The sequence below is a fragment of the Anguilla rostrata genome, chromosome 4 (assembly GCF_018555375.3).
Source record: "Anguilla rostrata isolate EN2019 chromosome 4, ASM1855537v3, whole genome shotgun sequence".
In the NCBI taxonomy this organism is placed as follows: domain Eukaryota; kingdom Metazoa; phylum Chordata; class Actinopteri; order Anguilliformes; family Anguillidae; genus Anguilla; species Anguilla rostrata.
Window position 1 is genome coordinate 30,322,316 of NC_057936.1, and position 51,601 is coordinate 30,373,916.

The following is a 51,601-nucleotide window of genomic DNA, read 5'->3' on the forward strand; positions in this document are numbered from 1 at the left end:
TTATTTCTACTACATGATCTCAAAGAGTAAGACATAATCTAGCGGAGCTAATGAGTGAATCAAGTGTAACGTTAGATTAAATTAAATTGACTCGATGAAATACGTGAAAAAAACTACTAAATAAACCGCGCTAACGGTTGGTTGATTGATTCACTAATCCAACAGCAATCCTTCTCTCATGTTATCACGACAAAGCTAGATAACATGGCTTAAAATGATCCAGTGTTTAATCGGCGTTTTTACTGTCTGGTTAGCTTGCTACGATGACGCGTGACTAGATGACACTCGTTTGCAATAACGCGTTGGCTATTGACACAGCATCATATAGTAACTAATATCATTATCTCAGATAAAAAACAAATGTGTGATGCATTCAAGCACCATTTTATTTTGGCTGGTTATTTATTTGAGAATACAGCGATGTCCTCTGGAAAAGTAGATCCTACGCTGCTTATGTGCTCACTGCCACTTCATAAAGGCTTGCTAGCCAGCTAGCTTGCTAAAGTGAACCAAATATGTTAGCTAGCTCGCTCGCTTGATAATGAGGATTGATAAACATAGTGGTCGTATAAACACATTTAATGAAAAACTTTCACTAAATATACATACCTTTATTGCGGCAATCGAATCTGTGCAGACACGTCTTGCAGTGGAGAATACTGGATGAGGCACGAGTGAGATGCACTTTCTCCTACATTGTGAAAAATATTCAGAAATTAGGACACATTACTTCAACAAATCTTCTCTAATTAAAGGACTTCCTTTCCCAAACAAATGAGAAAAAAATGCAAATCCTGCTAGGAGAAAGGCCAACAGCTCCACTAGCAGCAAAGTACATCTCGGCCTGCCATAATCTGAGGGACACTGGTTGACCACCATGAATATATTTATTTTAATTATTAATTAATTTCTATCTTTTTTTCCAATTTCTTTTTTCCACATTATTATTATTATTACTATTCGTATTATTATTATTAGTATTATTATTATTATTATTATTATTATTATTATTATTATTATATAGCCTACTCGCTGTGGCCATTACCACACTGTTAATTGCATTGTTGTCGTTACCACAATGTTGTTTGTATTTCATGTTGTTTATATTCCTGTTTCTGTATGTACGCTTTGGCAATAAGTACAAATGTATTTCATGCCAATAAAGCATTTTGAATTTGACAAACGTCTTATTACAGAAGTAGCGCGTCAGCTGCTGCAGTTCACACTTGTATTAGAGCTCCCTCTACTGGATAATTCTAGTAAATAGCAATTGCAACGTTCGAACAGACAAGTACAGATAAATAGTGAATGTTTTTTTTGTTTTTTTTTGTTTATTATACTTATTTAAAAATCGGGACACATCCGCTGCATAACTGCCGATCCCGATTTCGTCAAAAAAAGTCAAATAATGGCCGATATATCGGGCAAACCGATATATCGGTTGGGCTCTAATTGCCATGTCCCTGTTGTAGTGGTCAGACAGACGTTTTGCCATGTCATATAGCTCATCATCGCCTGCGAGCTGAAGGGTCATGGAGTGTAGGCCTCAAACATGCGAGAGGTTGTTCGCATACTAGTGAATCTTTGGGAGAGCTGGTTGATTATTATATCCAGATTGGCATTGAAAATGTTGACTCTGAAATAGCTTTCTGCGTTGGATAGGCGCTCATCTTCACAAAGCTCGTCAAAATGATGTTTCACTCTTCTTACTCAGACAAGATCTGTATGGTGTTCTCCAGAAATTTCACTGCCTTCTGTATGTCTGTGTTTGTGTCTTGGAGTATTTTAGAGACAACATTCACACTCTCCTTTAGTCTGGAGAACCACTAGAAAAATGAAACTGAATTTCTCCATTGTTTTCTTCAATCACGCTGCTTCACCACATTCATTGTTCTTGTCATTGGTCAGAGCTATTTTTGTCAGTGCTTTCATTACGTCTACATATCTACCATATAACAGTAAGGGACTCATACCTAGAAGACCAATGGGTGGGGCATAGTCGCTTCAATGTTACATTCGAGTGAGCTGAGAAGTCTGTGGAGAGGATGCCAGTGAGCATGGCCCACCTTTTAATACTGTGGCCAAAGAACATATACAAATGTTCTATGGTGTTATAAAACTGTTTCATCTCTGGAATGTTTTTTTACTGCATCATTGAGGGCTAGGTTTAGGTTATGCGCGGCACAGTGTACATATGTACATATGTAGCTCCTTTTCCCTTATCCTGGCCTGTATTCCCGAATAAACCCCACTCATATTGGCCGCTCCGTCATAGCCCTGCCCACAACATTTCGAAATATCAACGCCGTTTTTCCTAATGCTGCCGAGGATTTTGTTTCCCAGCTTGCTTGCAGATGTGTCAGCTGTCTCCTCAAATCCCAAAAAAAGCCTCAATTACTTTGATATCAATAGCTATGTCCATTGGATTCCTTACTATGATGACGTATCTATATACTTGGCTAAGCTGGTCTCCCTTGGACAGATCTAGAGTAGTATCCATAATCACTGAAAGAAATGGTGCTTGGTTTATTTCAGCCGTAATGTCCTGTTGAACTCGCTGTGACAAAATATATATTAGCTCATTCTGGATGGAGGAGCTTGAGGTATTTAACTGACCCCTCGGGCCGTTTGATCAACTCTTGCAGCACAGGGTCATAGCTTGCCAGCAGCTCGATAATGACAAGGAAATTCCCACTGTTTGGCTGTCCCAATATGTCCCTATGCTCCCGGAACGCTAGGTTGCAAGTAGCCAGTGTTAGTGTCACATTCACTATGCGTTCCAGCACTTGTATCCAAATGAGCGCCGTGTTACGCACGTCCCGCTTCAACTGCGCATCAATGGTGCCATGGAGTTTCCACTGTTCATACACCACACAGGCTCCAACATGTAACTGAGAGGACTCATGAAGTTATATTTTTTCTGACAAATGCCCCAATCTCTGACTCCCTTCACCCATGCATTGTTATAGAAGGGTGAACTGCGGTCTCCAAATAGCCAGCATGGCTCACAGTACGCACAATCCGATTTTGGAGAGTAGCAAAGCCAGCTGCGTGGCAGTTTGATACCGGCTTTTGTAGATGTATGAGAAAACCCTTCAGAAAAACAACGATTATGTTGATTTATTGAGAAAGGACCACTAGGTTTACAAGACCCCGTAGTTATGATATAATGTTTTACAGCAGAATCTAAAACATTTTCATCAAAATGTCCCCTATCTGTGGTGTAAGGCTGCGGTGACACATGTTTAAAAAAAAGTCTTGTTATTTCATTGAAAATAAACAGCACACTTGACGGTGATGTTCAATTATTATCCATTTATTATCCATTATTCCATACCGTACCCACTCTCCTCCCAAGGGACTCCTCGCTCCTTGCACTTGCTACAACAAGACGAACGGACTAGTGTTGTCGTTCGCGAACGATCTGGGCAAGTGTACTGTTGTGCCGTTCTCCGCCCGGCACTTTATTGGAGGGCCCGCTCTCTCTATGGGCCCCAGTGCAACCACACTGCCTGAACTGTCTATATTTACGCCCCTGCGTAACTTGGCGGGATGGCATACCTGCCATCCCAATGGTTAGAACTTGGATGACCTCTTGGGAAAATTAAGTTTCTGCCAGAAGTGCTGGGTGGATCAGTAGGGGGCAATCTTTCCTCTGGTCAACTAAACCCCAAAGCCCCGGTGCAGTGATGGGGATACTGGGTGGTAGGAGTTTGTACTTTGGATGAGATGTTAAATGGTCCTGACTCACTGTGGTCATTATAGATCCCGTGACACTTAAAGGAGTACCATGGTGGTTGAACGTGACACTTCCCAGTTGTCTTCAGGCAACAACAAAACAAATGTGCATAATTTTTTTATTCTTCAGTCATTTCAATGTACTTTAAAACGTATTTTTCTAAGCCTAAATTTCCACGATAAAATTCACCCGAACCGTCTGGGCGTGGTAATGAGAACTGTCAGTTAGCTATGATTGACAGACCGTCCCCCGTTACCATAGCTACCCCATGATATGCGCTCGCTTTGGGAGACTGAATTTCACAAGCTAGCTAGCTTAGTAGGGCTAGTATATCAAGTATCGGTAGATAGCTAAGGTAAGGACGTTGACTTATATCTAATGATAATTTTGATATCTAGCTAGCCAAGTTAAGATAAAGCACAACTATAACGTCCTCATAAAAGCAAACTAGCAAGCTAACGTTATCGATAACATTGCCTTATGAAAGCAAACTCCTAGCTAGCTAACGTTAGCTAGCTAGCTAAATGAATATAACCAGAAATAATCTAAAGGCACTCTAATTAAGTGAACCTAACGTTAGTCAATATTTGCATTGTCTGAACAGCAGGACGGTGTGTCCTGTCAGATTTCTTTACGGGCGTGGAGATGGGAGTGGTTACTGTATTAATGACGTAGCAAAATGACAACTTTCTCAACCGGTTGAAAATAGGACGATGAATTTAAAACGCATATTTCTCCAATAATACAGAACGGACATATTTAATACTTTGCTCATTGTGTTTCTTCAATGCCTCTTGTGCAAATAGCACATAAAACCGAGAAAGTGTGAAAATCACCATGGTACTCCTTTAATACAAAAAAGTAGGGGGTTCCCTGGCGTCCTGGCCAAACTCACAACCTGCCATCTAATCATCCCCCAGTTTAATTGGCAACAAAAATTGTTCTCTCCCTCTCCACCTCATTTTCTTTATTTAAACTTGGGGACACATTGATAATTATAACAATTATTAATGAAAATAAGTAGCTCAAGGGACTTTTGTTTGCAAGGGACTTTTTACGTTTGTTGTAATGTACTATATTTGCATATAAGCTGTGAAGACTCCGTTGAATTGTTTCTGCATACATTAGCTGAGCTGTAATGATACAGTTGGTGCGCTGCAGAGCAGCACAACTCACTTAGCGGGGGCACGGCGTATTACTGCGTTGACAGTTGGTTCTATTGTTCGATATCGAAAGTATGATACTTGTTTTGCTAGCCAACAGCACAGGTTGTATTTCATTTTTGAAATGTACCTTTTTTCCACTACCAGCAACGTCACAGTCGTTGATGTTACATTTTTTACCGGACGGAGGGAAACAACAGCATGATCCTGTTGTTCCGAATGTGATATTACGAAGTGAAACTTAACGCTCGAGGAAATGCAACGTAGAAAGGGGTAGAAAGATCTCAAAACAAGAATTACTCTCGGACAGTGGAGGTATGAGACATGTGGCAATACTTAAATTACACACATCCTGCTCAGATAATTTAGAACTAGTAAAACGTTAGTGACCATCGTGACCAAAAAGGGCAAATGTTTACTTTGGTTAATGTTATCGATAGATATCGTGTGTGTTCGGCCTGTGTTAGACGGTAGTTGCATATGTGAACTTATTCCCAATAAATCTAACCCTTTATGTGGCTTCTCTCAGTGCGAGCCAGCTTGCCACTTGATAGCCGTCTTCGAACTTGCACAGTCGTTTGCAACCTTGCTCATGACAAGTGTTAGTTTCTCTTCTGTCGACAACCTGAAGTTTGCCTACAATAGCTAGCTACTTTACCTTTAGTAATATTAGCGTCCGATTGTTCTGTGAACTGGCTCGCTAATTTGTTACTTTTGAAGACAGTGCTATCGTAGTCATTTAAACATGACATTACTAATTTGCCATTTGCTTCTTTCACATGAGCTGACCGTAGCATGTCAATGTGATGTGTGGCTAACTAACGTTTTAATACTCAGACTGTGATACTACTATCTGAATGGTGTAGCTATGATCTTGTGCTACGCCAGGAGTAGGCAAACCTAACGTTGCTGTAGATCCTGAAACGGCGAAGTCAGTAGTGTTCACTCTACCCGAACCTCAAATAACACAAACAGTATGAGCTGGAGGTACGCAGGGTTTAAGACTGAGCACTTAAATTTACGATTAAACGAAACTCCAGAACTCCTTCTGGTACGCCGTCATCATTCGATTATGACAGTTCTTAGTCATTGTGTGACGACTAATCTGCTGCATCTTTTAATCAGTTCCAGGTTGCAGAGATAACAAAATATTTCTGAACGTACCCCTGGGCTGTTTCTGCGGACGGAAAAGATCACCTCTCCCTTTGACCAGAATCCCTAGCTGTTCCATGTTTGTCAGAAATGGAAACCAGTAATATCACTACAAATGGTAAATGCAATACAGCCTAATTCTTTTTAGAACACAAATGCAAAATTGTGTGTATTATTGTCATAAGAGGAGAGTGGAGAGTGGGACACTCGTTTGATCAAATTTACCCTCCCAGCATCACCTGGTTATGGAGACGTGGTTTCTCCAGATGTGGAGGAAACTAACATCAGTTTGACGAAATCAGACACAGGCCACGGAAAAGAAGTCAATTGTAAGATCACTGCAATTTTTCTTTCACCGCAAACTGCAATGTCTATATATATATATATATATATATATATATAAAAGCCAAGTGCATACGTGTTGATTTTTGACACTTGTCGAGTTTGGTGAGAGTGAATGACATATCTTAACTGGACTACTTTGGAAATGGGGAGAGTTGGGGTTACACACCTCAGGAGTTTTCAATAGGGGATTCTGTATCACTACCAGTTCAGCTCAGCATTGTCAGGGGAATGCAGTGTTGTTCACTGGCCACTAATTATTCTATCTGCTTAGAAGTGATATTCAGCAGAGAAAGAAATAGAAAATGCTTCTTTAAACTAGATGTTTTCTTTGAGGCATTAAAGTGCAACTAAGTATCTCAATTTAATGTTTTCCTCATGTTTCCAGAGTCTATATGTGACGAAACAAATTAATTAGTATTGCGTTAGTTGCATTGTGTGGTCTCCGAGATGTGCATGCAGTTGTTTTTTTAATTTATTAAGCCTTTTTACATTGAGGTGACAACATCAACATTAGTTTCATTTCACACAACCAGAGAGTGGCACCTCCCACTTCATAATTTTCCCAGACTGCAATGCACATACCTTGCATCCGCTTGCATCCTTGCAGTCTTGAGAGAAAGCATTACATTATGGTAGCTGTAGTTTCAGTAAGCAGAACAGCAAGTTGCAGAGAAAAATATTTCTGTTCATATTTGTTTGAATCCTTAAATTCACGAAATATAAATCAATAAATGTATGTATGTATGAATGCAATGTCTATACCATTGCATTCACACTACATTAAGGATGACGGGCAACATATTTGAAAATTGAATATGGGAAATATTCTCCTTACACAAATAAATTTCAGTAATTTACTGCATTTTATTTTGTCCTCCAATTCACTATTTGTTCCCTTATAAATAAAGGTGGAAAAGACCAGCAGACTCAAACTTCATTCTGTTCCTCAACAGCACATATACATGATGCCACTTCAGTGGGCGATCAAAGTGAGCAGGAGCAAACCAACAGTGGTCCAGAAAATACTACAGGAATTACCGCAGAATCGGGTAAGATATCTGTAATTGGCCTTTATTCTGTGCTTGTTTCCTCAATCTGTTAATTCGGTTAGTTAATTTGTGTTAGTTTTTTGGTCTGCTCACCAATGTGAGCCTCAATAAAAAAAAAAATCAATATTGGTTATAAGGATAATGTTTCTGCAGATATTGTATTAATTTTAGGTTATGGTGTAAAATGGAACCAATGTGAAATGTTCTTCCCTTTGAAGCAGTGAGTTAGATGCTAATACTGTCTCAAATGAAGCTTCTGGGGCATAGAAGAAATGAGCATTAATTCATGTTCATGTTTCTAATGCGCAGATCAGCAGAGAGCAGCAGAAGCTACAGCAGATGCGTCTGAAGGTGATGAAACTCCACTTCTGTTCTACTGTTGAGCAAATTACAGACTCAAACAGCACTGAGGGGAAAAAAGCATTCTGTTGAATACAACAGCTCACAAGTTCATGGAAGTTGTTAAATTCACTGCCCACCACATCGTCATAATTCATTTGCTGTCACAGGTTACATGGTGAGCTCTAGTCATACTCTTTGGAGATCCACACTTCTTCCTGAAGTGCACTAAATTTTGTGTCTGACTTCTTTTTGGTTTACTAGTAAACACTGTTCTAAAGAAAGAGGACCAGAATGATGGCTCAGAAAAGGCAGACAATGGTGAGTAAGATGTTGATACTCATTTAAACTTCTGTACCTAAGAAGACAATGAGAATTAGTGTATTTTACAGGCACACTGCCTTCTTCATATTCTCCCCTACACATACCAGCAGACTCAAACTTCATTCTGTACCTCAACAGCACATATACATGATGCCACTTCAATGGTCAATCCAAGTGAGCAGGAGCAAACCAACAGTGACCCAAAAAATATGACCGGAATTAGAGCAGAGATGGGTATGATGTCTGTAATTTTCCTCCATTCCGTGCTTTTATGTTTTTCAGTTTGTTCACAAATGTGGGCCACAATAAAAAAAATAAATTGTCAATATTGGTTATAAAGATATGTCCACAGATTTTGTATATAATTTTAGGTTATGGTGTAAAACAGCATCAATGTGACAGTTTCTTCCCTGTGAAGCTCACTGAAGCAGTGAGTTAGATGCTAATACTCTGTCTCAGATGAAGCTTCTGTGCCATACACGAAATTAGCATGACTTCATGTTCATGTTTCTAATGCACAGATCAGAAGAAAGCAGCAGAAGCAACAGCCGATTCATCTGAAGGTGATGAAGCTCCACTTCTGTTCTTCTGTTGAGCAAATTACAGACTCAAACAGCACTGAGGGGAAAAAAAGCATAACGTTGAATACAACAGCTCACAAGTTCACGGAAGTTGTTAAATTCACTGCCCACCACATCGTCATAATTCATTTTCTGTCACAGGTTGCATGGTGAGCTCTAGTCATACTCTTTGGAGATCCGCCCAGAAGTGCACTAAATGTTTGGTCTGACTTCTTTTTGGTTTACTAGTACATGCTGTTCTAAAGAAAGAGGACCAGAATGATGGCTCAGAAAAGGCAGACAATGGTGAGTAAGATGTTGATACTCATTTAAACTTCTGTACCTAAGAAGACAATGAGAATTATTGTATTTTACAGGCACACTGCCCCCTTCATATTCTCCCCTACACATACCAGCAGACTCAAACTTCATTCTGTACCTCAACAGCACATATACATGATGCCACTTCAATGGTCAATCCAAGTGAGCAGGAGCAAACCAACAGTGATCCAAAAAATATGACCGGAATTAGAGCAGAGATGGGTATGATGTCTGTAATTTTCCTCCATTCCGTGCTTTTATGTTTTTCAGTTTGTTCACGAACGTGGGCAACAATAAAAAAAAAAAAATTGTCAATTATTGGTTATAATGATAATGTGTCCACAGATTTTGTATATAATTTTAGGTTATGGTGTAAAACAGCATCAATGTGACAGTTTCTTCCCTGTGAAGCTCACTGAAGCAGTGAGTTAGATGCTAATACTCTGTCTCAGATGAAGCTTCTGTGCCATACACGAAATTAGCATGACTTCATGTTCATGTTTCTAATGCACAGATCAGAAGAAAGCAGCAGAAGCAACAGCCGATTCATCTGAAGGTGATGAAGCTCCACTTCTGTTCTTCTGTTGAGCAAATTACAGACTCAAACAGCACTGAGGGGAAAAAAAGCATAATGTTGAATACAACAGCTCACAGGTTCATGGAAGTTGTTAAATTCACTGCCCACCACATCGTCATTCATTTTCTGTCACAGGTTACATGGTGAGCTCTAGTCATACTCTTTGGAGATCCTCCCTGAAGTGCACTAAATGTTTGGTCTGACTTCTTTTTGGTTTACTAGTACATGCTGTTCTAAAGAAAGAGGACCAGAATGATGGCTCAGAAAAGGCAGACAATGGTGAGTAAGATGTTGATACTCATTTAAACTTCTGTACCTAAGAAGACAATGAGAATTATTGTATTTTACAGGCACACTGCCTCCTTCATATTTCCCAATGCACAGGTCAGCAGACTCAGGATTTACCCCATCTGGAGAAGCAGGCTCGGACCAACAGTGATTCACAAAATGTCACAGATAAATGTGATGGACCCGAGCCAAGTAATATATTGTGATTTCCTTTTTACTATTATTTTTAGGTTTTGTTCCCTGATGTAGGATGAGTTTGTTTTGGTTTCATCAGAATTGGTTTCTTCTATTCAGGGTTAGGAAATTCTTAAATTCCAGGAGAGGTCCCAATGTCTTACTAGAAGGACTCAAACTAACCTTATTATAGTAGTTTAATTGGACTGTTTTGGATTAAATATCAGGATGTTGGAGTAGTCCTTTGACTCAGTATGACCTATGTGAGATAATGTATTTTTTTCTCTGTTCATAAGTTAAAGATGTTGCTGCTCTCTCTCTCTCTCTCAAAACGAACTTTTATACCAAAGAGAAAATCAAAATTGATGTTGTACACAAGTATGTGAATTTATTCATTATTCAGCACCTGAAGTTAACCGGTCTCAGTCTTCTTCTGATGGTGATGTTGAATCTACTGCAGCTCAGGCTGGTAAGACCACTTAAGTGTTCGATGTTACTGAGTGCAATGCCATGATAGTTTACCTCCTGACATACAGGGCTTTGTTGAGCATATGCAGGCCCTTTTCTTTGGGGGCCAATTCAATCAATGTTCACTGTGCGAAGCTCACAGAATTTATTATTATTTGCTTTTCTTTCTCAGTTCATAACTTAAAGGTGTTGCTACTGTCTCTCAAAATGATCTTCTATACCAAAGAGAAAATCAGAATTGATGTTGTACACAAGTATGTGAACCTATTCATGTTTTCTGATAAGCAGATCGGCAGATGTCAGATTTACCCTTAACAGAAGCACCTCAAGTTGACCGGTCTCAGTCTTCTTCTGATGATGATGTGGAATCTACTGCAGCTCAGACTGGTAAGACCACTGAAGTGTTCAGTGTTACTGTGTACGATGCCTAACAAATAAATAAATAATAGTTTACCTCCTGACATACAGTACAGGGCTTTGTTGAGCACATGAAGGCCGTTTTCTTTGGGGGATCAATCCAATGTTCACCGTGTGAAGCTCACAGAATTTCTTATTTGTTTATTTGCTAGACGGCCCTGTTTTACCTCCTGGACAAAAAGATGTAATAAAAGAATCAACTTTTACTCCCACTCTTCAAGCAAAGCCGTGTCTTCAAGATGACTCCAGACCCAAAGATTTATCCAGTAATACTCTTATTTTCTACTGTCTGTGCTGTAAAGATTTTCTTAAATATTTTTTTCTATACAGTTGAATCAACAACTGAATACCAGTCAGGATTTTCTTTTTCTCCCCCTCCCTCATCTACAGGAAATTTGCCTGTGATATTGGCAGTTTTAGTGATCGCTGTCATTGGTGGTTTATTCTGCTTAAATGGCTCAAGTACACAACCTGACCCAAGGGAGTACAGCAGTGTTGACATCTTTCGCCGGGAATTTGGCAAGATGAAAGACAGCTTCCCCAGCCAGAGGGCGGAGCTGTGGAAGCGCACCAAGATCCACCTGGAGAGGCACCTGCAGACGGCCAAGCCCACGGAGCCGGTCAGCATGATCCTGACCTCGGGGCGCGGGGCCGAGAGGACGCTGCACTGCCTGGCCGGCCGCATGGCCGCCGCCTTCTCCACAGCCCTCGGGGCCTCCGGGGCCTCTGTCCTCCATGTAGACGGGGCCGCCGCCGCCGCGCTGGAGAGCGACCGGGTCAAGCTGGACATCGACCAGCGGCTGAGCGGGGCCTTCGAGGGTGACGGGAGGGCGGCGGTCGTCCACCGTTTCGAGGAGCTCCCCCCGGGCTCCACGCTCATCTTCTACAGGTACTGCGACCATGAGAACGCCGCATACAAGAAGGTGCTGCTGGTCTTCACCGTGCTGCTGGAGGAGGACGAGCTCAAATCACATCTGGGCCTGAGTACTGTAGAGGAGATGGTGCAGGATCACATTCAGTACAAGTTCCTCTCCTCTGCTCAGCCACCCAGTTTTGACAAAATGGACGTGGATAAATTAAGTGGACTGTGGAGTCGAATCTCTCATCTCACCCTGCCTGTGGCTGTGGAGGGGTCCATAGAGATGCATGGCTGTGAGATCTAAGCACTTCAGGCATGGAAACATGCACTGGAACATCTAAGCACTGACTCTGTGTTCGGTGTGTTTGGGCCTGTTGCTTTTTTCACAGGTCTGAGAAATGGTGATTTGAGAAAAATGTATGCACTACGTGTTCAAATTATTACTAATGGTTGCCAAATGTACTGGATTTAAGAGAAACTGGAAAGAAAGAAAATGTCTGTCATCATGTAATGTTGAAGAAATCATGGAGTCATAGGAAGACATTCATGTTTACTGTTTGGGTTAGAAGTAATATGGTGAAATAAAAAATGAAGGGTGATGTTGAGATAATTATGGCCAGTCATTATAGCTTTTGTCATTGAAAAGTTTAAAAACAGGTTATTACTTAATCAGTTATCTGTTCATAAACTTTATGAGCACTGGGACAACATTATGTTGTCTCAATAAAGGTTTATGTTGGGGTAAATAAAGAATGGACCCACACTCTGATCCCACTTATTTATTACAAGCGATGATTTCGACCTACAGCCCTCCATTGGGTTACTAACAATGCTGAGGTAACCCAATGAAGATTTGTTTCCAAGAATTAACTTTGACAGTGAATCAGAAATTATCTTTCGTCAGATGTAATTTTCTTACCCTGCCCCTGTGCATGTTATTGGATGTACATTTGATAATTTCCTTATGTGAATAAAGATTTTTGCCTTAAATTGTAATCAGTTCTTGAAGTGTGTCTGCAGTGCGCTCATTTTGGATGCTAGTATTATACATGCTCACCAGTGAGTAAACGTGTAGCCTATTCCTTCGCTTTCACTGCAGCTTGTCTCCCACATAAAGAACGAATGCACAGCATTATAGATGACAGAAATGTACAGCATTTGTTTGAAAAAGTGACAAATGGATAGCATTCTGATTCTGAATCAAATGACGTGACTCAGGTGACTTACATCAGTTCAAAGATATTCGACAATATGGGCTGCATGTTAACAGTGGCAAAGGCAGCAGATGGATGGCACTAGTTTCACTCTACTTTAGGATTAGAATCTACTCTAATCCACCTCTAGCAAGTGAATTAGTACAGCATCATATGTCGATCAAAATCACGTTCCATTAGCTTTGTCGCATGAAGTTGCAACGAGATAAGTTTATTATTTAATGGAAAAGGGGCTACCTCAATGAACTACATAATAATAGTTCAGTGGTTTAGCTATAGCTAATTGACAGCATCTCACTTCCAGACTCTCCCATGTCACAAAATATGATGTAGCTCATCATTCCGAAGATTGTTGGAAAAGGGAGGCTGTGTAAAAAGAATAAGCAATTTGTTCTTTTAGGGCTTATTTATTCCATTTATTTCAATAAAATTGTGTTTTAACGCTGTTAATCATACAATAGGACAACTGCTTCCATTTGATGTATTTCATTTTGTATAATGTCTTGTGCTTACCCTTTAACAACAATGCACCTTCAGAAGGCGTGGCACAATGTGTTGCGTCACAAGGAGTGCGTGTTTCCGGTTAGAAACGGTGCTCTTTCGGAAATTGTCCCAGGGAAACAAATGTGTTACGCATTTGAGTTGACGGTTAAGACTGAAAGTTGTTTTCAGTGAAAAGTAATTTTTCTAGCGATATAACTAGATATCTGAATGGATTCCGCTGGCTATTCAAATAAAGCACATGGGACAAATATGAGGGTAACAAGACTAGCGGCAAAGGAAGGTTTGTATCACGAAATGGTTAGTGTTATCTTTTACAATGACAGTATAATACTTTCTACCTAGCCAGTCAGATACAAGAGCATTTCCGATATGGTTTATGAAATATAGCTAGTAACCTTAAACAGCATTGATGGATGTGTTAACACATCAACATATTGATGTGTTGACAGAAAAAAACTACGGAAATGTATTACAATATGTATTCCGATTCTCTTTCTTACGCTGCGTTTTCGATTCCCAACTAAGTTAGTTTCATTTTCGCCTACTACTCGGCTAGTTGGAGCTAGCTAGGTAATTTGACTATTTGGTAGCATTAACTCGATAGCGATCCACATTTATACAGCTTGCCAGTGTAGTACCAGTCCAGTGAGTTTGCTAATTAAGTGTTTACTGTCTGGGATCACATTCTTTCCCAGTGTTTGGAACGTTGGTGTGAACGTTGGTTAGCCAAAAAAAAAAAAAAAAAAAAAACAACCCTGAGAATACAGGCCTAGTTTAATTTCTGGTTACCAAGATGTGCCCACCTCATCCCCATACCTGCCCGCATGACCACCCGACACAGGAAATATAATTCCATTAAAAAATCACTTTAGTCAAATCATGCAGTGGGTTATGGTTAGGAATTCTCATCATAATGAAGAAAATGGTGAAACCAAAATGTACTCTTTAATAAAAGCTGAAAATCTGCACTTTAACCACATGTGAATTGTTTGATTACAAATCCAAAACTGAGCCAGATTAAGAAGAAAAAAAAAAAAGTTTGGGTCTTTGTCCCAAACATTATGGAAGGCACTGTATAGCTGTGCTATTTTTTTTATCCATTTGACATCTGTGTCTTTACTTATTATATTTCGTGGTAGCTTGTTTATATTCATTTTTGTATTCCTAATGTTTGAATGCTTAATTATTATAGTGCATGACATATGCACTTTTACATGGCGAACAAGCATCTGTAGGTGGCAATCCAGGCTTCAGATGTTGGTCAGAATTGGTCACCAGATCTGTTCATCTTTTCTCTGTCAGCTGCACGTGCTATTGGGCAAAAAGAAAAACCCACGAAGCGGAAAAGACACAGAGAAAATGAGACTCCAGCCACAGCAGCTAACGGTTCTAAAGATCAGAATGAGGACAGAGAGACTGATGAAGGTACAGTAGTTGATAAGGGGAAGCAGAATTTCTGGCTATATTTTTTACATTTTCCATGGGAAACTGTTTATTTATATATTTAAAATTACGCACCTGTGCACACTGTGTTCCCAATTTGAATCGGAACCACTTTAAAAATGACTAATAAACAGTGATTCCTTATCTTTAAACAATCCCATATTTGCTGAATCTTTTTGTCTTAATAGCCTGCTTGTACACACAGATTTTCAAGTACAAACGTGTCCCTACGTTCTCTTGATGTGCAATTAGGTAGACTACTCTAACAGGGATGGAGCATCAAGGCTCAGACGAGGAGTGTGAAGCTAGCCACAATAAGAAAGTGACTTCCATGGTTTTGTCACATGCACACTTGGAAAGCAAAAGATTCTGGCCATCTCCCTGCGATTTATTTTCGATTTGGAGTGCTCTAGTCCCTGAAAAAATAACACCTGCACAAATGATGGAATTCATACATTTCAATGTTCTGTATGGGTTGTGGACTATGTTGCGGCAGTGTAATATTGTGTTGCTTTTGAATTTTTTCGAGAAGAGGTTTTAGATGTAGCTGAGAGTTTCTAATTTCCCTCTTGAAATGGGCGAATCTGAACAGGAATTTTCTACACAGAAAACCAATATTGCTTTAGTCAACCAATCCTCTTTTACATACTAGTTTAATGTGCCCATTTCTATTTATATACTTGTCGTTTGCGCAGAGCTTTAATTGGCGTGTGCTTCCAACTTTGTGGCAACAGTTTAGGGAAGGCCCTTTCCTGTTTCAGCATGACATTGCTCCCAGGCACTGTCATATAGGTCCATATAGAAATGGTTTTGTCAAGATCAGTGTGGAAGAACTTGACTGGCCTGGTCAGAGCACTGACCTCAACCCCATCCAGCACTTTTGGGATCAGCTGGAAAGCAAACTGTGGGCCAGGCCTAATCGCTTAATCAGTGCCCGACATCACTGATCTTCTGGTTGAATGGACTAGTGGGCTAAAGTTAGTCAACGCAGAAAACGTGTCCGCAATCGCAATGTCTATTAAAATGCCCCACCCCCCACGGTCTGCAGTCTCACCTACAAAGGTTAGAGCCATGCCTGTTGTTAATATGAAGGTAATATATGGGCATTATAGACTTTAGAAAGTCAGTTTACAGTTTACATACAAGGAGCACTGAAGCTAGGCTTATCACTATATTTGTATGTAGCCTAACACTTGCTTTTAGCTATTTGGGCACATGCTATTAACGGCAGAATGCAGAAATTGTCTGGGAAAACCTGAAACTGTTTGAATCAAGTGCACCGGAGTCCACCACACTGCTGAAGGGAGAAATAAATTGGTCATGAGAGTCAAGAGTGCAATGAAACTTTGAACAGGGACTCTGGAAAAAACTGTACCTGCCAAGATGTTTTTTTTGTTTTGTTTTTTTAAAACTGTCATTTTCATTTTTGCATACAATTTGCATAAGATTTTGCCTATGAACAAATGAGAGAATGGTAGAATGTTCAGAAAATATTACATTGTAAAAAATGTTTTAACTATAACCATAGAAAATTCTAAAATACTTATTTGTCTTGAAGAGTATTTGTCTTTTTATGGAAAGGAGTGTAAAAGGGTCAAAAAGCTGAAAAAAGCAATCTGCAGATGGGTAATTTGCAGTCCTACTCCCCTATTATTAAAGTGCTTATATTTTTGCATGTTAAATAAGTTTGTGTATTTAGTATAATGAATACTAACTCTACTATACTAGTGCTTTTATTTGTGAAATACCTACAATGCTGAAATAATTCTTGTTGAGTTTTTGTAACGCAACATGTGGTTTGTGGTTTTAGAAGAAACGACCCCAGACAAGATTAGGAAAGTGTCTGGTGAAGCAGAGGAAACCAATGACAGTGAAGAGGACATGGAGGTCAAAGAGGATGAAGAAGATGAAGACGGTGACCAGGACCAAGACATGACTGAGGGGGTGGATGAGGAGGATTCAGGCTGCCATGTCCAAGATAGACAAATAAAAAGTAAGAGCCCAGCCATTTACCCTGGGTTAACTTTTTTTTATTTTAAATCTTTTCCACTGCCCGAAATATGGACTAGATATAATCCATGTCATTTTTGCTTATGCACGAGGCATGATTTTCAGAGCAGAAACAAGGAGACTGCTTTGTCCTGATCTTATTTTTGTCATACATTTATTTGGTTGGACATCTGTCACAGATATGCATTTAATTCAGATGAGTAACAACAACCAGAGAACCCCCTACTTATTGCAATAAGTGTCCTGATTTCTCATCTTATTTGGGCACAGAGTTCTTTTATTTGGTCCGAAGGGAAGACTGCCCCCCTACTGGCCCACAATTTATTTTTCCCAGAAGGTCTGCAAATAAAGCCTGTACATGCTTCGCTTCAGCCATTCGGCAGAAGCAGGGTACTTGTTGATAAGGCTGCTAGCTGTGAGTTAATTCAGCCTCTACATTGTTCATGATGTATTAAGTCATTAGATCAGTTTAGGACAAAGGAGGTTTCCTGCGTGTGAGACTTTTTCTCTTTGTTTTAGCTTCATCTGGTGAACCACTGGCAGTGGACAGAAATGTGTTCAGGCCCAGTGCTTACACAGATGCTAACATAGCTAATTGCCTGAGGAGCCGCAGATCCATTCACTTGGAAAGTCCGGGGAAAGAAGGTATGCTTAAAACGCGCCTAATGAAACTGTGACACATTCACTCTGTTTTAAATAACAACCCGGGACACATTCCTGATTCTGCAGTTTCTAGACTACATGTGACCTTTGGTCTCGCTGATATTGCGAAAACTTCCGACATTTTATATTGTTCTAACACGTTTTGTCTTCAGTCCATTCTCATGGAACCGCCGAACCCCTGTCTGGTATTAGCCTTCGCAGTCGGGAGAACCGCACGGAGACGCTCCCTCCCAGGGCCAGGATCACTCACTACAGCGAAGAGATAGGTATTACTGCAGGCGCAGACGACGTCTATCTGCTGCGTTACGTTTTGACTGCATTACCTTTTCACAATACATCGCAAATGTTCAAATTATATATGTGAATATGGGACTGTTTGTGTTTAAAAACCTGTTTTCAGTTTTCACCAAACCGAAGCTCGTGAGTCAGAATCGTTACCCTCCACCGCAAGCGAAGGTAAAGATTACGAGCCGACCGTATGTCACACGAAACGTGTATCCGGCAAACAGTGTTCCTCTTCACAGACCAACCCCCAAAGGACAAAAACAAGGTAGGAATGGCTGCCGGATAGAGAAAACGGAAACTGTTGGAGCGTACTGCAATCACTACTTTCTTTTACTTTGTTTGTGGTATAGAAGATGGCAAAGTCAAGAACTAGTCTGTACTGAAAACACTCATTATATACATGTATGGACACGCCTTTTCAGTTCAGTCCACAAATTTTCTACAAAATTGTCTTCAAGCCATTTTGTTACAACTTTGGAGGTATGCTTAGGATCATTGTCCTGCTGCAAGTCCCAGTTGCGACCAAGTTTTAAGTTTTTAGCTGATGTCTTCAGGTGTTGCTTCAGTATTTCTTGATAATCCTCCTTCCTCATGATGCCATCTATTTTCTGAAGTGCACCAGTCCCTTTTCCAGCAAAACACCCCCACAACATGATGCTTGCCACCCCCATGCTTCACAGTTGGGATGGTGTGGAGTTGTGAAAAATTGAGTTTGAATGTCTTTAGCCTAGGTGTATGTAAACTTTTGGCCTCAACTGTATATGCATAGTACCTGCATACAGGAGTTAAAAGAAGTATCACATGCTTTTGCCTGGCATAATCTGTTAATTTCTTCTATTTTTAAGAATTGCCGGTGAAAAGCACTGTGAAGACGGCATCCTACTCATTCTGTGCAGGTACTTTTTTGCTTTGCATTTCTTCATGTGGAGAATTTTTAATTTTGTGTCGCATTTGCATAAACTTGTTTAGTCTTACGGTTTTATTTATTTTCCTCCTCTGGACAGGCTGGTTCTGGAAGCTGTTTTTGTTAGCGCTGCTTTCAGCCGGTGCGATTCCGCTGTACCTTTTCGCGGGAAAACGAGCGTCCGAGCGCCAGAGCGTGGCGGAGGCAGACAAAGTCTTTCAGGCCCGCTTCCTGGAAATGGAGTCCAGCTTCCCCAGCCAGAGGGCGGAGCTGTGGAAGCGCAGCAGGATCCACCTGGAGAGGCACCTGCAGACGGCCGAGCCCACGGAGCCGGTCAGCATGATCCTGACCTCGGGGCGCGGGGCCGAGAGGACGCTGCACTGCCTGGCCGGCCGCATGGCCGCCGCCTTCTCCACAGCCCTCGGGGCCTCCGGGGCCTCCGTCCTCCACGTAGACGGGGCCGCCGCCGCCGCGCTGGAGAGCGACCGGGTCAAGCTGGACATCGACCAGCGGCTGAGCGGGGCCTTCGAGGGTGACGGGAGGGCGGCGGTCGTCCACCGTTTCGAGGAGCTCCCCCCGGGCTCCACGCTCATCTTCTACAAGTACTGCGACCACGAGAACGCCGCATACAAGAAGGTGCTGCTGGTCTTCACCGTGCTGCTGGAGGAGGACGAGCTCGGCCCCCAGCTGGCCCTGAACGCGGTGGAGGAGATGGTCCAGGAGCGCATCCAGGACAAGCTCCTCTCCCCGGACCAGCCGGCCTCGTTCGACCGCATGGACATGGACAAGCTGAGCGGGCTGTGGAGCCGCATCTCGCACCTGATCCTGCCCGTGGCAGCGGAGGAGCGCGTGGAGAGGGAGGGCTGCGAGAGCTGAGGGCCCCCCCCCCAGCGGTCACGGCCCAATGCCTGCTATTCACGCCTCGCGCTGCCCTCGTTCGGGCTCGGTTCAGAACGCGGCGGCGAAGGCTGGGAGACGCTGTGTAAAACGGCCGTGTTCTGGGAAGGAGCCGGTGCATGCCAGGCACCGGTCCTGGAGAGTCTTTGTTATTCTGGATTCCCATGCTGGAGGGATGGGAACAGATTCCGCCTCTGAACTTTTATCAAGTCGTGTATTTGATAACGTGTTTTTTTGTACTGTTATTTTCCCCCTTGTACGTGTGTTTTCAGGAGGGCTGCCTGCAACAGGGACCGAACTGAGCATACTACCACTGGAAATATTTTTTTCATTTAATTGCTTTTCAAAAGAATTTTACAATAAAACATAAAACTTCGTAAATATATGTTAACGAGTTTTAGTCTCAGCCTGACATTGTCTCATTGCTTTGACTAGCTTTAATTCTGTTGATTTGAGAAATCATAATGAAGACTATTTTTATACTGTGTACATATCAGTTTTCTTATGCATAATATATTTTGCACTGATTTTGACCCCAGATGCGTGTTTTATTTCACTGCATAAAGCTACACTTTACCAGCAAATTCTGCAGATGGAGGCTTGTAATAATCTTTCTGAATGCTGTGTTTTTGTAGTTTTGTTGTATTTGCTGTGTCAGGTATTGTAAATTTGCAGGTAAAGTATATTTGCTACATGACTGAAGATATTTAACAGTTCTGCTGTTTATTGTAGTGCAGTAAATAAACAGTTATTGAGATTTGAGTGGTTTCAGAAATCTGAATGTCAGAGTGTTACCTTTTCAGTTTGATTAGCTGTGTGCTTTGTATTTACTACAGGGGGCATGGTGTGATGGGAAACATTTACGTTTTAAGCTTATGGATTGGCTATGGATAAATCTAATTAAAAGAATAGGAAAATGGACAGAATGTGACCAAAAAAGGAAGCACAGTTTTGCATACCTAGCATGAGGGTAGGTAGAATGAATTATAATTGACCCTTCTCAAGGTACTGTTAGTGCATCTTCCAAGTGATAAGTGCAAAAGGATCAGTGTCATCTGATCTATGTATTTAACTGAAGTGTTAAATTAGTAAATTAAACTATATTGTAGGGAGTTAAAATACTGTGTTATTGCAGTAAAATGTAAAAAAGTACAAGTTTGCTGCTTGAAAAAAAAATTCAACACCCCAGTTTTCCAATTTATATATATATTGGAAATGTATTTGCAGCCGACTTCAATGGAGGGGGAACAGACAAATGGGATATTTTTCTACATTAGTTTAGATCTGGTATTCTATGTTACCTAAATTAAGTGGCAATGACATTGCAACTGACTGAAGCTTTCCAAGATAACTTTACTGACTTGCATATTTGATGCCTCAATTTACACTTACTATTTAACTGTTTTACTGAATCTCTTAACAGTTAACAGCGTTTGGTCAGAAATCTCTACATAATATGAAACATTAATATCCCAGCCATGCTAAAAAAAATACCTGGTGATTGATCAGTTGCGCCAGTTTCCCTCTGTGTTTGTGTGTCATGGAGTATTTTACATTTTTCTATTTGTCTTAATTTTATTCCCTCATTTATAAGTGTACTTATGTTGCTGGCTTTTATATAGTCTTACAGATAACCCTGAAGTTGACTGTGAATATGAGGCAATTTGAAGGTAGTTTTTACTTTACAAACCTGTGTTCTGTGTTTATTTGTCAAACCAAACTGAACTATGCACTGTGCTTTTTTTTTTTTTTAACCGTGAATGGGAAGCATTCCTGGCTTGAATAATCACCTCCAAGTCAACTTTATTATTGTTTGCTTTTACTTTTGGAATTTTATGTTGATCCCACGTGCAAACATGCCTACATTTGGTCCAATAAAAGAACTATGGAGGTAACATCTGAACATTCTTAGTTGCTCAATCAGTGTCTCATTTCCTATAATGCATTAATTTATATAGCACCTTTCATCTCTGAATCTCAGAACATATTGCAGTGAAGGGGCACACTCGCCTCGGTCACTGCCAGTGTCCGGCACCCACATGAGCGATGCACGACAACCATTTCGCATCAGGATACTTGCCACATGTCAGTTGAGGTGAATGGGTTTTGTTCTTTTTGTGTAAGTTAAAATCGTTTGACCATAGAGTATGCTGTTTTTCTTCAGAGAAACCGAACAAATCATAAAACTGAAACATCGGTGTGAATGAACTTCACAGAGCAGTGTTGGGAACCACTTCAGACTTCAGGTTGACAATACAAATGCAAATGATTATGATTGCTGATAGATGTGTATTTTCACAAAGGCTCAAATGTGTATTTACACCCAGCTGCAAACCAAAAGTGGCTCATTGTAGATGCACTTTTGGCCCTTTGATCCTTCAGAAGAAAACAAAATTGGATGCGCAGTAAAATTCTGGCTGGTGTCCACGTCTGCAACTGGACAGCGTCAGCATACCTCCCATTAACAGCAGAATGGAAATACCTAAATTAAGGGTGTTTTCTGTTTGCTTGGATTTTATGTTGAAGGGAACTCAACTGTTCCTATGTCCTCAACGAGGTCAAATAAATTCTGAAGCTTCCGTATAAGGCCAACTGAAAGAGTACACAGCACTGCCTTTAAATCAAACAGTTTAACTCATTAAACAGCAGTTTGCACTGGAAGTTCATATCAGTCTCACTTATGTGCAGTTAATGTGTGACTTCCTAAAGTCAGCTTTGCAAAACAATACAATGCGCAATAATAGCAACAGGGTGTGACTGTTGACCATTGCTTTGTTTGAACTGCATGGCCATTTTAAAGGAACATGCAATGCATACTAGTTATTAAAGGGGAAAAGTGCTGAATTCTCACTTAATGGGGAGAAAAAGGAAATAAATAAAAATCCAGAAAGTTATGTTTTTTTCTAGACGAACATGTATGCATGTGCAGTGCTGAAGGCCTTCACTACAATGAAGCTGAATTTGACAAGAAAATGAGGATGCTTCCCCCACTGGTCAAAAGACAGAGCACTGAGAAGAGCAGCTGAATCCCTGCCCCACCACCCTTATGTGGACATACAGCTGTTTCATCTTGATACAGTAGTCGTCCCCACACTCCATTTATACATCTTTCACACCTGGGTTGAATATATGAGTATTTAAATATTGATATTTGAAAATGCTATTCTTTGTGTTTGATGTTTCCAAATACACTTTCTCAAATACATGTTTTGTGTTTGTATTTTAAATCCTTTCTTAAACGCATGAGTCCAGCCTTCCTGGTTGGAAAAAAGAAGAAGAAAAAAAAGGACTTGGTCTACCATCTTCAACAGAAGAAGAGACCAGCTGGAAGTGGAAAAAGAGTGACAGCAGATGAATCACTGGTCACATCACTATAGCACTGGTTTGTTCAAGCGCAATCCAAAGGAACACCAAGTAGTTCAATTGGACACAGCAATTTCTAATGACCCCATTATAATGTGACTCCACTTTCAACACAATAACAATTCATGGATCCCAACTATCATGTTATAATAGGGGTTCCCTGCATCTAATTTTGCTTTAAAATCCTGCTGACTATCTGAGGACAGATTGAATAACTATTTAATTGAATTGACTGCAGTTGATTACGGTGCAAAATGTACATGAATCGGCATGATATTGGTGCAGTTATTTTAGTAATTATGTATTCTTGTATGTATAGGGGTATATGGATGATGGGCTTATATGTGTGTTTTTCCCACGGCACGCACAGAAACTGGAGCTGTGGGCTATGCGTGGCAAATTGTGGTCACTCTCACTCGCTCACTCACTCACTCACGTTATTTTTGGGCAGTGGAGACAAACCAAATCTCCATGTTAACGGATAGTACAATCTTATGGTGGGTCCTACAGTGCTTGCATATTTTTTAAAATTTATTTTAATTGTGGTTTACTTTTAAATTAGTGGGTGAAACGAGTTGTGTCCCCTACCATGAGTGCTTGTTATGGGTACAAATTGGAATAAGACCAATCAATGCTGTGTTGGTTATTCTGCATAAATACAGTAAGTATATTTGAGTATTCACAAATACTGTTTTGAAATCACAGACTTTGTAATTGTTAAAGCCAGTGTTTACTAAATCACTTCACATATAATCAGTTATTTAAAATACATTTCAAAACACATTAAAATGGTATATATTTACACAAAGATCAAACATATTTTCATATTATATTACTGATTCAGATCTGATATCAATACATTTATCCACGCTATCTTCAATTTGAAAACATTTTCACTTTAAATTCTGTTTGTTAGAAATAATTGATATGAGCAGGTAAAAGTGATAGTGCAAAGGCAATTGTACAATGTCCATAGAGCACATGTACAAAATTGACCTCTAATTTATTTCTCTGTAGGACTTTTATGATGTGAAAATGATGTTGAGAAGGACCACCAAAAATGCTCCACTGTTGATGGAGAAAACAACCAGCATTGCCAAATGGAGGATGGTGTATGCATTTGTCTGCAAGAAAAAGAATATGCCTTTAAAAACAAAAAATGTTCATGAACTTGATGTATTTCAACAGTTTGTATATTTTGTCTATATCAATATCAATATACTGTATATATCCATAAGCCTGAGAAAAAGCAACTTTTAAAGTGCTTATTTGCTTACCATTTTCTTTGAAGAGTCATTCTGATCTGTTTGAAAAACAATAATTGTTTTTCAGTATTTTTCACTTTAGCAATTAATATAAACTATATATATTATTTATATTAATATAAATTATATACTGTGGAAATTGAGTAATTCCAGATTGCCACTCTCTATCAGATTTTCCACCAGGACATTTTAAGTTATATTATAAAAACAGGAACTTTTACCTGTCTTTCTCCACCAGATCATTAAAAGTTGTAATATGAAAAACAGGCACTCCCAAGCAACCAAACCTCCCATCAGTTTTTGAAGCATAGGATGGGGCGAGTTGGCTTCAATGGAAGCCAGACCAGTAAATACAGCGGCCACTGAAAAATAATAAAAATGCAAGCATTGATTAAAAGCACTGAATGCGTATACCAATATACTCTACCTATTAATATATAGTGATCTTTAGCCACTAACCCATTAACAGCTTAGTATTTTCACATGTAACCTACACATTTATCTCAGAATTTGCATAATCTGAAATGAAAGATTTTACTAATGAACCCCTTACCTGTAAGACATACAATTGCCAATGCATTCAGTCTGTGAAACCAATTGAAAATGAACCTCCTAAAAGAAAACACACACATATTACAGAGCACAATCAACAGCTATCAATGACTTCGGGGTTTGACTTTAAGCTTGGGATTCATAGCCACATGACAGAGGTGGACAGTCATCTTACATGAGCGATGGAACAAATCTTGGATATTTAACTAATATATCTAATAACTAATATAACAAATTGTCTTCCTCTCTAATAGCAAACAGGCATTTATTTGATGTGAAAGTACAATATATTACATTTATTCATTTTTCAGATGGCCAACCATTCTGCTGTTCTGACCACGATGGAAAATTATTTCTACCGCACGAAGACCAGTATAGACAACCATCATGAAGCGAATAAGCAGGGAGGGGAGAGCCAGTTGCTTGAGATGGGATGCAAAGAGAAAATTCCAGCAAATTGAAAAGAAGCAAGATGTCATGTTGCCCGTACTCACAGTTCATGACTCTGTCCACAGCGGCAGAAAGTGACAACAATTTGGATAAAAGTCAGGACTGTCACTACACAGACCAATACTGGATGCGCCTCCTGAAAGTATGTGTGCACACAAGTGAACCACAACTGAGACCGATGCACTGAAAAAAAATCTTGTATGCGGTTTTGTATAATATTAATATAAAATTGTGATTCGCTTTTCATTTAACATTTATAGGCATGAAGAACCCTGCAATACACAGCAGTGCTCTCTGATAAATTCAATTAAGCTAATGGTTTACAAGGCTAAAAGCCATACTTACTGTCATCCAGCCGTCTACAAACACTAAAACAAGTGCTATGATATTCCCAATGGCAAAAAGTGACATCAGGGACACATGAACCTATGGAAAAAGAAAGACAGTATCTGGGATAAAAACAGCTCTTCAAAAATGTACAAAGGTAAGACCAGCTGACATTTTTTTCACAATAAATACTCTGCCAATCGTGATTTGGATCTAAGGGCCAAGGGAAGCACACTTTATTGAAACAAAATACCGCTCCATATATTGCTACTGTAAACGGGCTGTAATGGGCAAATTATTTAGATTTTGTTCCACAATAAAAAATGTATGAAATCTGGTATGTGAACGAAATGCCTGGGTCAGATGGCTCATCCGAAAAAGGCACAGTTCTCAAGTCCTAAGCTGCACATTAAGCTTGCTCCTTGGCTTTCTGTCTGGGCAAGCCCGTCTTGCCAGCCGTTGTGTGACAAGAAGTGATGCTTGATGTCACACATTTCAGAGGAGAGCATGTGCTTGTCTTCACTCTTCTGAACTGATAGCAGGAGCCCAGTCATTAGCATTAAAAATTGGGAAAAAAAGCAAAAAAAAAATAAAAAAAAATAACAATAATGAAATTGAATGCCATGGGTAACATATGTACATATGCATTTCCCTCATGGTCCTCTTATGATTTATAATAAAAAAACTGGAAAAAGAGATGAACAAAAGCTGAGTAATAATATTTCAAATCAGTCCTGTACGATCAGTTTTCATAGTAAACCTTCAAATGACTTTTAAATGGAACCAATATAAATTTTCTAGCAGCATTTTATGCAGCATATATTATATAAATCATAATGGTAATTATTTTTCCATTTGCTTAATACTCGGCTTCATCCCATACTGTAGATGTTTTTGAAAGTGAGTGTATCACTGCTAGAACTTTTCAGCACTCTGAACACCACACTGCATGGGGTCCCAGCAACATCTACTGAGGACTCATTCAAACTAAATATGAAAAGTCAGCAAGTCTCTCCCTCTCTTAGCTTTAATTACACATACCCGAAACCAAAGCCCACTGTGGGAGTAGAATGCCATTTTTGTTAGACAGCCATACGTGAGCGGGATTGCGAGATTCACCAACTCTGTTGCTGTGCTCTCCTACAGGGAAGTAGAAGAAGAAAAAGCTCATCATCATTAACAACATGCTAGCAAACAACCTAAACCATTCACTCACTTAGCCAAACTTTAGATCCACACGGTCAACATCTTTCCTTAACTGCAGAAAACAAACAAAGCATTTACAATTGAAACCTACTGACAAACATACAAATCACATACCTTATAACCCGCACGTTGTTCAGGTCGAGATGTCGTTCCAGTTACTGTAGATTTGACGGTAGTCACAGAAGTAATGGTAGTTGGAGAGGTGGTAGTTACAGGATCACGGAGCTCGTCAACCCAGAATTTACTGTATTGTTGAACAAACGTGGCTCTGAAAAACATTGAAATTACAGCCATATTAACTTATTAACTCACAAATGTTTTGACTGGATTTAAGGCAGTTAAAGTTAACCTTGGTATAGCATTCATAACACAATGCTCTATTTTGAAGGAAAAGTGTGTGAATTTTCAAAAAATGAGTTAGATTGTTAAAAAAAAAAAAAATTTAAAAAAAACCTGAATGTATAGTTTCCATCCTTTGGCCTTTTCCATTTGACTCTGATTTCATTCTTGAGGTGATTGTTAGTATGGCTTACTGCTGAATCCTTGGAGGGAGTAAGAACAGAGGGTTAAATTCAGGTGGGAAGAGTATCCACTTTATGTTTCCCCATCAAGGATCTGGAAATATTAGACAATGTCTGCAAATATGTTCAGATTTATTAGAGAAATCAATAAATAAAAGACAACATTTACTTTACGTCCACCGCAACTTAGAAGCCGAGTCTGCGCGGAATCAATCAGAGTGAATGTGCCAACAGGTCTGTGCCATTGACTGTCTTCAGCCTCCAACAGAAAACCTCGGAATGCTTCAGAATTGGCCCTGAGGATCACTGCAAAAAGAAAAAAAGACCTAGAAACTGAATTACGAGTGTAATTACTACTACTTTTAATTTATCTGCAGAAATTACACTACAATCTGAACTGTGGCAATATTTAAGACATTATGTTAAATTCGGTGACTGTAAAATCAATATAAGAAAGTTTCTCTAAATAAAGCTCAGTATTAGGCAGTTTACCAAAAGATGAACGTTATTGACATCACCAGAAATTGTTAGGATAAAAAACAGCATGAAAAATTTGAAAATTCAAGAATATGGGTAAACCAAATTTGTATAGAGCAAATTGCAAAACTATACAGTCTATTCATTTAAACATATTATAGATGGCCTTATTCCTTTCATCATAGATTTTCCATACATTGGTCAACTCAAAACAAAATAGCATACTGTTTTATTGTGTTAGTTGCACTTTTAATTTTTCAAATATTAATCACATAATGTCAGACAGCCATACTCTAGAGCTGGTAGTCACAGACAAATAAAAATGTGACGAGCTTTTAATTCTGTCAGGCTAGTCTAATTTAACACAAAGGAGGTCTGAAAACTAATAATTCATACAGGCAAATGTATTAATTCACATAACATTAATACATCCACACAGCTATTTACTAAAATGTAAAAACAAACAAACAAACAAACAAAAAAACATTATTTACCCATGATTTCATCCAGGTTAGACGAACTGATGTTTGTGTCGATTTTATAGGGTGCGATAGTATTTTGCGGCCTATTAGAACCATGCTTGGGAGTCATAGATTCACATGCAGATTGAACCATTCCATCAGCATAAGATGTAACAACTTGAAGGCTATTTGCCCCAACTAGAATTATGAATAACAGTTTGATTTGGCACATCTGTAAAACATATAGTGAAACATATTTAGGTTGGCACACGTTACCAAATTCGCCCATGTAGACGTTTTCCCCTTATTTGCCCAGTAAACTTTATTCAGTTTCTCACACACATACTCTACAAGTTTTGTAGAGATTGCAGTTGTTATACAATTTATACAGAGGACCGTATGGTTATGTCTAGATAATATTTTACCACAACATCGCACATTAAAACTGTCTTCAAACCAGAGAATTAACTCCGTGGAATATACGTATATTGTCTCTTTAAATGTTGTTAAACAAAATGCGAATACAGACCGGACGTACGGTATGCTGTTTGTGCTAAATCCAAAGCCTGAGATTTAAATCCAAAAACACTAATTTTGTAATGTATCAACAAGCACATGCAGAGATCGATACAATTTATCGTGAGGACTTCCAGTAACAATAAAAAAGAATCACGTTCCATGCCACAGCGATTATACCACTACAACACGCTACTACTACATTTTATAAAAAACGCAGCTGGCTAAGATCAATGCTCCAACTTGACAATAAATAAGTAACGTTTTCATACTGAACGAGGAGTAGCATACTTACTTCTCAACGGAAAATGCAGTGCGACCAGCTGAATGTTGCAAGTAGAGATATGTGATTTTAAGGAAGTAATGTACATGTAATAAATGTAATAAATCTCGCAGGTTCCGCCTTCACTTCCAATGAAACCGTTTGGAAACCAGCTCAGATAATGGAATGACATAATGATTGTTTGTTTTAAATAAATCAGAACTTGTTACAGGTGATATAGGCCAGATGATAAACAATAATTATTATTAAATGGATCGTTGAACAGTGCATATGTTATTATATAAGTATATCCCTATGATACGGATAGTCACGCAATCTGAATAAACACAAACACGTGTAGCATAAACCAAAAAATGTTGGCTGCCTGATTATTTGATTTCTTAGTAGTTAGAGTTAATAAAAAATGTGGTAGCTAGTACACTGAGGAGCACAATTATTGTGGATTATGTAGTAAGGGCTTCCCCGATATGTACTAAATTCAATCATTCTAAAGATGCAACACCCTTTTCAGTGCTTTCTATAGTTGTGGACAGTAGGAGGGCCTACACCTTCTTGCTTTGCTGTTTGGCACAGCCCACTTGTAAAATGTTTTTCTTGAGTTTTCTGTGAGTGTTAGGTAGTGGTAGGCTAGGTAACACTGTTTGAGTGGGTCCTGTATAGATTCCGTATGGTGTGCTATTGCCTTAGGTGCTTTGAATGGAATCTGATCAGTGTTGCATCCCTGGCGCTGTTCTTTTTTGAATAGTTAGATGAATGCTCCAGCCCATATGAACATGTTTGAATCCAGCTCACAGTGGGTTGCAGTAGTTCTGGATGTTTCGCATATATTTTTATTGACGTTGAGTGCCTTTGCCATTCGGGAGCATTCTTTATAGTGTTGCTGAATTACAGATACCCTGCCAAAAATGAAACAGGAAACAATAACACAGTGGGGACATTCATTTCAAATGTTTTAGTTTTCTATTTGTGCAGAATAAAATGTATCATTTTTTATCATCAAAATTATAAAATGAATACTTCATTTAGCACAGCTCACACGGATTACAATGTTGAACTAATACAAAAGTCTATCCTATGCCTAATGAGTAGGATCTGAGACTAAATCTTTGGAATCATACAATAGTATGTATTAATAATTTCATTATTTGCAGTTATGAATTTTTTTTTAGCTTTAATACCTTATATATTACAAAAAAATAAAATAAAATAAAAAACCATCATCCTCTCCAACCAATGAAAAAACAAAAACAACAGTAGCAGCAGCAGAAACAGCAGCAGCAATAGCATCAATATCCCAGGTAACTTTGTACATCATTTCACTCACAAGTAATATGAGTTTAATCATATGTACATGAAACAAACATATGCAAAGTGGCAACCGATACCATGGAGGTGCTTTATAGACTATAGTTATGGGAGGGCTTGGCAGGATATCTCGATCACAGGAGATATCAGACACACAAAGTATGAGTCTGCGCCATAAACACAAAGGTCACAACAGAAGAAAACCAGCGGGAGCTAAGGTAAATCTCTGTTTGTGACTGGGATGTGTGTTACCATTGCATTTCATTCTGGCACTAGGGAACTATACACTTTGTTGTACGTCGCTCTGGATAAGAGCGTCTGCCAAATTCCTGTAATGTAATGTAATGTAACTGAAGTCATCCTGAGCTGTGCCATGTGTATATTATGCACATTGCATTACAATTACCTTAACAGGAAATTAATATGTTTTTGCCACGTAAAGGTGTAAAATTTTGGAGTCATTTCCTCTTGGCTTTGTTAGCATTATACAGCTGTAATTCACACAGACCTATATTATAATAAAAGTAATCAGATATATGTAGTTGCGGATGTTTACAAAGCAGTGCATTTTCCACTGATACGGTTCATGGTCCATTCTCCATGAGTCATTACGACATTCCAATACCAACGAGAATGGCCACCAAAAAGACCAGATTCCCAATCAAGAACAGGATCAGAAGCCCCACTTCCACCTTCACCTGTGAATAAGAAATAAATTCTTAATATGCACATATTTGCCTGACTCAGCATAGTGCATAGGCAACATCAAGCAAAAATAAATGCTTTCATTTTACCAATAAAATGAAACTAAAATCCTTTCATTAAAATATTAACCCATACAAAATTGAGATAAAGATATAAGGGATCTTTAAATATACAATGCCCTTCAGACTTATTGGCAACCTCAATTATGAACCAGTAATGCTGGATAGTATTGTTTATCAAATGTTTACTATGCTTTTTATTCTAAAAAGCCATATGTCACAATTATAGAAACTTCAGCATCTCTGTAAGTCTCCAACTGTGATCTGCATAGAATTTTCTGGCACTCTAAACATCCTCCTCACTTTGTGTGGGGGTGAAACACACCTGTATCCTCTCCCAGGCAGATTCATTGCCGCTCCAGGTGTTTTAAACTGACTAAATACTGCCCTAATAGTGGATGTGGCAGCAGTGTAGAATAATGGGTAAGGATCTGGTCTTGTAACCGAAAGGTCACAGGTTTGATTCCCGAGACAGACTTCAGTATATATCCAGCTTTATAAAAGGATGCAATGTAAATGCTAAGTAAAAGTTGTGTAAGACGCTCTGGATAAGAGCAGCTGCTAAATTCCTGTAATGTAATGTAATGGCATTGCTTGATTTATGACAGTCACCAGGTGGTGACTTTGCTACCCCCTGCTGGTGAACCTATGCTTCTCTCTCCCTACTTTGTGATTTGGAGTGCTGACTTCAGCTGCTGCTGATTACTGATGACCTGCTTGCCTCTGCCTGCCTGGCTGTGGCTCCACATAAGCTATGTTCCTGCTGAAGAAGGGGTATCTATCCATCAACTTCTGCTGCTAAAGAAATAAGTGGCTTGGCTGTTGTAGGGGCTTTGTGCTCCAAGCCCAGTATTTCTCATTCTTTTTAGTTAACGTTTGATGCAAACTGTGATGAAAGTTCCTCGTAGGCCTCTCTACTGAACCAGCTAAACGAATCTAATGCTTTTCCTTCCTTTTCCTGTGCACCTTTTTGTTTTTTTGGATTGGAGCAGGAGTCTTTCAGAAGACTTGCCTCTCTCTGCTGGAGGAAGTATTACTGGTTTAAGATCTGGGTAGCAGTCTTTTGCAGGCCCTGTTTAGGCCTGTCCTTTGTCCTGTTGATTTCCACAACTAACACCTATGTTTTATTTGTATGTATTTTTTTAATTTTAGTTTGTTTATTTTTTTCTGCTAAAAAATGGTTGGATTAGGTTTGTTGGAATTTGCCGCCGATTAATACGACACAGGTGGAATTTGAGAGGTAACTGAAATAGCAACTTATATTTATTCATAATTATTTGTATGGGTTGCAATAATTGTGACATGTGCTTTTGAGAAAAATACTTATTTTTTAAAGAAATTTTTTTCTGAACAATTTTACTTCACTGGTGAGATTTCTTATTTTGTGTGCAAGATTAATCTGATCAACAACAATGCCATTTTTTTCATACTTTTTTGATGATCTATATCAAGGATGCAAACAACAAGAATAAATAAAAATAAAGAAATAATTCACTGGTCCATGAAAGCTATAAGCAATTAATTCAGCTAACAATATATAATTTCAGCTTACCACTTGTGAAGCCCTCTCGCCATCTAGAAAAATAACAAAACTGATTACAATCATGGCCTGATCATTTCATAAAAACATGACTTGCTAATCAGACAGCCTGACTTACATAGCTTATATATAGTATACACATAGATATACTGACGCAGGCTTTTAACTGAGTCCCTTACAATTTGTGCCCTCCAAAACATGAATGGCTAGCAAATGCTTCTTTTTACTCCAAAGACTGTCTGATGAGCTGTGCATACTTTATTTAGTTCCCAGCTGGCACAGTCAGACTAGGCACCAAATAAATCGCAATTATGTGATGAAGAATAAATGTGGTCAGCATTGGCACAGTCGGAATTAATATGCAGACTGTGGTGTGTATCACTGCACCAATCACTTCGGCTTTAGCTGGACTTAGGCTTAGGCTTTAGCTGGAGGCTGCAGTACCATAGCCTCACCTGGGAGGCTACAGTCTCGTTGCTATATAAAAGCCTAAATGTTGTAATATCTGTCACTTGCAAACAATACATTGTTCAGTTACTACGAAGACAACTATACCACTATACCAAGTTATCTTTTTGCTGTAGTACAAACACATGAATGCAGAGCTTACCATTCTGACTGCGCTTGAAGTTTGCATGTTGGAGTATAAATAGCAAGACCTCCCAGCCAACAAAACCCCCCATCACCTTCTGGATCCACATGTCCGCTGTGGTGTCAATGAGTGCCAGACCAGTGAATATTGCACCCACTGAAAAAGAAGGGTACAAACTCACACACAGGCCACCTTTGCAAAGCAGGAAAAAAGTATTCTAGTCACCCAAAATGACCTTCACTTGAACCTAAGCGCCCTTCAAATGGAAAATGTAATTTCTTCTTTCTGTATGATGAAAGGTTCACACAGACTATGTTTCCATGTATAAACTGCACTAGTAAATTCTCATCTGATGTATGCAAATACATGTATAAACCTCAGCATATTAAAATGCTGCACTGAAGGAGTCGTGGAATCATGGTACATATTGACATACCGATAAAGACTGTATTAGATAGGAGACACAGATTTACAATACATTTAATGTACATGAACAGTTCTCTCTGAAAATACTGTCTGGAACTAAATACTTGTACTAAGTCATTTTTAAAAAGTGGTTTGGCATTCTTTGACAAACTAATACAGTTCATGATCCTACTGTAATCACAATTATGTCTATCATAAACAGGAAAAATGGATGAAGAGTACATTGCCTTACCTGCTAGGACTTTAATTGTCAGAGCATTCAAAGCATGTGTCCAATTGAAAATGTACCTCCTATGGGGGAAAAAACAAAATGTTCTTGTTTTAAAGAAATTCCAAGTTTGTGTACTTATTATGTACTTAATATTGTGCTCACTATTAGAGTCCAACTTACCATTTATGGTCTGGCGTGCAGCGAAATAGAGCAGCGAAGGGTTGGACGAAAGCCAGAATCATTACCAAACAGCCTAGAACGGGATGTGCACCCTGCAAACACATACATATTTCTTATCAAGAAATTATTGTTCTGGAGTTACTTAAAATGCATTTTCCTGCTCTAGACCACAAACATCAGAAGCTCATGTAAATAAATAAAAAGAAAAACTGTCTGGGCCAATCAAAAACATACACTAAAACTGAAATAATATTTTTGAAAAACTTCAGACAGTGAATTATCCCTTTAGGGAGCTTTTGTGCATGTGCATAAAGATAGCACAGATGTCACGATCAGTCATAAAAGAAGCAGATGATTATGTTTTTCACGCCCTTCCGAATATCTATAAAAACCTTTCACACCCCGATTTTCTTGACACCTTTTTTTAAATAGACTCTAGCTTGCTCTTTAATAGGTGCTTTTATTGGGTCTTCTAACAGGATCTGTGAAGCTCTGCAGTAATATTTTTGCATGTGATGATGAATAAAATCTCAGAGACTTACTCCGGCCCAGTCCCCAGCGTATGAGAATATCAAGATGAAGGCGATGATGGTCGCAGCTACAGAGAGGGCCATGAGGAACACATGGGCCTGAGGAAGACAAAACACAGAGAAATAAGAGACGAGCAGCTGAGTGTGCAGCAGCATGAGAGAAGAGAACATTAAATCAAACCGCAAATAATAAAATGGGTTTCGCTAGAAGAGGCAGTGAGCTAGCATTGGAGTGGTGATTATTGCATTGAATTAACATACGCTGCTCCTTATTATTTTCCCACAAATGCCATTTGGTTTGCAAATAGGCAGTAGTGTCAACTACTTACGGACCTTGCCAGTGAAACTTACCAAAAACCAAAGGTCTTTATTACAACAGGTGGTGCCTCTAGTGGCTGACTTCATATACCTGGCAATGAGCATGCCAAGGCTACCTGTAGTCATCCAGGCGATGAGCATCAGAGCCCCTGTAGGTGAAAGGGGCTTGTGAATGGTAAGGGGAGAAAATCTGTTTATAAGAGCATTTATTTGTTTACAAAGACTCATTACAGCTGCATAACGGCTGCATGTGAACTGAAGTGAACATTTCAAACGCCTTTCCAAGATCAGGAGCCTCCACTCATATTTGGTATGACCTCTCAAGCTTCCAAATGAAACTCATTCTTTGGATCACAGAACGGGGGTGTAAGCAGGTGTCACTGAACTGTATTGTTGACAAAGTAATAAAAACAAACTGTGTTATATTGCTTTACAAAACTATGATACGAAGCTATATTGTGGTTCTCCTTCTCCCTTCACATTTATATTAGTAATGATACCATGCTTGCTTATAAGATATAGTTACACATCTAGCACAGTGGGTAAGGAACTGGGCTTGTAACCGAAAGGTCGCAGGTTCGATTCCCGGGTAAGGACACTGCCGTTGTACCCTTGAGCAAGGTACTTAACCTGCATTGCTTCAGTATATATCCAGCTGTATAAATGGATACAATGTAAAATGCTATGTAAAAAAAGTTGTGTAAGTCCCTCTGGATAAGAGCGTCTGCTAAATGCCTGTAATGTAATGTAATGTAATCTAAAAATCATAAAGTGGTTGAGATATTTAATAATATCCCACCAGGTACTATTCTGCTACTGGGAATTTTTTATTTGTGACAGGAACACTTAACATTATTGTTACATCCTTTATTAGATTCAAATAACAAAATAAAATAACTTACCATGCGCTTTAATAATGCTGGGGAGAGATGGGCTGACTGTTTGAGGACTTGTAATATCTAAACTCTTTCCACTGACATATGTCTCAGTGTGGATTTGAATTTGACCTACCAAGAGGAAAGGAATCAGTCATCTACTACTCATCAGTACAAGGCAAAACAATTTCAATATTTCACTCAAAAACATTTTTCAAAATGTAAGCTTGTACATGTATTATTTCTGCAACATTAATATTATTAAGCCAAATGGATGTGTAAATCAGTCAATATTAGTTTTAATTTTAAAAAACTGTAGTGTCTTTCATAGGTGGCCAGAATTCTGTACCATTATTAGAAGGTCCATAAACAAACATGAGGTAGTACGGGGAACTCGACAAACTTCGCTGAGTCTTGATGGGGTTTTGAGAAGTGAAAGAACAGCTAATAATCCCATTGAGGACAGAGGTCTTAATGTCAGTGACATTTTCCTGTTAGGAATAAAAAACATGTCTGCATATTAGTCTTTCAATGTGCTTTTAAATATTGAATTTTGTTCCTAAAGTATATGAGCATTAAAAAATGCAGTGAAATTAGAATAAGTAAAATGTAATACTCTATATAGTGCACATATTACTGTTACTGATAAACTGAATATAAATGACCTTAAATTGAGAAAACAGACATACCAGGCTTAATATTTCCGGGGCACTTCTTCCTGTAGAATAGGCATGTTGCACTTGAACAGCACTGTTACTGTTTAAACCACAGATGTAAATATCATCATTTCCCTAAAGACAGAATTAAATAAAAAATATATATATTTTGAGAGAAAAAAAAACAATAATCCTTGAAGGCTACTATCCACAATCTAGACATTGTGCTGGAGCAATAAACAGGATGAACAGGATGGAGTGACGTATTGGAAAAAGTATATTATATTGTTTATTGTTAGTATATTGTGACTAACAATAGTTAGAATTTTACAAAATACCTCCAGATTAGATTTATAACATTGTTCCAGTTCTGTCCTCATCACTTCAATAAAGATATTGAATATTTTGAAAAATACCAAAGACATATTATATATATTATATTCACAAAATTTTTTCACAAGGCTCAAAGTAGACTAAGGTGGGATTTTACGGATGTTTTAAATGTTTAAAAGTTATGAATAACATGGAATATAAAACACATTTTCAATACGATTTCCTGGCAGAACAAATGGGTATGCATGAAAATTAATTAGGCATGCAATTTTCAGTGAAATCAATAAATATTTTACACAAAAGGCTGTCACCGAGTGGAACAGCTTACTAGGTCCAGCTTATTAAGAACAGGTTGAGAAGTGTGGCTCGCTGTGTTTGCATTTGGTAGATGGTCTGCTGTTATGGTGGGTGCTTATAACTGGCTTGATGATGCAAAACAAAAAAGTGCGGCACCCAGTGTGAAAATCTAAACTAGTGTCTGAACACACAGTGTACACACACACACATAGAGACACAGACAGAGACACACACCCACAATGACTCCATGACACAGCAGAAAACTTTGTGCATCCTCCCAATAAGGCACTCCCCACACACAGGTATGCAGCTATTATTCCCTTGACTCACTATAAATGCCCTACTGTATTGTACACCATCTATGGTGAGCATGTAAACTAAAAGTGCAGGTTAAGTGCGATAGCTCCAACAAACGTGTTTTTCATTATTACATATTTTAATGAGTTGATGCATGCAAGCATGACCACATATTACCTATTACATTCACTTTACTAAGAGACATATCTGAACTCTAGACACTACACTACATTTATTCCGCAATAGATTTCATATATAGTATTTGTGTAATGCTCAAAAAAAGCACAAAGAGGTGCACACAAACTCAAAAAGCCATTGCTGTCAGAGACAGTGATTCATTAAAGAGAGATCATTACCATCTCTTGATCATCTGAAAAGCCAGTAGCGATGTAGCCATCTGAGGGGCCAGACAATTCCAACTGCATGGTTGAAGCTGCAGGTGATGTGGACACAGCCATAAAGTGACAGTTGGCGTCTGCAGCAGGGTCACAGCCACTGGGTTCACTGAAGCAGACTTTAGTGCTCCCACAGCCAGAACTGGATACGCCCACCTATTTAACAGGCATACAAGAGGGTTCTAATCCTGCCTAACTAAACACAAACTGTTAAAAGTTAAAACACTACATTTACACACAGAAAAGTACCATAACTCCATGGCCAATCTGCTGTAATTCTTCTGCTAAAACATCTTAATTAGTATGAACATGTTTTGCTCTATAGGAATGTGTAACAATAACATAAAAATGGCAACACTGATGCTAAGTAAGATACAAATGAAAAAAGGATATGCACTGTAAAATAAGCAGCAGGTCATGGTAGAGCATTGTTTCAAAGTTGGCACATTATGCTTTGGCAAATTCAAATCTGTCTCTTCCATAACAATAAATAAGCCTGGACTGAATTCTGATGCAATAACAGCTACTTACACTATACTGTAGATAGAGTAAATAGACATAAAAAGATAAATTTCATTTATATCATTTAAATTTAGTGTAAACATAAAGCTAACATATGAGTCATTAATGAGATTATTCACAGTGTTCTATGATTATTGGCCCAGATTACTCACGGAAGTTGATGGTTGAACAACAGCAGTGGGGTTAGGACCAGGCTGTCCACTGAAAATAACTTTTGAACTTTTAACTTGAACCCAGTAGGTATTAGTTCTTTGAACAAAAGTTGCCCTGTGAAAAGAGGCAGAGAATAACATTACACATAATAATAACCTTCAAAGAGTATATCCAATTCTACAAACGTTATGTCGATGGCTGTTTTTTTAATCTGGAATTCAACAAAGGCCCTTTAAGATTAATTTATTTTATATCGAAATAGCAGTATGGAATCAGTCTCCTGCAGTATGGAGAAAAACAAGACCTATATTAGTCTTCTAGATGCACAAAAAGTCTGGTTCTCTAAACAAACACCCTCCTTTGTTTACCTAAGAGAGCTGTAAATAGTAGAAGACATGCTTGTACAGGCAAGGCACCAGCAAAACTGTTTTTTATTCCACTAAATTATCCCTGCTAGAGATTGTATGTCATGTGAATTTATGTATAGCACGAAGACTGCCTATGTAAACAGTAAGAATGATAACACTCACACCTTAGGTCACACTGGCCCATATTTGGCCCAGAGTGGTTCATTTGCACTCCATTTTGTTTTGCACTCCATTCTGTTTTTACCGTAAAATCTTCAATCAGTCTGGTCACACAATATGCCATTTGAAAGTGTGAAAACATACAGTTCTATATCTATTTGATGATACCAATGTTTTAGCGACAACAGGTTATCTTGTAAAAAAAACTCCCAAGGGTTACCTTTCATAAGAGACCAGGATTAATGCCTGTAGTCAAAAGGGTTCAAGAATAGTAACCATTTTATTTTGTGTATGTCATTAAAGCACATGTCATTTGTGTATGGCTTGTGTTAAAAAGGGCAACACATAAGTGGTTAAAGAATACACAACTCGTCATTCTGACCATACAGGTTATTTGTTTTCATGTCCATACAACTTGTATTACTTCAGGAAAACTTCTAGAAAACTGAAAGTACTGTACATTTAACAAAACACAGAAGTAGCATCAAGAGATGTGATGTTGTATCTCTTACAGCATGTCATTTTACAGAAAAAACACCAAGTAGGGAAAATATAAAAGCTTTTAAAACTGGAAGCAAAATAGATATGTGAATTGAATTGTCTAACAACAAATGGTTTAAATGAGGAATTGTTATTCCATTCTTTTATATAATATCCTGTTTATTAGTATATGTTTGGTTTACATGTATTTACATAAATTAAAGATACAATGTCTAATTTCCTTTTTTCCTTATCATATGATGAATGTAAAACAAATCTGACACTAATTGAACAATGTATTGCTTGTATACTTTGTTTTAGTTTAACTCTACTTTCTTTTGTATTTATCCTATTTAAGGCATCCTTAATCTAATAAAACAACATTTAAGCTGTTTGTTTTACTTTGTATTTGAAAGAATAATACTGCACTGATACTATTTGTGACTCTCTCTTTAAGAACAATGCAATCAAGACGTTTAATTGTTATCAGCTTAACATGGGTGATTTGTGCATAGAGGCCACCCTTTGTTCTTTTTATCAGACTGAAGAACTGCTGAAACATATCACTTTAATATGTATCAAAATATAAATATATCAAAAAGATAACACGCTTTAAGCATGTTTAAGGCACTGTTTAGTGTAAGGAGTCTTCTTTTCCTTTGATTCATTACTTAATTTGGCATTTATGTGCCCAATTTATGTCTGAATACAGTAATTTTGGAACTTGCATAGTAGATTTACCAACAGCACACTTTACTGTAGGTTCATTCATTCCGAATCTACAGAAGAATTTCAACATTGTTTCCCTGTTATATCATTCTGGGGACCTTTTTACAATGTCCAAAAATACAATATAGTTTTGAAAATGAGTGTGATCTGGTTTTATGTAGAGAAGTTACTGGTTTTGAAGATCTTCAGCAGAGCTTTGATGATATTGTTTAATTGCTTGAGAGGCTGAGGGATTTTCAGCAGGGAAATCAATCTCGAAATGCAGTCACCTGAATTCAATGTCTTTGAGACTTCCAGATGATGGCGCTGTCCACAATGCCTGGACGTTTGTCTTACTTGCAGCTGAGGTATGAGTGACTGCTGAATTCTGGAATGAATTCAGAAGCACAGAAAGGATCAAATTTCATTTCTACTGTATGATGATACTTTAAACTGTAGGCAGGCGATTTTCCCTCTGACTCAAACTCCTGTCTATCCTGTATAATCATTCTGACTAACCATTGCGTTTTCTAAGAAACAGTGACAGGTGTTCGCATGAAGCATCTGATGGTATGCATGTCTGTGTGGACGACAAACATTAACCCTTTACTGTCGCTCACACAATTAATTTGGGGGAGGCGCAGCACTGTATGCTTGAGCTTAAATAATGGTTTAAGATTAAGTTAATGTTTAACTTTCCAGTACAGCTGGGTGCCAGGCAATTGAGGTGTTGGGTTGTGGTGTGGCACGGTGTTGGTGAAGAACACATTCCAGGCATTCACACACAGGCACAGGAAAAAAAGAGTGAAGTAACCAACCACCTTCCTCTCACACACACACACACACACACACACGCACACTCATACAGGCTATTAAAAAGTTCACTTTGTTAATCTTTCATCACTCTCTTTATTAATATACAACACCTGATTGCTAGCTCTAATTTTATTGTATTATGGTAATGTTCTTCCTTCCTTGAACGGGAAGGAAAGGGGAGCACAAGAGATAACAGATTCAGCTGGCCGGAGAACACAATGACCTATTTTTCCACCTAATGTGATGTTTTTTATAAATAAAAATGTAAACAAAGGACCATGCATAATTGCCTTGCAATCGTACATGCCACCAATCATCATCATCATCATCAACCAGAGTAATAGAATTAAAATATTATCAGTTCTACATATTCTTTGTATACAAACTCAATTAGCATCCTGAGCAGAACTATGAAACTCTGAATTTGCTGACTTCTTCCAGCTCATATTAAAATTGATCTTGGTGTTTTCCCTGGGCCACTGTTTGAGCTCTCTCTCCTCTGGATCCTCCTAATCCTCCAGTGTCTCATCTTTATCTATGTAAAGGTAGTTGAATCAGTCCTAGAAAAAGGCATAAAAACTAATGGGACTGCACAGTAATGTTACTACCTCAATGGTGGTCTGGTAAGCCATTACATAAGTTCACACCTTGATCTAAATTTAATTTTAAAATGTCACATCTATTCCAGTAAAGTTTGTTTAAATATCCAGGGTTTGCTGTAGGCAGCTGTAAGTTACATGGCTTTAAGTACTGGGGATGGATTTCACATATCGTTTTGGATAAAGACAGATCTGACAGGTTCCTTATTGTTGTGGGAGTGTGCAATTCCACTCCTGATTTTCAGTGATAACTAAAATGAAACAACAAGGAGTAAGGACTAGGCCTTGGTTTGTGCGTACACAACTGGATTTATACTGTACAACAGGAAAGGGATTCCATGTCCTCAAAGTATATTACAAAGGGTTTATATCAGATGGTAAAGCTCAATAATCCATGTTATGAGGAGATTAATAATGAATTAATAAGGAATTTGACTCACAGATACTCCGTTGCAGTTTAAACGTTGGGTGCCCGTATTTGTTATAGTGAAAGATCCAACAGGCACACTTCCACCAACTTCACGAGCCTGTAGCATGAAACCAATGAAGGCTGTAGAGCTTGCCTGTAGAGTCACTATAAATCATAACACAGACAACATGCAATAAAATATTGTTTCACAACACAGAAAAAAATCCAAATAAAATACATATTTAAATATACATTTGAATATATTTCAACAGCACATATCATATACTCTGTATCACAATTTGTACATTGTAAACCACAGTATGAAAAATATGTACGGAGCAGGCAGCCTTTGGCTCTGAGGGATGGAGGGAACTGAGTGCGGTGAAGGTGGCAGCTGCGGTAGAGAGTGGAAGGGCTGGGGCACTAGGGGGCTGAGGGAGGGGCCGAAGGTCTGGGAGGCTGAGGGTACACCACCACCATGGGGATGGTTGGCCGTGCCTGACGCGGCAGCGAAGGCAAGATGTCCTCAGAGATTATGTCCTTAATGTGCATTATCGCTTTGTTAGCTTCTTCTTGACTTTTTCCCTGAACTTGTAATAACAAAGGTCGGTCTACTCCTTTGGCTTTACGGAACTGGTCGTGGTGAAACCTTTTGTTGACACTACTATTCCATTATGCGGACAAATCTCCCTTTGGTAAGCAAGTTCCAACACAGTGGATGCAATCTTATTAAATAAGGGTTGATGAGTCTTCAGCTTCCCCTTAGCCATGACATGGCATTAATTTTGGCAGCCAAGGCAGCAGCCAGCTCAACACCTCCTTGAGATGTGGGTGTGTTATCTGATGAAGCTCCAGTCACTGGCATGGGGGATGACGTCGCTGTTGCCGTATTGCTTGTGATCGAGGAATTGGTAGTTAGGATGGCCATGCTACTACTGCCTAGATCCCCAGTGTAGCTTGGCAAAGACATCGCTAGTGCTGTAACAGAATGTGCGTTCAAGAAACCATGCAGCCGTTTGAACTGATCCCATCTACTATTGAGTCACAAGGCCTACTATATGTAACAAAACACAACTGACCCTGCACTGATTAGCACCATAAAATCACAGATTAATCTGTCATAACCCCATAAGATCAAAAAATGGAAGGAGGAAATTAAACTGTTTTACACCTTGGGCCCTGAACCAATAGAAACAGTGAGATAGTTAAGAACACAACTCTAGGAGAAACTGCATGCTCACTGTTGCTCGATCAAGCAAGATTTTAGGTTAAACTGTTGTCACAGGAGGAACCTATTTAGTTTGAGTGACTTACGGATAGTTTTGTCATTCCAAATCCAATCTTACTTTTGTGCCTTCGAAATAATACTTTTTATTGGTTTCTGTAAACCAGATTGATTATCTGGCAGGCGTATAGGCCTATGCAGTTAAAGTTTTTTTTTTTTTTTTTTTTGTATTTTCGCGTTTTTGTAGTGTATAATTCGTTCTCGGGACAATGCATTTGATGGCAGCGTCATTGCAAACTTTAGACTTTTCCAACAGTAGCATATGTCTGTTGAAAACTAACAGCCCCCTTCTCTCCTTTTTACCTCGGTGTTACACCTTACATTGATAGCACCATTAATTAGCAGGTCAAAAATAAAGTGGCAAGTTTTAAAATGTTGCCCACAGAGTAGACGGATTAGTCTGTTGAAATGTATCAGTGTAACCTTTTCAATTTTGTATTGATATAAGAATCATACAATCGACATATTACCATTAAAACATAAAACTATGGCTAACCTTTAATCGCATCTCCTGCTTTGTAGCTGGTCATGTTAGAAGTTACAGTGTAGGGACTTGAGGTTGTCTGAGCGTTGCCGGGATGCCTGGGTACCATATCTGTACAGCTTTCCGGAACCATGCCATTGCCATAGGAATCCACAGTCCATATAATGCAGGCGATACAGAGTAATGTATACATCTTCATCTGAGAGGATAACAAAAACAAATCTTATGGTGTAGAAACAGTTGGGGAAATCAGAAAGACTCCCAACGACATCCTATCGAGTTGCAATATCATAGTGGGTATTTGCTGTATGTTTAATAGAAAATAATACCATTACGGTATTATAAATATCATACATCACATCATTTAACCATATCCTATACATACATACAGAAGAAATAAATAAAGTAAGAAGCATATACTTCGGTATCTTCACTTGAACGCAGCAAATTAATTTGCATTCAAGAATTAAATACTAAAAGCTGTTATACTTGTAGCGGAAACATAACTTGAAAAACTTAAAGCGGAAATGCTACTGCTTACCTTCCACGAGAGGACTAAGTAACACGAAGCGGAATGAGTCTCAGTAAGATGCTGGATTTCCTAAAAGGAGAGCTTGTTTAAATAGGCGTGGAGAATAGCCTACGCTCTAGGATTTACCTGCTGTTCAAGGTGGAGTTCGGTCGAGGCGGAATTTCGGAACGGTTTTTTTTTTTTGATAGAGGAAATCACCTATTTCGTAGACTAATTTAAAGGGGATCGGCAATTTCTCAGATCAAATATTTACCGTAAATTAAAATGAAGACAGCACAAAACATTGAATTCAACAGTTTAGAAATAAACAGGACAGGATTCTATACATAATAAACTGTACAGGCGTACATTTGGATGATGTAAATAAACAATAGTTTTTTTTATCTGTAGGGGGCAACCTGATGTGAATTTATCGGTTTCAGCTTGCAACAAGGACGAAAAAAAAAATCATTCGATTTTTTAAATTAATTTTTCATCAGTGGTAAAGAGCGCGGTTAGAATAAAACTGTCCTTTGTGGGTAGAAAAATATAATGAGCCATGATGAAACTATTTTCAGCTAACCTGAAACTGAAATCCACGAGTCACAATGACTCAGCTAATAATACGGACCTGGAGCAGGTGAGTTTGAATTAATCTGGATGGTATAAGATCTACAGCTGAGGCCAAAAGTTTACATGCACCTAGGCTAAATACATTCAAACTCAATTTTCCACAACTCCACACATTTCATGCTACCATACATTTCCTGTGTTAAGTCAATTAGGGTATCTACTTTATTTCCATAAAAGGTAATTTCAGAATAATAGCTAAGAGATATATTTCATCTTTTATGTAGTCAAGTCCAGTCAAAGTTTATTTATATAGCACATTTACAACAACCACAGTTGACCAAAGTGCTTGAACAATCTTAAAATACCAAAAACGAATATAAAAGTCATAAAAAATAAGAATAAAAGGAAACAACATGGTAATAAAAGAATTATATAGAAGATAAAAACAAGGTGACAAGCTCAACTCAAATTGAATGCCAACGAGAAGAGGTGGGTCTTCAGCAGCGACTTAAAAGATTTTAGGGTCTGAGCAGTTCTTATATGAAAAGGTAGGCTGTTCCAGAGATCAGGGTCAGCTACCGCAAAGGCTTGGTCGCCTCTATTTTTGTGCCTGGATCTCGGAACATCCAAGAGCACCTGGTTGGCCGACCTTAATGCTCTAACTGGAGTATGATTCTGCAAAAGGTCTGCTAGATAAAATGGCGCCAGCCCATTTAGAACATTAAAAACAAGCAATAAAATCTTTAAATCAATCCTGAAGCGGACAAGCAGCCAGTGGAGGTAGGCCAATACAGGTGTTATATAATCATGCTTTCTTTTCCCAGTTAGAAGATGAGCGGCTGCATTTTGCACTAACTGCAGACGGCAGAGAGACGTCCAACCGAAAGGTAATAAAAGCATGAACTCTCAAAGTCTTTGGGAGAGAGATAAGACTTTTGGCCAAGGTAAAGCCCTAACTGAAAAAAGCTTGCTTTGACAACTGAACTAATCTGTTTATCAAACTTGAGGGGGCTGTCAAGAATGTACTATATCAAATTTTCAGTGGGTCAAAAGTTTACATACACTTTTTGTTAGTATTTGGTGGTATTGCCTTTTAATTGCTTAACTTGAATCAAAAGCTTGGGGTAGCCTTCCACAAGCTTCTCACAATATTTTGCTGAAATGTTTGCCCATTCCTCCTGACAGAACTGGTGTAACTCAGTCCTTGCTCGGACATGCTTTTTCAGTTAAGTCCACAAATTTTCTATGAGATTCAGGTCTGGGCTTTGTGATGGCCACTCCAATACTTTCACTTTGTTGTCTTCAAGCCATTTTGTTACAACTTTGGAGGTATGCTTATGATCACTGTCCTGCTGGAAGACCCAGTTGCGACCAAGTTTTAACTTTCTAGCTCATGTCTTGTGGTGTTGCTTCAGTATTTCTAAATAATTCTCCTTCCTCATGATGCCATTTATTTTCTGAAGTGCACCAGTCCCCTTTCCAGCAAAACACCCTCACAACATGATGCCATCCCCATGCTTCAGTTTTTCCTCCATACATAGTGCTGATCATTAAGGCCAGAGAACACTCTCTACAAAATGCTAGGTCTTTGTCCTGGTGATCACCTGCAAACTTAATTCTGGCCTTTTCATGCCGGTCTTGGAGTAGGGGCTTCTTCCTTGTGTGACAGCCTTTCAGGCCATGGTGATGTAGGGTTCTCTTAATGGTGGAGATAGATACTTTGGTACCTGATGCCTCCAACTCCTTCACCAGTTCCTTTGTTGTTGTCTTGGGGTTCAGTTGAACCTTTCGGACCAAAGTTTGTTCAGCCCTGGGAGTTAATTTGTGCCTCCTTCCTGAACGATGCAGTGTCTGTGTGATCCCAAGATTTTTATATTTGCATACAATTGTTTGTACAGATCAGAGACTGTAAAAAATATGGACAAAGCTACTGTGACGTCACCCATTGCATCTCCGTGGGTCTGTAAAACCAGAGACTGTAAAAAATAGTGTAAAACACATTTTGAAGCTCAATGATTTGGAGACAAAACCATAGAGTTAAGCGGTCTTGTGATTTTTACAATGTGATTGACAGTCCGGTGCGGAAAAGCCCATCAACCTGAACGAACGATTGCAGAACGAACTTGAGGCTAGCTGACTGTCTGCCGTTGTTTTAAAATATATGATCAATCAAATATATGATGTCCAATATATGATGTCCAATGCCATACGCACCTCCAGGGTTGGACTCCGTGCAGCAGAGAGGAAGTGGAGGACATCCAGAGATGCTTCAGACCTCTCTGCCTACCAATCCCTCCTTGCAGCGTTCTCCTCCACGGTGACTGCTGCCAAGGTAAACTACTATCAAACCAAAATCCATAACTACCGTTCTAACCCTCGGCAACTGTTTTCTGTTTTTTCCTCTCTCCTCAGCCAGCCATCTGCACGCCCTCAGTCCTCGCTCACTGCTGACGACTTTGCAACCTTCTTTGACGAGAAGATTGCAGTCATCCGCAACTCCTTCTGCACTCCACCTCACCCTATGCTCCCTCCCCTTGTCTCTCCACTCCTCTGCTTACGGTCACTGGCTCCCAACTCCCCACCCCTCAACCTGTACTCTCCCCCTCCCTCACCACTTCCCCTTGTTTCTCCGACTTCTCTCCCCTCACCGATTCTGAGGTTTCACAACTCCTACTTTCCCATCGCCCCACAACCTGTGCCCTTGACCCCATTCCCTCACCACTCCTCCAGGCAATCTCACCCGAGATTCTCCCATTCATCACCTCCCTGGTTAACTCCTCCCTGACATCCGGCTGCTTCCCGTCAACCTTCAAGAAGGCCCTCATCTCCCCCTCCTGAAAAAGACTACACTAGACCCCTCCATCATTGGGAACTACAGACCGGTATCTCTCCTTCCATTTCTGTCAAAAACCATTGAACGTGCTGCATCAAATCAACTCTCTGTGTTTCTTTCACAGAATGAGCTCCTCGATCCCCATCAGTCTGGATTCAGACCAGGCCACTCGACAGAGACCGCACTCCTCTCTGTCAACGAAGCTCTCCACGCAGCCCGAGCAGCCTCCCTCTCCTCCGTCTTATTACTTCTGGACCTATCGGCAGCCTTCGACACAGTCGACCACCCCACCCTCCTGTCCTCCCTATCTGCAATGGGGATCTGTGGCACAGTCCTCAATTGGATTGAGTCTTACCTCTCAGATCGCTCCTTCCAGGTAGCCTGGGCTGGTAAAGTATCTGCGCCACACCCCCTCACCACCGGAGTCCCACAGGGCTCGGTCCTTGGTCCTCTCCTCTTCTCTCTCTACACCCAGTCCCTTGGCCCTGTCATCACAGCTCATGGTATGTCTTACCATTGCTATGCTGATGACACACAACTGTTTCTCTCCTTCCCACCCTCTGACACACAGGTCTCAGCCCGCATCACTGCCTGCCTGAGTGATATTCAGAGCTGGATGGTCCGCCACCATCTCAAGCTCAATCCAGGCAAGACAGAGCTCATTTATATTCCGGCTCTTAACTCCCCTCTCTCTGATCTCTCTATCTCCCTAGGTAATACCATCCTCACACCATCACCCTCAACTAGAAACCTTGGCGTGGTGATGGACAACAGACTGTCCCTCACCGAGCACATTTCAGCAGTGACACGTTCATGCAGGTTCTTCCTGTATAACATCCGGAGGATCCGCCCCTTCCTCACAACTTACTCGACCCAACTCCTCGTCCAGGCAGTGGTCCTGTCCCGCCTGGACTACTGTAACTCCCTGCTTGCTGGCCTCCCAGCATCATCTATCAGACCCCTGCAACTCATCCAGAACGCAGCAGCGCGTCTGGTCTTCAACCTCCCCAGACATTCCCACGTTACCCCCCTGCTCACCACCCTCCACTGGCTCCCCGTGATGGCTCGCATCAAATTTAAAACATTAGTGCTTGCCTTCAAAGCAGCCAGGGGGTCAGCCCCTCCCTATCTACGTCAACTCATCAGACCCTACACCCCAGCTAGACCTCTCCGTTCTGCTGCCACATGTCGCCTGGTCCCTGCCCCGGCTCGCACCAGCACCCGGTCACGCCTCCTGTCTGTTCTAGCCCCACGGTGGTGGAATGACCTTCCTGTGCAAGTCAGAACAGCAGAGACCCTGGCCGTCTTCAAACGTAGACTGAAGACTCACCTCTTCAAGCTACATCTCACCTCATCACCCCCACTACCCTCTAACATTCATTAAACCTCAACTGAGTAACCACGCGTCATGTTATTTTCATGTAACTAGGTTCATCTACAACTAGGTGGGTGGGGGGTGGGAATTTATATATATTTAAAAAAAAAAAAAAAAAAAAAAAAAAAAAAAGGGGTACAATTCACACTTTTTTGCAAAGTTATACCTATTGTAGCTCTCTTGCAGGAATGTTGTAAAGCGCTTGTCTCTGAGTTTTGTAATGCACTTGTTGTAAGTCGCTCTGGATAAGAGCGTCTGCTAAGAACCTATAATGTAATGTAATGTAATGTAATATGATCAAATGTTTACGGAGTTTAATTTCCATCCGTGACTGTACTGTGTCATGTAATCACGTTATATGTATGACATTAATAATACAATTATGTTCAGTTATCTTCAATTTATGTTTCTCGGCAAAACGAATATGCTTAGCTAGCATATCAGCTTGCCAGTGAGCTAGGTAAGCTATCCGTGGTTAGCTCACGCATTAGCAATATGAACTACAGGGGAAGAACATCGACTGCACGATGGTCAATCAATCAGAGATGGGTAGACTACTGGTGATTTGACTAGGCTAATTTTCATATAACTGTCTGGTAGACCTGCTGTTAACCAAGCAAGTTATCGTCGTAGGTTTTCGCCACAGTCAGTTAATGAGCCATTAACTGCTACTACTCCATCGCCGTTTGTGGTGTTTACTTGCTGGGTGACGCTAGCTGACCGATCGTTCGCAAGTCACTTTTTACCGAATAAAAATTAACACTGTCAGCGGCGATTAACAAATCTACCAAGTAACTGATCTACAGGCGTGTAAATATGACAACGCACTTTGAAGAGCAAGTTTTCCACCTGTTGCATAAAGACAAAAATAATGTACATTGAATTTCTAATTATTATTATTTTCTTGCTAGCTTCTAGCTTTGTCACATTCGTGCAGCCTAGCCCAGGTAGACATTTACGGAATGTACACGACTGACAAGCGTCAAACACGTTTGACAGATGGAAAATTTGCCGGTTAGGGTTAGCTAGCTAGTCAAATGGCTTGGTAGTCGAAGTTGCGAACTGTTTTAGCATAGGCTACTGGACTACCACATACAGCAAATAAGCGTTAGCTGATTACGCTTTCTGCCAGCTAATTATTTGGTTAAGTGGGCTAAAGGAAATAGTAAAAATGACTCGGCTACCGCAAAACTTCAGAGGAGGATTATTTTATGGTCGTCTAGTGCAGCTGTAAATAGCACACGCTATAATGAAACAACTACAAAATGGGATGCCTGCATTTTCTGACTTCGCACAGGTGGACCGTGGTCGGAGCCGCAATGTCAAGGCCAAGAGACGCCACCTCCCACCCCAGTGACCACAGATTGTAGCCCCTACTGTAGTTCAGTCCACCGCAGTAATCCGGAAGTGACGCAAGCTGTACCTCATTGGTCCAGAACAAATATTGGCACTGTGCCCAAATGACGCAATAAATCATGAAATCGACCCATGGACAGTCATAAGACGAATAAAATACACCTATTATGACTATTTGTTCTTGTGAGAAAAAAATTATTGACTTTGTATTTTGATCGCATTTGTACGGTAGACTTACATGGAAACCGGATATGAAAACACCTATACTGGAGCCATCCGTAGTGGCGCTAGTGAGCAACCAGGAACTACAACACCAGGAAATGAGCTTCAAAAACGAAGTCTGGTTTTGGCCGCTTGGTACAGATGCTCGTGGTACCATCAGTTTTTTGGAAATTTCTCCTAAGGAGGAGGTCTTGGCTGAGTTGCTTGGATTTTCCCATGGTATCAAGGGCAAAAAGGCAGTGACTTTAAAGGCAGGACCTTAAATACAGCCACAGGTGCCCATGAACTCCCAATTAACTCCTAATTATGACAATTGACCAATCAGAAGCTTATAAAATGTCATTACATCAATTTCTGGAATCTTCCAGACTGTTTAAAGAGACAGTCAACTTGTGAACTCACAAACCAGTGAATTAAAGCTGAAATAAATCTGTCTCTAATCGATTGTTTTAAAATTCCCTCTGATGTGAACAAAGTAGATACTCTAATTGACTTGCCAAAATAAATGTATGGTAACATGAGGTGTATGTAAACTTTTGGCCTCAATGGTATCTACCTCATTAGACTAAACCATGGCTCCTTTTATTTATGCTAAACATACTAAAATCGATTCTCAAAGGAATTTCAAAAGACACTGGCCTACTTAAGGTCTTTTCAATTTCATTGACACTAATACCACATTGACACTAAATTAGATTTTAAAATTAATTTGTGCACTCACAAATTAATGTACGTTCAAAATATGAATCATGCTCACAAATTAATGTGATTCGTACTCACAATGCAGGCTATAATCGTGCACACAATTTAATTCCACATATAGTTTTACAGGCATAAAATATGTGACCACAATTTACATGCGTGCCCATTGTTAAATGCATCTGTGTATGACCGTGCTGAGCCCTTTTGAAAA

The 51,601-nt window shown here is 39.4% G+C and overlaps 4 protein-coding genes across 14 annotated transcripts; 2 read left to right on the forward strand and 2 right to left on the reverse strand.

The window, feature by feature from the left end:
- Positions 1-5,031: 5,031 nt before the first annotated feature.
- Positions 5,032-12,765, forward strand: LOC135253187 (torsin-1A-interacting protein 2-like). 8 transcript variants are annotated; one of them, XM_064332165.1, is made up of 17 exons: positions 5,037-5,217; positions 6,028-6,172; positions 6,288-6,383; positions 7,353-7,448; positions 7,758-7,799; positions 8,052-8,108; positions 8,250-8,345; positions 8,633-8,674; positions 8,921-8,977; positions 9,119-9,214; positions 9,507-9,548; positions 9,792-9,848; positions 9,954-10,049; positions 10,435-10,500; positions 10,785-10,886; positions 11,069-11,182; positions 11,307-12,765. In XM_064332165.1, exons 2-17 carry the CDS (start codon positions 6,145-6,147, stop codon positions 12,077-12,079), a joined length of 1,860 nt encoding a protein of 619 aa, XP_064188235.1. In that variant the 5' UTR covers positions 5,037-5,217; positions 6,028-6,144; the 3' UTR covers positions 12,080-12,765. The 8 variants fall into 8 exon arrangements, with proteins under 8 accessions (XP_064188242.1, XP_064188240.1, XP_064188239.1 ...); XM_064332167.1 differs by having other exon boundaries at positions 5,044-5,217; positions 10,788-10,886; XM_064332166.1 differs by lacking the exon at positions 5,037-5,217 and adding an exon at positions 5,473-5,889.
- Positions 12,766-13,583: 818 nt separating this feature from the next.
- On the forward strand, positions 13,584-21,602 carry LOC135253188 (torsin-1A-interacting protein 1-like). Of its 4 annotated transcripts, none has more exons than XM_064332176.1 (8): positions 13,584-13,790; positions 14,796-14,918; positions 16,750-16,929; positions 17,466-17,591; positions 17,762-17,875; positions 18,010-18,159; positions 18,740-18,790; positions 18,899-21,602. In XM_064332176.1, exons 3-8 carry the CDS (start codon positions 16,818-16,820, stop codon positions 19,672-19,674), a joined length of 1,329 nt encoding a protein of 442 aa, XP_064188246.1. In that variant the 5' UTR covers positions 13,584-13,790; positions 14,796-14,918; positions 16,750-16,817; the 3' UTR covers positions 19,675-21,602. The 4 variants fall into 4 exon arrangements, with proteins under 4 accessions (XP_064188246.1, XP_064188244.1, XP_064188245.1 ...); XM_064332174.1 differs by having other exon boundaries at positions 13,584-13,773; XM_064332175.1 differs by having other exon boundaries at positions 13,585-13,790; positions 16,747-16,929.
- A 2,163-nt stretch (positions 21,603-23,765) lies between these two features.
- On the reverse strand, positions 23,766-29,908 carry LOC135253191 (putative ferric-chelate reductase 1). The gene is made up of 12 exons (XM_064332179.1): positions 29,129-29,908; positions 28,351-28,549; positions 27,549-27,685; positions 27,312-27,400; positions 26,973-27,126; positions 26,694-26,792; positions 25,671-25,751; positions 25,370-25,461; positions 24,877-24,935; positions 24,545-24,685; positions 24,336-24,361; positions 23,766-24,182 (listed from the first exon to the last, which is right to left on the reverse strand). The coding sequence occupies exons 2-12, from the start codon at positions 28,547-28,549 to the stop codon at positions 24,081-24,083; spliced, it is 1,179 nt and encodes a 392-aa protein (XP_064188249.1). The 5' UTR covers positions 29,129-29,908; the 3' UTR covers positions 23,766-24,080.
- A 149-nt stretch (positions 29,909-30,057) lies between these two features.
- Positions 30,058-45,144, reverse strand: zgc:163022 (putative ferric-chelate reductase 1). The gene is made up of 16 exons (XM_064332177.1): positions 44,360-45,144; positions 43,831-44,017; positions 42,081-42,214; positions 40,516-40,613; positions 38,510-38,624; positions 37,797-37,991; positions 36,547-36,648; positions 36,207-36,348; positions 35,885-35,989; positions 35,016-35,131; positions 34,677-34,763; positions 34,135-34,226; positions 33,976-34,034; positions 33,336-33,473; positions 32,738-32,760; positions 30,058-31,119 (listed from the first exon to the last, which is right to left on the reverse strand). The coding sequence occupies exons 2-16, from the start codon at positions 44,015-44,017 to the stop codon at positions 31,030-31,032; spliced, it is 1,683 nt and encodes a 560-aa protein (XP_064188247.1). The 5' UTR covers positions 44,360-45,144; the 3' UTR covers positions 30,058-31,029.
- Between the last annotated feature and the right edge of the window lie 6,457 nt (positions 45,145-51,601).

Coding starts and splice junctions, on each gene's coding strand:
- LOC135253191 (XM_064332179.1), bottom strand. CDS start 28,549: ATGTGCCAAATCAAACTGTTATTCATAATTCTAGTTGGGGCAAATAGC. Junction 27,686..28,350: donor TAACCTGGATGAAATCATGG/GTAAATAATGTT, acceptor TTCTTTTTGCAG/TGATCCTCAGGGCCAATTCT. Junction 25,462..25,670: donor TTGTAGACGGCTGGATGACA/GTAAGTATGGCT, acceptor ACATACTTTCAG/GAGGCGCATCCAGTATTGGT.
- LOC135253188 (XM_064332173.1), top strand. CDS start 13,701: ATGGATTCCGCTGGCTATTCAAATAAAGCACATGGGACAAATATGAGG. Junction 13,774..14,795: donor AAGACTAGCGGCAAAGGAAG/GTTTGTATCACG, acceptor TTTCTCTGTCAG/CTGCACGTGCTATTGGGCAA. Junction 14,919..16,746: donor GGACAGAGAGACTGATGAAG/GTACAGTAGTTG, acceptor TTGTGGTTTTAG/AAGAAACGACCCCAGACAAG.
- zgc:163022 (XM_064332177.1), bottom strand. CDS start 44,017: ATGAAGATGTATACATTACTCTGTATCGCCTGCATTATATGGACTGTG. Junction 36,349..36,546: donor CCCCGGAAATATTAAGCCTG/GTATGTCTGTTT, acceptor TATTCCTAACAG/GAAAATGTCACTGACATTAA. Junction 34,764..35,015: donor ATAAAGACCTTTGGTTTTTG/GTAAGTTTCACT, acceptor TGTCTTCCTCAG/GCCCATGTGTTCCTCATGGC.
- LOC135253187 (XM_064332165.1), top strand. CDS start 6,145: ATGGAAACCAGTAATATCACTACAAATG. Junction 6,173..6,287: donor CAGTAATATCACTACAAATG/GTAAATGCAATA, acceptor TTACCCTCCCAG/CATCACCTGGTTATGGAGAC. Junction 8,675..8,920: donor AACAGCCGATTCATCTGAAG/GTGATGAAGCTC, acceptor TTGGTTTACTAG/TACATGCTGTTCTAAAGAAA.